General features: G+C 41.4%; 1 protein-coding gene and 1 long non-coding RNA gene across 3 annotated transcripts; one reads left to right on the top strand and one right to left on the bottom strand.

Annotated features, from left to right (window-relative positions):
- The first annotated feature begins 26,170 nt into the window (after positions 1-26,170).
- Positions 26,171-47,516, top strand: LOC120064999. The gene is made up of 3 exons (XR_005478633.1): positions 26,171-26,387; positions 35,260-35,302; positions 45,105-47,516. It is a non-coding gene; the product is annotated as an uncharacterized LOC120064999 (long non-coding RNA).
- On the bottom strand, positions 42,920-52,120 carry LOC120064998 (inhibin beta B chain). Of its 2 annotated transcripts, XM_039015627.1 has the most exons (3): positions 51,793-52,120; positions 51,242-51,542; positions 42,920-45,897 (listed from the first exon to the last, which is right to left on the bottom strand). In XM_039015627.1, the coding sequence occupies exons 2-3, from the start codon at positions 51,477-51,479 to the stop codon at positions 45,095-45,097; spliced, it is 1,041 nt and encodes a 346-aa protein (XP_038871555.1). In that variant the 5' UTR covers positions 51,480-51,542; positions 51,793-52,120; the 3' UTR covers positions 42,920-45,094. The 2 variants fall into 2 exon arrangements, with proteins under 2 accessions (XP_038871555.1, XP_038871554.1); XM_039015626.1 differs by having other exon boundaries at positions 51,242-52,118.
- Between the last annotated feature and the right edge of the window lie 1,403 nt (positions 52,121-53,523).

Consider the following 53,523-nt stretch of genomic DNA (forward strand, 5'->3'; position numbering starts at 1 on the left):
TTTTAGAGACAATCCTAACATTAAGACTGAAGGGATGAGTGAAAAACAAGCCCCATGGAGGAGTAGAATGAAAGAGAGAGAGAGAGAGAGAGAGAGAGAGAGCGAGAGGGGGAGAAAGGAGAGGTGTGCTGCCAGTCAGACCAGGACGGTTGAGTTGTAAAATGTGTTCCAGCAGGAAAGCTGGAGCTGAGCAGTGTGGAATCAGTCGGCAACTTTCCCTTCCCCTGCTTTCCTACTCCAGCCTCTCCCTCTCTCTCTCTCTCCCCGCTGCTGCCTGCAGCCCACCCAAGAAGCAGCCTATGGGCATAAATTTGAAAGCTTGACTCACGGCGGATTTAAAACAATCTGCGTCTCTAGCTCCCCCCCCTCTCCCTTTCTCTCTGCTTTTCCTCTCTCCTTCTCTTTCTCTTACTCTCTTCCTCTAAAATGCACTCTCACTCTCCCTCTCCCTCTATCTCTCCTCTCTCTCTCCTTTCCCCCCTCTAAAATCCTCTCACTTTCACCCTCTCTCACTCTATTTGGTTCCGTCGTTTTCCAGAGAGAGAATCCCAGCGGTAATGAAACCGAACTCTTTCTCAGTTCCTGCCAACAATATTATTTTTCTAAGCTTAATTGGGTTTGTCTTGTGAGTTGCATTGAATGAACAGAAACAGTATTGGTATTGGTGTATAGCTGGCTACGTGTGCGTATTATCAGTGTGTCTGTAGCTAGCTGTGTGTGTGTGAGAGACTTGTATTGTTCGGCTTCCGCCTCATAAAGTGTTAGATAAAGAAGATTCAAACGTACGCTGGTAGAAGCGTTAAGATCAAAAGGGGTAAATGTAACTTCCATATTGTTTTTTTCCCTCCCCTTGAAAACTACTAACAGTTGTCTCAATGTTTCATATTTTTTTCAAAGCGGAAGTTGACTATCCCTTTAAGCATTAATTGACTAGTTTCATTTACCGGTTTGTATACAACATGAGTAAACAGAAACGTAATACAAAGCACAGATGTAGCTTGAACGAGCAAACAACTCACTCAACTTTTAGTCTATTTAATCCCCCCCAAAAAAAGACAACGAGGGCTTTATTGTGTTTGCTGTTGTGTTGTGTATCCTGTTTTGGTTCATCTTAAAATTTTGTCTGATTACAAATATCGCTAAAATATTACATCTAGAACTGAACACAATCACCTGGACCTTGCTTGTTGTCAAACGTTTCATTCTGAAAATCATAAAATCCTACAGATTTTGTCATTTTTTGTAAATGTTTGTAATCTTCAGAAGTCCCTTTGTTTAGAAGGTGTGTCAGACAGATAGAGCGGTGTAAAATCTCCTCCTGTCACGTCAAAGCACTGTGTAGAATTAACAGTTTAGAACTCTACAGTAAGTTCTAATTCTAATCACTCTGGAATCAGTTCTCTAAAAGACAGTTTTAGTAAAAAGTAGGAATCTTCTGGACATGGCTTCATACTGAGTGCTCTTCTCAGCAGTAGCAGTGTGTGGGTAAAATCACCCGGGGAAGCCAATCCCCCCCAAAAAAGCCATATTACAACCTATGTGTTAATAATAATAATTGCGGTGTTTGCTCTATAACCTGTTAGTTCACATGCCTTGACACTGTGACAAATAGGCCGAGACAATAAGAAGACACAGTTTACATAACCGGAGAGCAACATCTGTCCGGTGAAGTCCACAGAACATATTGCATGTAACAAACAGTTACATGATCTACAGCATGGTCAAGCACGGTGATGCAAAAATATTTGCTCATTAGCCAACTTCCTTTCATGGGCAACAAAGCGCCAGGCCAGCTAGTTAACATTAGCATACTACATCTAGCTACACGTTTAAGTTCCATCCTCTCAAGCCAGCGGTACAATGTATGAATTTATGGTTGGATCAGAATCACCTTTATAACCATTGGCCGGTACGGAGAATTAAGTAAAACCACATGTCTAAATCCCTATCTCCGTGGCTAATTTAGGAAAGAGACAGTTTTAGCTAGCTAGCCACCGGAGGACAACAACACAACGCAACAATTCAAGTTTTTTTTCTGTCAATAACGGCATTTGGTCTGAAGCCAAATCCAAACTGGCTTCCCTTGACACTTTTTTTGGGGTGTGCCAGGACCATTCACATCTGAGCTCACTCAATTTAGCTCAATGCTGATTGGCTATTATTTTTTAAATAAATGGAGGCCAGATGTTCACTGGCTTCCCTTGCATTCAATTATTATTACTTATTTGTATTATTTAACCTTTATTTAACTAATCCCCCAAAAGTCAAGTCAGTTGAGAACAAATTCTTATTTACAACCCGGGCGACGCTGGGCCAATTGTGTGCCGCCCTATGGGACTCCCAATCACGGCCGGTTGTGATACAGCCTGGAATCGAACCAGGGTCTGTAGTGACACATCTAGCACTGAGATGCACGGCCTTAGACCGCTGCGCCACTCGGGCAGCAACAATATCATAGTCTTTCTGTCCCGACAGCGTCAGATAGACTGGGTACACATACTGAGACAGAAGGGCACTGTTTCGTTCTCTCGGATGCTTTCTCCGGTGAGATACATTTAGCCTCTTGCAAATTGAAGTAAATGCATAAAACACAGAGAGACGAAAGATAAATTATTTTGTATGTTTTTGTCTTTAAAAAAAAAGAAGAATCCCTTGGGGATGGTGCATGATAGTTCTTGTGGCATTTAGTTGCATGTTTGTGCCTCACCTTACTTCCGACATTGCTAACGATGGCCACTGGTTGTCTGAAAAGACCATAACTCTATCTACAACTTGTTTGGGGTGACTGTGCTTGTGGCATTTAGTTGTCATGTGTGTGTGTCCTATCACTCTATCTATGTCTAGTAAAGTATATAGTCATGTGTGTGTCCTATCACTCTATCTATGTCTAGTAAAGTATATAGTCGCGTGTGTGTGTCCTATCACTCTATCTATGTCTAGTAAAGTATATAGTCGCGTGTGTGTGTCCTATCACTCTATCTATGTCTAGTAAAGTATATAGTCGTGTGTGTCCTATCACTCTATCTATGTCTAGTAAAGTATATAGTCGTGTGTGTGTGTCCTATCACTCTATCTATGTCTAGTAAAGTATATAGTCGTGTGTGTCCTATCACTCTATCTATGTCTAGTAAAGTATATAGTCGTGTGTGTGTCCTATCACTCTATCTATGTCTAGTAAAGTATATAGTCGCGTGTGTGTGTCCTATCACTCTATCTATGTCTAGTAAAGTATATAGTCGTGTGTGTCCTATCACTCTATCTATGTCTAGTAAAGTATATAGTCGTGTGTGTGTCCTATCACTCTATCTATGTCTAGTAAAGTATATAGTCGTGTGTGTGTCCTATCACTCTATCTATGTCTAGTAAAGTATATAGTCGCGTGTGTGTGTCCTATCACTCTATCTATGTCTAGTAAAGTATATAGTCGCGTGTGTGTGTCCTATCACTCTATCTATGTCTAGTAAAGTATATAGTCGTGTGTGTGTGTCCTATCACTCTATCTATGTCTAGTAAAGTATATAGTCGCGTGTGTGTGTCCTATCACTCTATCTATGTCTAGTAAAGTATATAGTCGCGTGTGTCCTATCACTCTATCTATGTCTAGTAAAGTATATAGTCGTGTGTGTCCTATCACTCTATCTATGTCTAGTAAAGTATATAGTCGCGTGTGTGTGTCCTATCACTCTATCTATGTCTAGTAAAGTATATAGTCGCGTGTGTCCTATCACTCTATCTATGTCTAGTAAAGTATATAGTCGTGTGTGTGTGTCCTATCACTCTATCTATGTCTAGTAAAGTATATAGTCGTGTGTGTGTGTCCTATCACTCTATCTATGTCTAGTAAAGTATATAGTCGTGTGTGTGTGTGTCCTATCACTCTATCTATGTCTAGTAAAGTATATAGTCGCGTGTGTGTGTCCTATCACTCTATCTATGTCTAGTAAAGTATATAGTCGTGTTTGTGTCCTATCACTCTATCTATGTCTAGTAAAGTATATAGTCGTGTGTGTGTGTCCTATCACTCTATCTATGTCTAGTAAAGTATATAGTCGCGTGTGTGTCCTATCACTCTATCTATGTCTAGTAAAGTATATAGTCGCGTGTGTGTGTCCTATCACTCTATCTATGTCTAGTAAAGTATATAGTCGTGTGTGTCCTATCACTCTATCTATGTCTAGTAAAGTATATAGTCGCGTGTGTGTGTCCTATCACTCTATCTATGTCTAGTAAAGTATATAGTCGTGTGTGTGTGTCCTATCACTCTATCTATGTCTAGTAAAGTATATAGTCGCGTGTGTGTCCTATCACTCTATCTATGTCTAGTAAAGTATATAGTCGCGTGTGTGTCCTATCACTCTATCTATGTCTAGTAAAGTATATAGTCGCGTGTGTGTGTCCTATCACTCTATCTATGTCTAGTAAAGTATATAGTCGTGTTTGTGTCCTATCACTCTATCTATGTCTAGTAAAGTATATAGTCGTGTGTGTGTGTCCTATCACTCTATCTATGTCTAGTAAAGTATATTGTCGTGTGTGTGTGTGTCCTATCACTCTATCTATGTCTAGTAAAGTATATAGTCGCGTGTGTGTCCTATCACTCTATCTATGTCTAGTAAAGTATATAGTCGCGTGTTTGTGTCCTATCACTCTATCTATGTCTAGTAAAGTATATAGTCGCGTGTGTGTGTCCTATCACTCTATCTATGTCTAGTAAAGTATATAGTCGTGTGTGTGTGTCCTATCACTCTATCTATGTCTAGTAAAGTATATAGTCGCGTGTGTGTGTCCTATCACTCTATCTATGTCTAGTAAAGTATATAGTCGCGTGTGTGTGTCCTATCACTCTATCTATGTCTAGTAAAGTATATTGTCGTGTGTGTGTGTGTCCTATCACTCTATCTATGTCTAGTAAAGTATATAGTCGTGTGTGTGTGTGTCCTATCACTCTATCTATGTCTAGTAAAGTATATAGTCGCGTGTGTGTGTCCTATCACTCTATCTATGTCTAGTAAAGTATATAGTCGTGTGTGTGTGTCCTATCACTCTATCTATGTCTAGTAAAGTATATAGTCGCGTGTGTGTGTCCTATCACTCTATCTATGTCTAGTAAAGTATATAGTCGTGTTTGTGTCCTATCACTCTATCTATGTCTAGTAAAGTATATAGTCGCGTGTGTGTGTCCTATCACTCTATCTATGTCTAGTAAAGTATATAGTCGCGTGTGTGTGTCCTATCACTCTATCTATGTCTAGTAAAGTATATAGTCGCGTGTGTGTGTCCTATCACTCTATCTATGTCTAGTAAAGTATATAGTCGCGTGTGTGTGTCCTATCACTCTATCTATGTCTAGTAAAGTATATAGTCGTGTGTGTGTGTGTCCTATCACTCTATCTATGTCTAGTAAAGTATATAGTCGCGTGTGTGTGTCCTATCACTCTATCTATGTCTAGTAAAGTATATAGTCGTGTGTGTGTCCTATCACTCTATCTATGTCTAGTAAAGTATATAGTCGTGTGTGTGTCCTATCACTCTATCTATGTCTAGTAAAGTATATAGTCGCGTGTGTGTGTCCTATCACTCTATCTATGTCTAGTAAAGTATATAGTCGCGTGTGTGTGTCCTATCACTCTATCTATGTCTAGTAAAGTATATAGTCGTGTGTGTGTCCTATCACTCTATCTATGTCTAGTAAAGTATATAGTCGCGTGTGTCCTATCACTCTATCTATGTCTAGTAAAGTATATAGTCGCGTGTGTGTGTCCTATCACTCTATCTATGTCTAGTAAAGTATATAGTCGTGTGTGTCCTATCACTCTATCTATGTCTAGTAAAGTATATAGTCGCGTGTGTGTGTCCTATCACTCTATCTATGTCTAGTAAAGTATATAGTCGTGTGTGTGTGTGTCCTATCACTCTATCTATGTCTAGTAAAGTATATTGTCGTGTGTGTGTGTGTCCTATCACTCTATCTATGTCTAGTAAAGTATATAGTCGTGTGTGTGTGTGTCCTATCACTCTATCTATGTCTAGTAAAGTATATAGTCGCGTGTGTGTGTCCTATCACTCTATCTATGTCTAGTAAAGTATATAGTCGTGTGTGTGTGTCCTATCACTCTATCTATGTCTAGTAAAGTATATAGTCGTGTGTGTGTGTCCTATCACTCTATCTATGTCTAGTAAAGTATATAGTCGCGTGTGTGTGTCCTATCACTCTATCTATGTCTAGTAAAGTATATAGTCGCGTGTGTGTGTCCTATCACTCTATCTATGTCTAGTAAAGTATATAGTCGTGTGTGTCCTATCACTCTATCTATGTCTAGTAAAGTATATAGTCGCGTGTGTGTGTCCTATCACTCTATCTATGTCTAGTAAAGTATATAGTCGTGTGTGTGTCCTATCACTCTATCTATGTCTAGTAAAGTATATAGTCGCGTGTGTGTGTCCTATCACTCTATCTATGTCTAGTAAAGTATATAGTCGCGTGTGTGTGTCCTATCACTCTATCTATGTCTAGTAAAGTATATAGTCGTGTGTGTGTCCTATCACTCTATCTATGTCTAGTAAAGTATATAGTCGCGTGTGTGTGTCCTATCACTCTATCTATGTCTAGTAAAGTATATAGTCGTGTGTGTGTCCTATCACTCTATCTATGTCTAGTAAAGTATATAGTCGCGTGTGTGTGTCCTATCACTCTATCTATGTCTAGTAAAGTATATAGTCGCGTGTGTGTCCTTTTACTTACAACTAGTGAAGTACAGTATCTAGTCTTGAGTGTCACTTTATTTATTAGATTTTTCATTTCACCTTTATTTAAACAGGTAGGTCAGTTGAGAACAAGTTCTCATTTGCAACTGCGACCTGGCCAAGATAAAGCAAAGCAGTGCGACACAAACAACAACACAAAGTTACACATGGGATAAACAAACGTACAGTCAATAACGCAATATAACAATATATGTACAGTGTGTGCAAATGTAGTAATGTTAGGAAGGTAAGGCAATAAATAGGCCATAGTGGCAAAATAATTACAATTTAGCATTAACACTGGAGTGATAGATGTGCAGATGGTGATGTGCAAGTAGAGATACTGGGGTGCAAAATAGCAACAACAAAATAAAAACAATATGGGGATGAGGTAGTTGGGTGGGCTATTTACAGATGGGCTGTGTACAGGTACAGTGATCGGTAAGCTGCTCTGACAGCTGATGCTTAAAGTTAGTGAGGGAGATATAAGTCTCCAGCTTCAGTCATTTACTTTACTTTTGACATGACTCTATCTATAACTACCTGGTAACTTATCTAGGTGTGTGTGTGTCATTTACAACATTACTCTATCAACGTCTAGTAAATTATCTACGATAACGTTATGACCACGTGTGCTGATTTGATCTGATTTAAGTGGTGTGCGATCATGAGATTTTGTACCCAACAACATATTAAAACAACATATTTTGAACCCAACAAACATATTAAAGCTACTATTTTTACTACTAGTCACTGAAAGAGTGAAACAGAATATGAACTACAAGTAAATGGAGATGCACATGAATGTGATACAAAGCCAGAGAAGGATAGAGAGAGAGGTAAAAAGGATAGAGAGATAAAGAGAGAGAGGGCGACAGACAGAGACAGAGGTAGAGGACACACACACACACACACACACAGAGAGAAGAGAAAGGACAAACTGTAGTCAGTTTGTTGGTGTGGGACTGGTGAGGACAGAACAGGGCTGTCGGTTCAGGAATCAGGACCTCTGCCAGCCAACTCCCTCCTTGATCTGGATCATTATCTCAGAGCTGTGATAGTAGATTTGTTGTGGAGGGTTGGAGGCCCATCAACACACGCAATGTGCTAACCGCCGAGGCAATGAAGAGAGAGTGTGTGTGTGTGTGTGTGGGCGGGCGTGCATGCGTGTACGGAAGTCTGCGTTCCTTCCAGTTCCACTGGAAGTCGGAAATAATTGTTCCAGCAGTAAAATGTAATAGCTTATCACATAAACGCTGTGGAAATGAAGTGACTGTGTATGAACTTCTCAGCTTCGCTATTGACTTGACTGGAAGTTTAACAGTCTTATAGGCCCGTGTTAAATGTTGCTGAGGGCGTTTGGATTAGTGATCTGTTTCTGGAGGATTTTCTGATTTGTTAAGTTTACAGAAAGCTGGAAGAGAAGAAAAGAGGAAAGAGAAGAGGAGAGAGAACATCAACATTCAAAATTCAGAGTGTTCTAATCACTCGGGTGACGGAACCCTAACGCCCGGTTGCCATTGCAACAGAAGGAAATAAAAAAACACTGTCTCGTCGTCTCTTTTTGTCTGCAGAGAGAACGACACCGGGTGAGTCATCAACAGCGTTTCACTAGAGAACACACAGACTCACACACAGATGCATGCGCACGCACTCACACGTATGCACGCACACAGGCACACACGCACACACACAGTTTAAAGATAAAGCGATCACTCAGCAACTCGGCAACCCCAAATAGAATGTCTTCATTGTATTTTGCGTCGATGTTTTCAATCAAGTGCGGTATAACCTGTACAAGATATGAAGCGATAAGGACTTATTGTTAACTTACAAATATTCCAATTCAATCATTTAGATGTGCTTGTTTAGCTACAAAAGTGAACACAATCGGTACAGATACGAAGCGCTGTCTTGCATGTGCTGTTCATATTAACATGAACTGGATGATGGATGATGTTGACAATTTAGGACATCAACCTGTTCAGCCATTTTCAAAAGTCAAGACAATGCAAGTTGTGATGTGAAGAAAATAAATCCAAAGGGCTGTAGTTATCTCCTCCTCTCTACCTTTCCTCTTTCATCACACACAGATAGAATATGTTTCATTCAGCTTGTGCCCTGACTGGCTATCAAACCCCCATTCACTCGACTACCATTTACTCCACTATCCACTTCCATTTCCGCCACTGACTGCCATTTCATAATGTTTCACTCTGCTTTCGTCCTATTCTATCTGACCCCTATACATCCACTGACTGATCCTGATCAGTACCCGTCCGTAAACCCTGATCAGTTCCTAGGACCTCATTGTGACGGGCTATGCTAACACAACATGGAAATTAGCAAGGATCACCGTGGTGGCGTACGACTCCCATGGGTGTGTGTGTGTGTGTGTGTGTCCCTCACCTGGTTCCCATTACCACCCGCTTTATTTTTAATATCTACCACATGGGACATCAGCAGCCTCTCTCTTTCTCTCCATCGCTCTTTCTCTCTTTCCCTTTGTCTCCCCCAGTCCGCCACCCTCATTCAAAGGCCTGTTGGATCAGAGAGAGAAGAGGTGGATCCAGTCCACTGTTCCCCCGGGCGCCCGAAGACGTGGATGTCGATGAAGGCAGACCCCCGCACCTCTCTGATTCAGAGGATTAAATGCGGAAGACATTTCAGTTGAATACATTCAGTTGTACAACTGACTAGGTATCCCCCTTTCCCCTTTCCGCCTGTTACTGTCAGCAGCAGTACTCTCTCTCTCTTTCAATTCACTTGTCCTCTCTCTCTCTCTCTCCCTCGCTCTCTCCCTCCTTCTTTCTCCCCCTATCTCTATCTCTCTGCCTCTCTCTCAACCCGAACTACTACACCACACATTCCTTTGACACATGCTACTACACACACACACACATGTGCATGCCAAACATACGCACACACACACAGGCGACACACACAGGCGACACCCCGCGGGCTCTGAACACACACACTTTGAGCTTCCTCTGCTCTTAACTACTTGGAAATCATTACGGTTGATTGTGTTACAACTGATGTAAGAATAGATGCTCAGAGAGACACAATCATTAGGCATTGATGAAAGGTTTTGTGTTCTCAACTGACTTGCCTGGTAAAAATGAACATTAAATAAATAATATTTTTGGGGGATGAGAATATGTAAATGAAATTTCTTTAATTGAAAGTTCATTTAATTTAATTTCTCAAGCCATTTCCAAGCCATTCAACTGAACCTGCCAACAGTGAAAAACCATGTTCCAGATATTTCCCATGACTACGACGTTTCCCCATTCCATTCTGTGTGATCCACCGCTAATGCCATTCAACCTTTCAAAATGTCTAATGCCTTTGCCCTCTTGTGTCAACCATCTACTTAGTAAAGCAAGTGCTCCTCCGCCACCCCTGTTCTCTTTCTCTCCCCCACTCCTCCCCTCCTTCTAAGGCAGACTAACCACACTAGCTGTTTCATCAAGGTTTTATGGGGAAGACGTTTATAACTAAGTTAGTATGCAGTAGGGATTCAAGGAATGTGACCAATAACTTGGTTATTATGTTGGAGAAGAAGAAATAAAACTACCAACAACTTTCAAGGAGATGGAGAAAGGAGAGGGAGCGAGAGAAAGAGAGGAACAGACTGAGAAACAGCACTGCCACCGGGCACGCTTTCATGCCAAAACACCACGGCAAGAGAGAAATGAACAGAAAAAAAACACCCTTTCTTTCTTTTTGTCTAATCCTCACAGAAAATGAGACACAATTATGAAGGGAGAAAGGGAGAGTTGCAGGGGGATAAAGAAAGAAAGAGAGGGGTCTAGGAGCACCGAGAATCATGTGCTAACACGTGTGTGTGACTCCCCTGGTGCATCCACAGCCCAGTCCCACGTCCCTGGCTCTCTGCACCACACAGCGCTAGGCTAGCTGCAGCCGCTCTGCCCTGGAGAGGGCCTATGGCAGTGCTGCAGCCGCTCTAAAGGTCCATGGGCCTGGGAAAGACAGCTGCTATTAAAGCCGGATTGTTTCAGGTTCACAGGGTGTGAAAGGGCCTGATTGAGGGCCTCTGATCCCAGTGAGGGTGGTCTCTCTCTCTCTCTTTTGGAGAGGTGGGAGGGGGGGATGTGACCAATACTGTGAGTCACGTGACGTGTACCACGGTTAGCGGACTAAAATGGAATCTGCTGGACAAACACACACCACTTGTTGCTGCTTGCTTGGTCTGCCCGGCAGTGGTCCGCCATGGTCTTGTCTGGCCTGCGTCCAGTGTGTTCTCGGCAATGCTTAGTGCCAGCTTCCAAAATCTGGTTTCTTCTACGTCTTTACCGGGACTTTCGATTTGTATTCACTTTGATTTGTTTGCGGTCTTCTTTGTAGGAAAGGGACTTCCAGACTAACACAATCCCCAGAGTGTGTCTAACTCCGCTGAACGCTCGCCTCGTTGAAAACTCCAACCATAATTCAAGACCACTTCCCTATGTTTCCATAAACATTCACCCGTTAGTCACAATATGTATGTTTATGATAAATAGGTTTCTAAAAACATTATAGGCTATGTTTATGATCAAAATGTTTTCTTCAATGATGAATGAAAATACAGTAATAAAAACATTGTCTCTCAATTACATCATTCTAAATAAGAATGTGCTTCTTAACTGAGCCGTCTGGTTAAATAAATAGATAGATCAACTCTGAGGTACATGAGAAAACAGACTTATCAGCTAGCTGGTGATAAAACAGAGTATAAGTCATCTTACTGCTCCGATAGGTAGCTACCATATAGAGGAAGAGAAATACTTCCTGTATACCTTATTTGTTTAAGCCCTGTCCTAGCGGGGAGCCTTTTGGCCATAACACAGGCCCATCACACTCTGATAAAGACTAGGGGGAGGAGGAAGATCCTTTGCAGAGGTTTTCACACCAACCAGACCACAGACCAGTCATGGGACAAGTGCAACTCTCTCTTCTCCTATTTTCTCCTCTCCTCTCTCTCTCATCCTCTCTGCTCTTCTCCTCGGTCCTCTCCTCTCTCTCTCATCCTCTCTGCTCTTCTCCTCGGTCCTCTCCTCTCTCTCTCATCCTCTCTGCTCTTTTCCTCGGTCCTCTCCTCTCTTTTCATCTCCTTGCTGCTCTAAATCTCAATCCCTTTCTATTTCATCAGTAATTATGTCCCATGTTGTCCCATAAGGTCAGGAGATTTTTCTTATCAGGTCGCAAGGTTAGGTTTTCCCTGACTGTGTGACCAGACCAGATAAACATTCAGGCATTATTTGTTGATGTTGAGCGATATTGTGGCTGTGGAGTGTGTTGATTGCCATACAACAGTCTTTTGGCTCTCCTCCTTGTCAATAAAGGATACAAAGGGGTTTGCCTGTTGAGGTCAGTCTAGTATTGACAAACCCTCTATATTAGTTTAAAGTTGTCTAAGGGTCATAATCTGACCACATTAGCAGATCAACGCCTAAAAACTCTTTAAGAGTAATTACTGAGATTAACAAGCGTCATGTGTGATTTCATATTGTGGTTTGGGCCATTTCTCAAGAAAGAAAGAAAGTTTGAAAAACATGATCACCAAAGAACTTGGATCTTATGTCATAGGCCTCCATATCTGGTCAATAATGATGTTGTTTTGCTGTGGCTGTGGGTGTCCTGACAGATGACATTTGAAAAATATATTGGCACCTCAAGTATTTCAGGTTACGAGAAACAGCTGTTATCATGCACCCCTACAACCCCTCTGTGGAATTCTGGGACACACATGGCGAGGAGCCGTGCAGGCCCATGGCTTTTGAGTCTGTGTGGCTGTGTCACAGGCCGAATAGACTGTCGAAACCTCTACTAGGTCTTGGTGGGACGCGCCAGGCGTGTAATTCCAAAACTCTCAGGTTATTTTTTTTAGGCACGATAAGGCAAAATCTCTTGGTGCAAAGACAAACGCCAAAACATGCATTGACTCTTGAAAGGCTGTTTTCAACCGTCAACACTTTGAAAGAATTACAAGACAAGAAAATAAGTGAGAGATGAGTTGGGAAAGTCCAACGCTCAGTTGAAAATGAGAGGCATTCTTCACTAGTTAAAATAAGGTATTCTATTGAAATGTACTATTCACTGAAGATATTTCAGATGTGCTCCACTGACAGCAATAGCCTACAATCAAATACATTTAAATAACTCAAGACAATTAATTTGCTGAAATTTTGGCTAACATTGATTAATTCTGTTTATTCAATGTAAACACAGCACGCATCACCATCACCTATTAGATTGAATGTGTACCAATTAGACCATCCTCACCCGAGGTGACAGCAATCTGACAATAGCCATAATATATAGTCAACATGACATTACATGACTGGTCAATCAAAATAAGACTTGCATAGAAACAAACAACAAAGACACCTTCAGTACCACTTGTCCTTGCAAAAACACTCATATCAACGATTTTTTAACGTAGAATGGAGACTGAATAGATTAAGCACGGCAATACCTTCTATGAAAAGTTGAAGACGTCTGCATCAGTTTGTTGACTTGATCCCAATACTTTGGACGTTTTGGGAGCTTGGGGATGAGATCTCTTGCGTCCCGCTGGGGGTTCAAGAATTTCCAATAAAGCTCCCTCTCTCTCTGCGTTCTGGCAGACATACAGATGGAGCTGCAGGAATTATCCTTTAGTTCTTTCTTCTATTCCTCCCGAGTTCAATTAACGTCTTTGTCCAATTTTTTACGAGCTTCTTTCCATAGTTTTCTTTATAGGTAATTCACGAAATCAGTGTGCAGGACAGCACTGAACAAACCCCATATTCGGTAACCAAACGCCCGCAAACCCGAAGTTGGTTCCACAGTCAATGGTGGAATGCGAGACCTCTCTTCTCCTCCCCACTCCCCCCCTCCCTCCTTTCCCAAAGTATGTGGACCACCCCGAAACAGGAAGTTCACGTTTTGTTTTTCTTATAAAAAAGAAAGACCATGCTGGCTGCTTGGAGTGCAATAATAGTTTCTTCCACTTGCTAAAGACCATGCAATGCAAGCGAACAGAATAAACCATATGTTAAAACAGATTATATTACAATTACATTTTTTTTTTTTTACATATTCATTTTTTTTACTGTCAATTACAATCATAATTCACTATCATATTTACCATATGATACTTATCAGTAACCGTTTATTAAATTGTTTGGTCATATGGTGGTTTTAAAATGATACGGGTCTCATATAAAACTTTTTCTTTCTTGAGCAGCAGCGTGTGTGGCACTAGGGATGCTGATTCCTGAACGTTACGCTTTACTGGAATCCAAGGTACACCGCAAAACCTGGAATGGAGTCAGACCACCACGTTTTAGGAGGGAATGCATACAGTGGGTTAGGAACGCAATACATTTGAAGATTGAAGGCGCGTTGCACAATATTGATCTAGAACCAGGTTTCCGCCCGACCTTTTTGTGCGAGTTAAATATGTCGGATAAAAATTGTCACCCCAGGCCTGTTGGAAACAGCAAATTTGTCAGTAAACTTTCAAAATGTTGTCAAAATAAAATGCTCTAGAAAAGGTGGTATCTTTTTGTGTCGGTAAAATGAATATTGCGAGAAATAGCGAAGGAAATGCCTTTATCCGCAAATAGTCACGCGATTATATGTTTCCCCACTTGGGAACGAATGCAGTTTATTAGGCTACAGATTAAACAAATTATGATCAATTTCACAATGCGGTGTGAAAGAGCACGCGGTGATTGGTGCTCCTTTCCAATACATATTGAGGGTCTTCATCTGGAAAAATGATGATCGATGCTTGGCTGCCTTTTGACAGATAAAAAAAATCTCGCTCTTTTGTCCACAATAATCTCATTATGTAGGCTATTCTCCCACACTGTATCTTCCAGCTGTTCGGTAGAGCACGTGTGTCAAGACCAGAGTGGGCACATTTGCAATATAACACACGTTGTGTTGTTATTGACAAAACCATCAGTACAGTTGAAAATACGAGGAAACCCATTTAATTTGTATTCTTTATTCGGTACATGGGAATATTTTTATGTGAACTATGTCATCACACCCAGCCTTTTATCTGCAACAGGTCCATTTGATGTAAACATCTCTGTTGGGATTTTTTTTAAATATTCGCATGAAAATCTGTTGCCAAATAGATGGGAAAATAGTCATAGTAAACTTGTAAAAAATACATACAGAAAAATTACAGATTCAATGTTCATAATTGCTATACAGCATGTTAATATAATTTTGTTACTAGAGTAGGCTAATGTATTTTGGTAACACTTAACATCAAGATATTTTACCTGAGTAAAATTGTAATTACTCTAGTAACAACATTGTAACATATCACATATTAAGCTCAATTTATAATATAAAGTGTTACAAAAAGTGTTTACATGAAAATCTAACATATATAGCTTGCATCTATTGTAACCTAACATATTAGCAGTATATTTATTGTTCATTAATGATATACATATTCATGAATGTATATCATGAATTCATGAATGTATTTCATGAATTAATGAATGTATATATATATATATATGCTCATTATATATATTCATTCATGAATATGTATATATAATTATATCTTAGTATAATTATTGTTTGTTCATGCTTACTCACCCTCAGGTGAAACATGAGAGGTGAGCCACGCCAGTTGGTGAGCTGACTAAGGAATGAAGAGTCCATTGACAACATATGGCCAGTGTTTAAATCAGATTGTGAATGAATGTCATGGCTTTGGTCCCAACATAGGATAGGAGCTTACAGACTCAACAGATGCAGCGACCATATGCTTCACCTGACTCTGCAATTTGGCAGGAGATCCCACACAGTCAGTGCGGAGACGTTTCATTCAAGTCAGGTGGACTTGTGCTTTTCAATAGGAGCACATTAGTGGGCCTTAGTAACAAGTCCTATAGGTCTACTAATGGTCTAGTTTTCCTGAGCTAGCTGGGATAGTTACTGGTTATATGTCTATGTGTGTTATAAGTTGTGTTTTTTACATCTGTATGCAGTAGTTTAATATAGTTAGTTGTGGTAGATGTACATGTATATACTTAATATATGGTAAACATAATATTGACCTGGCCTCCACAATCACCCGACCTCAACCCAACTGAGATGGTTTGGGATGAGTTGGACCGCAGAGTGAAGGACAAGCAGCCAACAAGTGCACAGCATATGTGGGAACTCCTTCAAGACTGTTGGAAAAGCATTCCTCATGAAGCTGGTTGAGAGAATGCCAAGAGTGTGCAAAGCTGTCATCAAGGCAAAAGGTGGCTACTTTGAAGAATCTAAAGTAATGTATATTTTCCTTTGTTTAACACTTTTTTGGTTACTACGTGATGTCTTCACTACTATTCTACAATGTAGAAAATAGTAAATATAAAGAAAAAAAACCTTGAATGAGTAGGTCTGTCAACTTTTGACTGGTATTGTATGTAAAGTATTGTATATAAACATATGTATATGGAGTATTAATGCAGTATTTGACGTCTCTGGCATTTCCAAAATGCACTTAATAAAACACACTGTCTTTAACTGCCATTTTCTGAAAGTCAGACTCTTCCCACACAAATTTTCCTCAGCCTCAGAAGCATTCATTAAATTGTGTGTGGTTATCCATAGATGTATTCTCCAGACTTATACATAGGGAATTGTTGATATGTTGTAATTTTTTTAATTCATTTTCTTCTGAAAAATATGCCCAAAAACATTTTAGTACCTTTCTTTAGTGTTGTACAAAAAAATACATTTATCGAGAATCTGCTATGTATAAGTCTGGTCCTGGAGTATCTTAACAAAATGAAACCAAAATATTTAGACTGACTTCATCCAGTGTCCAGAAAAATGTATTTGCTTCATATGCAAATATGTACATATTTAACACGGTATCACCTAATTTGCATATTTTAATACAATATTTCAGAAGAAAAAAATATACAAAAAATTTGTGTCGACATTCAACTGGTAGAAGTTGATTGTGATATGATAAAGGGGGGGAAATTACCCTATTAGAGTATGGTCCTTCTGGCCTTAAACATAACAATTATAAAATACATATACTCTTATGATACATAAACGTAACATTTCCCGAATAAAAGGTCATTTAAACATAATACAATTTGTTTTCAAGTCATTCATGTAAAACATCTCACTTTTGATGATCATACAAATGACAAATAGTACTGCAAATGTATTATATAACCATGGGTATAGGACCAATACTTCTATTCAATACAATCTCTATGCTTTATTCACCCGTCACCAGAGGGCAGTGTCACACAGAGAAAGCAGATATACACAAGTGACACACATTTCACATCCTCTGTAACTGTGATTGTGTACTATGAGAGTTATCAAGGTTTTATGCAACTTCAGAAAAGATGGTATTAAAAATGAAAATCAATACAATACTATAATCTAATAGGTGTTGGTGATTCAGTAGTCTAGTTAATCATTATTTGACTTTTAACACACACAATCTAAGTTTTGCTCAGTCTGGCTGTAGGATTTTTTTCTGAAATTACAGGTAAAATTTAATTAACAAATTATTGAAATAACTTTTTTTATAGGGGGGTGGGGTTCCAACCACGCAGGCAAAGGGCATGGGTCCCTTTCTGACACCACACCAACCCCTTCACCTCCAGGATCTGAATGTCTAGGAATGTGTAATATCATAGGTAAGTAATAGCAAAACACAAAATACATAACACACCTCATTCAGAGTCTACCACTATATACAGTTGAAGTCGGATGTTTACATACACCTTAGCCAAATACATTTCAACTCAGTTTTTCACAATTCCTGACATTTAATCCTCGTAAAAATGTCCTGTCTTAGGTCAGTTAGGATCACCACTTTATTTTAAGAATGTGAAATGTCAGAATAATAGTAGAGAGAATGATTTATTTCAGCTTTTATTTCTTTCATCACATTCCCAGTGGGTCAGAAGTTTACATACACTGAATTAGTATTTGGTAGCATTGCCTTTAAATTGTTTAACTTGGGTCAAACGTTTCAGGTAGCCTTCCACAAGCTTCCCACAATAAGTTGGGTGAATTTTGGCCCATTCCTCCTGACAGAGCTGGTGTAACTGAGTCAGGTTTGTAGGCCTCCTTGCTCTCACACGCTTTTTCAGTTCTGCCCTCAAATTTTCTAGAGGATTAAGGTCAGGGCTTTGTGATGGCCACTCCAATAAGGACTTTGTTGTCCTTAAGCCATTTTGCCACAACTTCGGAAGTATGCTTGGGGTCATTGTCCATTTGGAAGACCCATTTCTGACCAAGCTTTAACTTCCTGACTGATGTCTTGAGATGTTGCTTAAATATATCCACATAATTTTCCTCCCTCATGATGCCATCTATTTTGTGAAGTGCACCAGTCCCTCCTGCAGCAAAGGACACCCACAACATGATGCTGCCACCCCCGTGCTTCACGGTTGGGATGGTGTTCTTTGGCTTGCAAGCCTCCCCTTTTTCCTCCAAACGTAACGATGGTCATTATGGCCAAACAGTTCTATTTTTTTTTTCATGAGACCAGAGGACATTTCTCCAAAAAGTACGATCTTTGTCCCCATGTGCAGTTGCAAACTGTAGTCTGGCTTCTTTATGGCGGGTTTGGAGCAGTGGCTTCTTCCTTGCTGAGCGGCCTTTCAGGATATGTCGATATAGAACTCGTTTTACTGTGGATATAGATACTTTTGTACCTGTTTCCTCCAGCATCTTCACAAGGTCCTTTGCTGTTGTTCTGGGATTGATTTGCACTTCTCGCACCAAAGTACGTTTATCTCTAGGAGACAGAACGCGTCTCCTTCCTGAGAGGTATAATGGCTGCGTGGTCCCATGGTGTTTATACTTGCGGACTATTGTTTGTACAGATGAACGTGGTACCTTCAGGCGTTTGGAAATTGCTCCGAAGAATGAACCAGACTCCAATTGACTCAAATCATGTCAATTAGCCTATAAGAAGCTTCTAAAGCCATGGCATAATTTTCGGGAATTTTTGTGTAAAGGCACAGTCAATTTAGTGTATGTAAACTTCTGACCCACTGGAATTGTCATACAAGTGAGTGAAATAGTCTGTCTGTAAACAATTGTTGGAAAATTACTTGTTTCATGCACAAAGTAGATGTCCTAACCAACTTGCCAAAACTATAGTTTGTTAACAATAAACTTGTGGAGTGGTTGAAAAACGAGTTTCCAACCTAAGTGTATGTAAACTTCCGACTTCAACTGTAGATACCCCATATTGATATAAAGGCAAAGTTACACCACCGTTTGGCCTCTAGCCATGCATATAAGTCATTTGGATTGTAAAACCATTCAAGGTTACGTTTATTTGCCTCTTGTTATGAATACATTATAAATCTTACTCACAAGAGTGCTGCTATTAAAAAACATTAATAATGTGCAGGACAAATAGACGGGTTGGTTGTTTAGCAACAAAACTGATGGATGCGCAACTATGGGGCAAAACAGACGGAGTTGGCTTAGGTTGTTGACAACATGTAAGCTATGTTTCGTCTCCAATGTGTATTGAAAAAATAAATGCATATGCACAATGAGCACTTGTTGTCTCTCAAATGCGTCATTACAGTTGTTGGTTAGCTAGCTAGCCATATTAGCATTGTTATGAAATCAGTCGAACCACCTCAAAAGAAGACATGGTATCAAGAATAAGATGAAACTAGCTGAAACGAGCCACTTACGATTCCCCACATGGCAGTTTCTTGTCATTCTCGCTAGCAACCTGGCCATCCAGAATCACAACAACACGCTGACTTCTGCCCCATGGAAGCGCGCACGTAATCCTTGCGACGTTGTCAGCTAATCCATCTATACCAAATATACAGTAGATACAGATACGGTATACTACCACAAGCAATAATGTCATGATGAAGCTGATATAATACAAGTAAAACAATTAAACACAGGCCTTTGTGCAAATAAGTGCAAATAAATTGACTGCATCTACTAATCATATTGTTGATCCTTAATATCACAGAGAATATGCTACAGTCAATATACAACATGCTGTGTAGAAAATAATCTAAAAGCTGTTTGTACAGTATATGCTCGTTATATATTATGTTAACATAGGCTATATCTTATACGGTATCTTCCATGTCCTTATAGTCCACTAACAGGGCTTAAACAGATCACGATGGGGCTGTGAGCTGAGTAGGCATACATGTGGTAAAAAGTTGATTCCGTAAAAAGCATGTTGCATGCATTTGGTTAACTCAAGAGTTCAGGAGAAGCCTTCGCGTTTAGACATGAAGTCACTGGCCACTTTAATAATGGAACACTAGTCACTTTAATGTTTACATACTGTATTGCTTTAATCATCTCATATGTATCTACTGTATTCTATTCTACTGTATTTTAGTCAACACCACACCGACATTGCTCGTCCTAATATTCATATATTTCTTAATTCCATTCTTTTACTTTTTAGATTTGTGTGTATTGTTGTGAATTGTTAGATACTACTGCACTGTTGGAGCTAGGAACACAAGCATTTTGCTACAACTGCAATAACATCTGCTAAAATTGTGTATGTGACCAATACATTTTGATTTGATTTGGAAACACTCCCTACCTGCCACTTACCATTAGCTGTCAAATTAACGCAGCAGTCTGGGATTAAAAAAACAACGAACGGGCTGACCTGCCAAGTTCTCTGGTAAACAGATTAAGGATGAGACTAAGGGAAATGTAGCCCCTCTCAAGTTAATACAGTGCTCTAGATGCAAGGACTAACAGTTTTAACTAGCTAGTTTGCTAGTTTACAATGACATTGTTTACAAACAACAAAGTAAATAAATCTTATATTTTGGCGTTCTGGTGGGGTAAGACAGTTTAATTAAGATCATTAGTTATATGGCATAAACTCATAAGTTATATTCTTCAAGAATCAATGGCTACATTTAAAAGTCCATAATGGATATACCAATCACGGATTGCCCCTTTAAGAGGTTGCCAGGTATTTTCCATTCACTTCAAACTGAAATAATTAGGTCTCAAGAAATTCGGTGCTGTAAGAGCTGTTACGGGCTCAGACAGACCAATAACGTTTGCTGACCGAGAGTAGGCGTACTTAGCACTTCTGAATGTAATTTGCGAACCGACTTAACACCATTTTTACATGTAGCATCAGACATCTACAGAGGGTGGTCCCTAAAACACAGCGCGCTGAACGATCGGCAGACGAATGGTAGATCCACATTCGGTGCGATGTGCGGTGTGCAAGCCTTAAGAGTGTAAGTGAGGGTTAAGGTGGGAAGAACAACAAGACCATAACATTAATTCCTTGAAGTGTGCCGATGAAGGCTCTCGCTGGATCATTGGACTATTTAAATCTAGTAGCCCCTGTACGTTGTCCTCGTTGGAACATAAACTGTAAAAAAAAATATATATATTCCCAGAGTGTGCAAAGCTGTCATCAAGGCAAAGCGAGGCTACTTTGAAGAATCTCAAATATGAAATATATATATTTTGATTTGCTCAACACCTTTTTGGTTACCTCATGATTCCATATGTGTTATTTAATAGTTTATGTCTTCACTATTATTATACAATGTAGAAAATAGTAAAAAAATTAAGAAAAACCCTTGAATGAATAGGTGTGTCCAAACTTTTGACTGGTAATGTACATTTTCTTGTCAACTTCAATTCCACCCCAGAATAATTTTTACAGTGTACCCCACACCTTACCACACCACTCCTGTCACTTCACCCCATCTGTCACGAATCGGCTCAAAGCCCGTAACAAAAGGGAGACAACGTGGAGATAAGGAATAACAAAATATATTTATTTTATAGTACAATATACAATGGTGTGTGTAATCAGTAGTGTAAGTGAGTGTTTTGCATGCATGAATGTGATAATGCAGGGTGTTGAAAGGTGCTAAAGCAAACAACCAAAAACCACCAAAATACACAACAAAATCTGTAAAGGTGTCTGCATGGAGAGAGTCTCCTACATGAATGGGGAAGTGGTGTATTTATCCTATGACACAGCGGGCCCAGGTGTTTCCCATGTAACTGACGACCCTCCCAACTCCGCCCACCGGCATCCTAAGAAGGAAACAAGAACAAAGAGAGAATACGGCAGACAGAGTGGGAGGGTCGTCACACCATCTAAATGCTGTGGCTTCCTACTCCAGTGCTACCTCTATTTTGCGCACCAGATGGGAGCTCCCACAACTGAGAGGTCCAAGGTTGCCACCGTTATTTCTCTGCTGACTGGGCGGGCGTTGTAGTGGGTTACAGCCATCTGGGAGAGAGGAGAAGAGGAGCTGGCTTCATATGAGGGGTTCATGGCTCTGCTCAGAGGTATCTTCGATAATCCACCGAAGGGCAGGGGGGTGAGCATCGACTCCAACTATGATAGGATGAGTACGGCTCACCTTCCGGACAGTAGGACAGTAGCAGCATCCAGCGGATGGAATGGGCCGGCGCTCTGTAAGCTATTCAGAAGAGGATTGCGAGAGGAGGCATGTCGAGATGACAACCTCTCCTTGGACGCACGCATCGCGATGGTCATCCATCTGTATAACCTACTTCGGGAGCATCGGTACCCTCATCACTTCTCTCCCTCCCTCAGTGACCACTCTCTATCAGAGCCTGAAACTATGGAGGTAGGAGTCACATGCCTCCCTCGCGGCTGAGCGACGCAGACGGAAAAAGATGGGGCTCTGTCCCTATTTTGGTCAAGGGGGGCACCAGCTTCAGCAGTATCTGGTACGTCCCAACTCGGGATCCATGAGAGCAGAGGGACGGTCACGTGATCTTCCTCCTCCTCAGCAGTTGTGAATATCCTGTCTTCATCACTTGCTTCCAAACCCTTTTTAGTGTCGATCACACTAGCTGACTGTCCCTCACGTACTGTGTCTACAGCGCTAGTGGATTCCGGTGCCGCGGGGAACTTTATTGACCAGACCCTTGCCTCCTCTCTGAACATCACCTCATACCCGCTCTCCACTCTGTTTCGCCTCTCCTCTCACCTCTCTCCTCAAGGGTGGTTCATGTAGGTTGGTGTGGAGTCCTGCGGCTGACATGGGCGCACACAGCTCTCATTGCTGGACATCCAGGTATTACTCGTACTACTCAATCTATCTCCGAGAAGTATTTATGGCCCACATTGGCACAGGACGTTATTCGCTACGTCAACTCCTGTTCCGTATGTGCCCAAACTAAATCCCCCGGCAAGCTCCAGCAGGGAAACTCCTACCACTTCCCGTGCCTCAGCATCCCTGGTCTCATCTATCCATTGATTTGGTCACTGATCTCCCCTCCTCTGACGGTTTCACCACCATTTTGGTGGTTGTGGATAGATTCTCCAAATCCTGTCATTTCATCCCTCCCTCTGGTCTCTCTACTGCTCTCCAGGTCGCTGAGGCACTGTTCCAGCAGGTCTTCCGGCATTATGGCCTTCCGGAGGACATCGTCTCTGACCATAGCCCCCAATTCACATCACTTGGTATGGACAGCCTTCATGGAGAGGCTCGGGGTCGCGGTCAGCCTCACGTCCGGGTATCGGCCTCAGTCTAACGGTCAAGTGGAGAGGATGAACCAGGAGCTGGGGAGGTTCCTGAGGAGCCACTGCCAGGACCGGCAAGTCTGATTCCTTCCCTGGGCAGAGTACGCCCAGAAATCATTACGTTACTCCTCCACCGGGCTGACTCCCTTCCAGTGTGTCCTGGGTTATCAGCCGGCCCTGGATCCGTGGACCCTGCGCCAGACCGAAGCTCCTGCGGTGGATGAGTGGTTCAGGCATGCAGAAGAAGTGTGGAGCTGTCACGTCTACTTCCTCCCCCTCTCCGGCACTCGACGTTGCTGGTTTACTAATCACTGGCTCTGACAACCATCATTACGCACACCTGGAACAATCGTTTATTTTTATTTATTATTATTATAATTTTTCTACCTTTATTTAACTAGGCAAGTCAGTTAAGAACAAATTCTTATTTACAATTACGGCCTACACCGGCCAAACCCGGCCAAACCCGGACGACGCTGGGCCAATTGTGCGCCGCCCTATGGGCCTCACAATCACGTCCGGTTGTGATACTGTCAGGTTCTGCTTTTCTTTTCTTAGTCAACCTTGTGTTCTTTTTATTTGTGTTCTGGAATGTAGCCCTGTTTCTTTGTGTTCTGGAACTTAGTCCTGTCTTTCATTTTTTCCCATTGATTTCACCTGTGTTCGTTTCTCACCTGGTCTCATCAGCTCCCTATTTAGTTCAGTTCTTTTGGTTTGTATGGTTGTGAGGTATTGTTTGTTTTTGACTCCATCCATGTGTTTGACCATCGCCTGCCTGTGACCACGATTCCTGCCGTCTGCGATGGCTTAATAAACATCTGCAGCGCTCTGCACGTGAACCTACACCTTTTTCTCCATGAGTACTCATTACAGACACAGCCTGTTCTCCATGAGTACTCATTACAGACAGCCTGTTCTCCATGAGTACTCATTACAGAAACAGCCTGTTCTCCATGAGTACTAATTACAGATACAGCCTGTTCTCCATGAGTACTCATTACAGATACAGCCTGTTCTCCATGAGTACTCATTACAGATACAGCCTGTTCTCCATGAGTACTAATTACAGATACAGCCTGGATAAAAGCTAATAAAAGCTAATACTAATAACACAAATTTGGCATAATATGTGTGTAAAGGCTATTCTTAAAACAAATAGGGGCAAAATAAATTTGCCATGTTATCAGGGTCACAGCACCAATGTCACGAGTCAAACCAGTCCAAGATCTGAGCAAACCAAAACGTAAGATTACTTGCGTAACCCCGGTTCTCTGATATTAGTGAGATATCTCACATGGGGATCTGTTAAGGACTGCCTACTCTTGGACAATACTAGTATCGCAATATTTTTTCCAGAGCAGAAATGAAAACACAATGCAGACACAACTCTTTGGGCCTTTAAAAACCTGCTGTATGTAAAATATTGTGTGCTCTAGTTTGGAAAATATATAAATGTGATTCTGGATGACAACATAATGATGTTTTCTTTCAACATTAAGGCTGTTTTCCTAAAGAAGTTAGGCTGTTTTGTTTCCTTGCCAGGACAATACGGAGTATCGTTAAGTACTGGTATCGTCCCGACCTTAGTGTCAAATGAAGTTAAAAGAACTGGGTTCACTTTGTATTCACAGTGTCCTTGCCTTTTAATGAAGACTCAGACCTCTTGCTGTTTTTTTTCACCTTCGTTGAGGTCTCAGTCCACTTTGCATTCACATTGCCATGATTAATGAACAATGAGACCATTTACAGATGTGCATTTAGGGTATTTGCACATGGACAAAGATGGCAGCCGCTGCTGGATTTACACAGCATTGCTTGTGTACTTTTTTCTCTGAATTAAAAGCAGGGACAGGGAGACGCAAAATGTGATTTCTCACGTTGACACAACATTTGCTACCACCGACTGAGGAGGAGACGAGCATGGAGGAGAATGATTTTGATGATCCAGAACCAAAAACTGGCCAGAGTGCAGGTGATGCTGCTCGCAACATTGGCACTCCAATGCTCTCCAGAAGAGCTAGTTTATTTAATTTAAAATATTTGTTTATATATATTATGTTATTAAATGTCAATATTTAATTATACATTACAATATTATTTAATACAATTATTACATATTATAATGTAATTGGATTGATTAAATTATACCTAATTTCCTACATGGAATAAAACAAATTAATAGTACTATTGTATACATGAGATAGTATGTTTAGCATTCATAACATTACTTTGCTTACATGAATACATTGAATATATTGAATAATGCTCTTTCAGATCATGCTGGACTAAAGAACGATCCAGCATTTGGTGGGAGAGCACGGTCACCTGGAACGAAATAGACTGGCTGCGACCTATTGCCCACCAACTCACAGTTGAACAACGTGTGGCAGTCAAATTATAGAGTCTGTCAATAAACATAGAATATCGCTCTATTGCCCACCTGTTTGAAATGTGGATTTCAACTGTCTCTGTGATAACACAAGATGTTGCCTTAGCCATTGTCCGAGTCCTCAAGTCACAATGTGTTAAGATCCCAAAGGGAAATGATCTAAGAGACATTATCAATGGACTTATGGACAAATGGCGATTCCTATAATGTGCAGGAGCCATTGACGGACCCATGTGCCCATCCTTGCCCCACCTATCAACAAAGCAGATTACTCTGTTTTTCTGCAGGGTGTGGTTGACCACAAACTTCAGTTCTGGGACATACATGTAGGATGGCCTGGAAAGGTGCATGACGTGAGGGTCTTTGCAACTCTGCAATCTTTCACAAAGGCCCGTCTGGGGAGCTTTTTCCACCACGGACTGAAGAATTCCAGAATGTTCATGCCCCTATATCAATTCTAGGAGATGGAGTATATCCACTCTTGTGAAATCATTTTCAGAACATGGGGTAATAGACGAGCAAACAAGTTCAAGTGAAATACTGTGTGGAGCTAGAATGTGTGTTGAGTGTGCTTTTGGCAGGCTTGAAGCTCAGCGGAAGAAAAATGATCACAATATCAACAATTGGAAGACCATCGTAGCAGCTTGCTGTATCGAGCATAATATATGCGAGAGCAGACGGGGAAGCATTTGAGGCACATATTCTGGAGAACAGGTATGAAGAGGAAGAGGAGGAGTAGCCTATTTAAGACAACGTCGATGCACATTGCCTATGCAGAGCTCTGACAGAGTATTTTGCACGATTATGAAGAGATTAGCTAAACGTATCCGCAATAGCCTACATAATGTGTATGCTTATCCACTGTACAATGCCGTTGTCATATTCTGCTTAAAAAAAGTTATTAAAGTTATATTGACTTGTTTTTGTGGTCAAGGCACAGTGTTAATATTTTATTAACCCAAATTACACTAACAAATAGATTATTTTCAGTTCATGTCCAATTAAATAAGTTCACATCTTCACATTAAACTTGTTTTGTCGCACTGTAGACATAACCTTGTGTATGCTGACAGATTTGACGTCATTTTATCTGTGGCCAATGACCTTGAGCCTTCTTGGATGGGCACTTCTAATGTAAGTCTATGGCAGCACCCAAGAGGCTTGAATTATTGAGCTCTACCCATAGATTTTGCGGTAACGTAGTGTCCCCATGAGTGACAGAACACTGAGCCACTCACAGCGCAACTAGAGAACATTACCAACCTCTACGCTCCGTATTTTCTGCTGGCTGCCCCACCACCACAAAAATCACTGAGCTCGGCTGAAAAACCTGCATTTTGTAGCTGCCTTACTCAAGAAAGCAAAAAAAATACCATGTTTGAATCCGGCTTTATTAATTTTTATTTATTTACATTGTTTGCAAACTGATATGTGACACGTATTAACGGCAAAATAACAAGCAAAACAGGGACACAAAAAAGGCCCCACCTGCCCTGAATGACGCGTTGCCACTGCCTGAAACGTAACCATATCTAGTTGTGTTAATTATACTTATTTAGCTCATGCAAGGCAGACAAGAGTGGTTGCTCGCTTGTACTGGCGGCAGAAGTTTCCTGACGATGATCTTTCGGCTGGTGCATGGGGTTAGGCTCGTGCATGGCGGTGAGGGGGAGCAGAAGCACTGCTTGAAGCAACAGTGCGCATCACTTGAGTGAGCATCTTGATCATGTTTGTCCTGGGCTTCACGCGCGCTTTCCTTCCTCTTCAATCTGCATTCAGTGCTTCTCTCTCTCCAGTTCCATTTCCCGCTGGTGCCTGGCATCTTTGTGCAACATCTCATCATGAACTTTCCTCTTTGTCAGTCGGTGCCGTTTAAGATGAGGGAGGCCGATTTTTTTTATGAGCATTTCTTTAATTTCTATTACAGCATATTGGATGACTGTCATTCATGTTCTACTCACCCAGTTCAATGTAACATCGAAAGGTTCAGGCTAGTACATGATACTCAAATATTCCCTATTCCCATCATGAAGAGCGATACAACCTAGCCTATGAATGAAAGTTTACAACATAAGTGCATAGGGCGAGAGACATTTGAGTAATCAAGGTGACAGACATTGGCACATTCAATACCGCCTTGCACACTCTTGCTTGCATCTAGCTGATATAGGGTGTAATCATTAGTCCAACAGTTGCAAACGAGAGTTTATATTGGATGAATTCAGGTGTGTTTATCCCCGTTCCGTTTGCTTTTCTTTAAGAAACGTTTTTCAACACAACCGGCGGGAGGAATACACCCCTGATCACACGCGATCACAGTTCACTTTCATAGCAGGCACATACCGTTGATGTCGGAAGTCATTAAAACTTGTTTTTCAACCACTCCACACATTTCTTGTTAACAAACTATAGCTTTGGCAAGTCGGTTAGGACGCCCACTTTGTGCATGACACAAGTAATTTTTCCAACAATTGTTTACAGACAGATTATTTCACTTACTTCACTTATTTCACTGTATCACAATTCCAGCGGGTCAGAAGTTTACATACACTAAGTTGACTGTGCCTTTAAACAGCTTGGAAAATTCCAAAAAATGATGTCATGGCTTTTAAAGCTTCTGATAGGCTAATTGACATCAATTAGAGTCAATTGGAGGTGTACCTGTGGATGTATTTCAAGGCCTTCCTTCAAACTCTGTGCCTCTTTGCTTGACATCATGGGAAAATCCAAAGAAATCAGCCAAGACCTCAGAAAATAAATTGTAGACTTCCACAAGTCTGGTTCATCCTTATTGCTAGCTTCAACAGATTCAAACCCATCCTCTGCCTTCCTCAGTCTTTTAAACCTCCTCTCTCTTTAACTCCAATCCACCTCCCTTAACCAATTACCAGACTCCTTTTGAAAATATTTAACTATTCCAAGCCATAATCTCTTTTTAGCCTCCTCAAGAGACATGTAAACCCTGTCCCTTCACTTCAAACCACCTCTCTCTTTCAACTGGTCTCACCTTAAGCCAGTATGGGCTCCCAAGTGTGCTCCCAAGTGGCACAGCGGTCTAAGGTGCTAGAGGGGTCACTACAGACCCTGGTTTGATTCCAGGCTGTATCACAACCGGCTGTAATTGGGAGTCCCACAGGGCGGCGCACAATTGGCCCAGTGTCGTCCGGGTTAGGGTTTGGTCGGGGTAGGCCGTCATTGTAAATAAGAATTTGTTCTTAACTGACTTGCCTAGTTAAATAAATTAAATATTTTTTTCATTTAATGTACAGGTGATATTTAAGAGCGGCTTACCCAGTTCTCCAGTTGGCTTGAGAGATGTGGAGGGTTAACACTTTTAGTTGGCTCTCCCTATCTGATCTTCCCTGTTTTTCATTTTACTCCACTTTGTGGTTCGCTCCCTATCTTTAAGTTTGGTGTGGGTTTTTATTTTGTTTGTCTCTTCTCGAGCAAATTTAGTGGTAGCTCATGGTCGGTATATTTTAGGTCTCAGTTGTTGTTGCTACTAAACTTTCAGTGGACACTCCCATTTTTTGTTCACAACCCCGCCTAGATCCCCCTTTCTGTTTGTGCGACATTTTTGGTTTCTTGCTAGGGAATGTAACAAAACGGGGCTAGTCTGGGATATTGTTTCTCGTGAGTATGGTATTCGTTCTAATCACTTACTCTGAGGCTCTACTGTGCCCAGATATTTGAGGGTTCAAAAGACACTTTTGTTGTAGTTTGTCACTGACAGCCACCAAGAGGCGTAGGCTATATATACAAAAAGCCATGGACTTTAAGTTGGAAGCATTTGTGGAGACCCTACATGGAAGAAACTAGATAAATATACAAAGGTGAATCTGCTTATCATTACAAAGCATTATGACATCAAAGTTGCACATGCAATTTCAAAAGCAGTAGTCAGAGTTACATGCTGACCACACCGCCCGTTATGTGTGCGAGCGTGGTAAAATAAATGTAATATATGTAATAATAAATGTTATTCAATCATTTCATCCAAACTGCTTGCCCCTGTCAACAAGCATCTGCATAGCCAGGAGCTAAAATAGAACTTGGTTCTATTTTTTATGCTTGATACGCTGCTAGTCCCTCCTCTGCCAACTCCTCATTGGTGTTTAGGAGCATAAACCCACGTGGGTGATTGAAAGATGATCTGAGGTTCACACTCCAGTCCAGTTGGTGGTAATGTACCTTAAAGTTGGTTGCCAACCGCCATATAAAGTCAAAATAAGAACAAGACAGAAGGAGGAGAGATTATTAGAAACAAACTCAGTTTACCCTTTTATCTGTGAATTAATTGTTAGAGTAGAGGACCTTGTCCATTTCAGGTAAAATAACAACCCAATGTTTATATCCCAGGACAAATTATCTAGCAACAGCAAGCTAGCTAGCTAAATTTCCATGAATGTTTAATGCGTTTCGATCTGTCCCCAAATTAATATAGTTGGATCAGAGTTTGTTTAGATATTTCAAACGGCGTGTCCTGATCGTGTCTGGTGTGGATGTACAAAATCAACATGTGCGTGATGGAGACCATGTCCGGTCTAGTCCGTATGCTGGTCTATACTGCTTTGGTGGAGGAGGAAATCCTTACGGAGAGGGAGGATGATGAAAAGGTTCCTATGGGTGATAGAGTACACCCTGTAGACGTGCAACTGCGAGAGGTAGAACTAAAGGCAAATGGGATCAACAGATATTAGACCTTGAGCACAAGGAAATGGAAAGAGGTGCAGGCAGACTAGAACAAGAACTAGGGGAACGTGCGCATACCATCTGGTTAAAAGAGATGGAGCTGGAAGCGCGACAAAGAGAGATAGATCTGGAAGTACTCCGAAACAAATCAGGCCATCCTACACACTCAACAGAGTTTGATCTTGGTCGGAACAGCCGGATTGTACCGCCTTTCAACAAAAAAAGGAAATGGATGTATATTTTACCCTGTTTGAGCCGATTGCCAAATCCCTCAAATGTCTACAAAATATTTGGTCACTGCTCCTTCAAAGTGTTCTTGTGGGAAAAAGCCCAGAAAGTGTCCATCGCTTTATCTTTTGACCAGCGCTCAGATTATGACACTGTTAAAGCTGCTATCATTCAAGCACATGAGTTGGTTGGTCTCAGAGGCATACAGACAACAGTTCCATAAATTACGAAAGACCGAATCACAAAGCCATGTTGAGTTCGCAAGGGAACAAGCATGACTTTTTGATTGGTGGTGGGGTTCTCAAGAGGTCAAGGACCTTGAGGATTGAATTAAAGACACTCATACTTCTCAAGCAGTTGAAGAATTGCCTTTATGAAAGGGATGGTACCTACATTTATGAGCACAAGGATCTCACTCCTGAGAAATCTGCAGTCTTTGCAGATGAGTTTGTGTTGACACATAAAACTACCTTCACAAACAAAGCACCCAGTAGTTATCCCTACTCAAAAAGCAATCCAGAGAAGCCACGTCCTACTGCGAGGTTTCAGTCTTTCTTTCAACAATCCCAAAAGATAAGGATCAGCCGAAAACTGTTTTGAAGTATCCACCAGTTTGTCATTACTGCTGTGACAAAGGACACAATGTCTTTCAGTGTTCAAAGTTGAAATAGAGAGAGAGAAAAGGAGTTTCTTCTTGTGGGAGCCCTCCAGCCCATCAAGTCTCTGGTTGGGACTGGTGTATCACCTAAACAAGATTTTGGATCCGATGTGTATGAACCCTTTGATTCAGACGGTTTCGTGTCTCTGCCAAGTGGCAATTATGTTGAGCAGCCGGTAAGATACTGTGAGACATTGGGGCAGCCAAATCCTTCATTTTGTAGGGTGTTATGCCTTTGTCTGACACTTCATCAACTGGTTACAGTGTGTTAGTGGAACTCAAGTCTAATCTTGCTTCTGGTTTTGTTGTCGTTGGAGTGAGGCCTAGCCTAGCAGTGAAGGGAGTCTCATTCATTTTGGGAAATTATTTGTCTGGAAGGAAGGTCATGCCAAATCCTCTTGTTTGTAAGGAACCCAGAGTAGAGGAACCTGATCCCACCATGGTCGATCTGTTCAAGACGTTTGAGTGATCCTGATTTCGGTAAACCTCCTGAGTTGACCTCTCCTTTGAAAACCCCAAAGGTGAGTGAGTTTGTAGGACCACTGAAGACAGAGAGGGTCCCTGCAGTTGGCACATCAAAGTCTAGGAAGCAGCTCATTGCTGAACAGAGTAAAGATGTTTCCCTCTACAGACTCTTTTCTGAGATACTGTTTGTCCGGAGTTTGATGAAGTTTGTGTGGGTTACTTTGACAGAAATGGTGTTCGAATGAGGAAATGGCATTCTCGCTCCACTTCTGGGAATGACAATTGGTCCAGTGTATCTCAAATTGTCGTTCCAGTTACACTTCGACAATATATGCTGAGGTTGGCTCACGATGGTAGTATGGCAGACCATCTTGGGGTCAACAAGACGTTTGACCGTATCATGCGTAACTTCTTTTGGCCTGGTCTGAAACAGGATGTTGTGGCTTACTGTAAATCCTGTTGCATTTGTCAGAGGACGGGTAAACCAAATCAAGCTGTACCGGTTGCACCTTTGCAGCCTATTCCTGCTTTTTGACAAACCTTTCAGCGAACTGTTCTGGTGGACTGTGTTGGTCCTTTGCCCAAACCAAAGAGTGGTAATCAGTCTCTCTTGACCATCATGTACGCTGCCACTAGATTCCCTGAGGCCATTGCACTGAGGAAAATCACAGCTCCCAGTATTGTTAAGGCCCTGGTGAAATTATTTTCAATGTTTGGACTTCCGCAAGTAGTGCAATCAGACCAAGATTCGAATTGTATGTCAAATAACATCCAGGAAGTGCTACAGCAGTTGGGGGTTTTGCCCATTGCCCTTCTAGTGCCTCAGAGTCTCAAGGTGTTCTTGAGAGATTTCATCAGACTTTGAAGTCTATGTTGAGAGCTTACTGCTTTGAGTTTGAGAAAGACTGGAATGAAGGGATTGCTCGTGCTGTTTGCAGCGTGGGAGTTGGTCAGGGAACTCTCGGTTTTAGTCCGAATGAGCTCGTGCTAGGACATCATGTCAGAGGTCCTTTGAGCTTGCTGAGAGACAGGTTGTTGCAGGGCAACACCTTAAACACAAAAACAAATCTGTTGGAGCACGTTAGCGCTTTTGGATACAGATTGAACCGTGCCTGTGAGTTTGCCAGTGAGAATCTGGAAAGGGCGCAAATGAAAAGGAAAGTTTGGTACGATCAAAAGGTCAGAAGCCACACTAGATGTGGGTGACCTAGTCCTGTTTTTGTTGCCAGTTCTAGGGTCACAGTTGGAAGCTTGCTTTTCAGGCCCTTACCAAATAGTGACATTTAAAAAAAAAATGGATTAAATCATCAGTACCGGAAAAATAATGTCTGTCATGTCTGTGTCATGTCAACATGTTGAAACCATACTTCACCCTCTGTGATCGGGTGGAGACGTTGGTGGGGACCAGTAGTGATGTTCTGCCTGTGGCCACTGCTGTCGCCGTTGACAATAAACTTCCTCAAGAGCACGAGGAAAGCTTAATACACCCTGTGCCTGTGGGACGGCAGAGTAAAAAACACCTTGATGTATGTTTTGACGCACTTGTCTCTGACATGCCTATTGAGTGAATCCTGAAAAGAGAGAAACTCTCTGTGATGTGGAATTCATGCTTGAGCACAGCATTGCACAACATGGCAACAGTATTTGGAGTTCGCCCTCTATTCAGACCCCTTGACTTTTTCCACATTTTGTTACGTTACAGCCTTATTCTAAAATTGATGAAATTGTTTTTTCCTCATAAATTTACACACACTACCCCATAATGACAAAGCAAAAACAGGTTTTTAGAAGAAAAAAAACTGAAATATCATATTTACGTAAGTATTCAGACCCCAGCGATTACAGCCTTGAGTCTTCTTGGGTATGACGCTACAAGCTTGGCACACCTGTATTCTTAGAGATTCTCCCATTCTTCTCTGTAGATCCTTTCAAGCTCTGTCAGGTTGGAACAGCTATTTTCAGGTCTCTCCAGAGATGTTCAATTGGGTTCAAGTCCCGGCTCTGGCTGGGCCACTCAAGGACATTCAGAGACTTGTCCCAAAGCCACTCCTGCGTTGTCTTGGCTGTGTGCTTAAGGTTGTTGCCTGGTTGAAAGGTGAACCTTCGCCCCAGTCTAAGGTCCTGAGCGCTCCGGAGTTGGCTTTCATTCATCTTTCCCTCGATCCTGACTGGTTTCCCAGTCCATGCCGCTGAAGAACATCCCCACAGCATGATGCTGCCACCACCATGCTTCACTGTAGGGATGGTGCCAGGTTTACTCCAGACAGGCACATAGAATGGCACATGAGTTACGTGCCTCCTTGAAGGCGAGAGGTGCAGGAATCAGGAGCAGGAGAGCAAGGAAGTCCCAGTGGCACAATAGTTTATTCCGAAGTCCCAACTCAACAACAACATGGGGGGGAATACGCCCAAACGAGGTCGACACACACAGGGAACTAAACGCTACACACGGGGGAGAAACCTCTACTCCTAAACACATACCAAACCGGTACAACTGCCGTGTGAAAGAAAACCCTGTGGTGCAGACACGCACCCCTAACAAAGTAACCACAGCAAACAATCCCGCACAAAGACTAGCAGGCAGCGGAGGTAAATAAACCCACTGAAATCAACTAATAGGACACAGGTGTAAACAATACAGACAGACACAAGCGAAAAGGAAAAATGGATCGGTGGCAGCTAGTAGGCCGGCGACGACGACCGCCGAGCACCGCCCGAACAGGGAGAGGAGCCACCTTCGGTGGAAGTCGTGACAACATGATTCTGTCTATTGTTTTCGATCCTTTAGAATGACACTTCTGGTTTTAGCGGGAAATACCTGGAAAATATTCAACCCTACTGAGTACTGAGCTAGTTCACCTCAATGTGGGGCAACTAGCCCTTTAGTGATGTAACACAGGGCTGATGTATATCAGATAACTGTCTGTCGTAATGGGATCAGCCTGGTGATTAAGAGTTATTTGAGGTGGCTCGCACATCACAAGGCAAAAGCAGACACTACAGCCTTAACCCTAGGTCTTGTATGTTTACATTGGCTGTTGTATGTGTACATTCACAGACTTTGTTGGTGAATAATGGTGCACTAAGGTTAAGAGATAGGATCATATGTGCATGATTAAAATATTCTGTAATGTGTAGGCCATATAAGATCTATATTTTTAACTTATATTTTATTTATCTTTTCATTTGCATGCATGGTTGAGAAAAAGAGCACAACATGGAATACTAGGTACATGCATGCAGGTACCTAGTATTATCTGTAAATAGCCCACCCAACTGCCTCATCCCCATATTGTTATTTATTTTTGCTCTTTTGCACCCCAGTATCTCTACTTGCACATCATCATTTGCACATCTATCACTCTAGTGTTAATGCTAAATTGTAATTATTTCGCCATTATGGCCTATTTATTGCCTTACCTCCCTGTTCTTACTACATTTGCACACACTGTATATAGATTTTTCTATTGTGTTATTGACTGTACGTTTGTTTATCCCATGTGTAACTCTGTGTTGTTGTTTTTGTCACACTGCTTGTGTAAGAGCTCTCGTCGTTGGAAGGAGAGGAGGACCAAAGCGCAGCGTGGTACGTTTCCATATTTATTGGAATACTTTTTCAGCACGAACAAAAACAATAAACAGACAAAAACCAAAGAAGCTACAGTCCTGAACATGGGAAACACAAAATACATGAAAACACGAACAGGAACAATCACCCACAAACCAACAGTGCAAACAGGCTACCTTAATATGGTTCCCAATCAGAGACAATGCAAAACACCTGCCTCTGATTGAGAACCATATCAGGCCAATTGACAAACCTACACATAGAAACACATAACATAGACTACACCCACCCAGCTCACGTCCTGACCAACTAAACAAAGACTAAACAAAGGAAATAAGGTCAGGACCATGACAGCTTGGCCAGGTCGCAGTTGTAAATGAGAACTTAAACTCAACTGGCCTACCTGGTTAAATAAAGGTGAAATAAAAAAAGGAGAAAAAAAGGTGAGGTGACAGAAACCCTGAGTGGTCTGACTGGGACCTCTGACAGAGAAAGACGCAGTAAGGGGCCTTTTAATTAGGTTTCACTTTTCCTGCAGGTCTCTCATGTCAGGGAAGGGGTGGATAGGTCAACGAGACAGTGGTGGACAGCTGACACTAATAGAGAGAAATGGAAAGGAGGGAATAAGCCTGCATCTTAGAAAGAAAGGGCATGTGGTAACATTAATTTACAGCCGTTTCAGTACTAGAAAGTAAAGACCATCTTACCAGGTAATCTTAATACCAGAAACATACTGTGGAAATACCAGAAAATCAAAGGGCTATCAAATAAAGATCAACTAACTATTATAAACTGTAAGACTCTATCCAAAGATTTGAGTGATTATAGACTCCTGATTATACTGCACTCTTTCTCTCTCCCCCTCTCTCTCTCTCTTTCTCTCTCTCTCTCGCTCGTTCCCCCTTTCCTCTCTCTCTCCCCCATCTCTCTCTCTCTCTCTCTGAATCCTTGAGAAGCACATCCGAGTAATTTAATAGTTGAGCTCTGTGGCCTGCAGGGTTTTACCTTTACATCATCAACAGTGGCCAGGGACCAGGGTAAAAGCTCTATTGTAGCTCTACAAAAAGACACTGTTGCCATTCCTATAGCACATAGGGAAAGTCCAAATGGAAATTGTTATACACCACAGGATTGTGTGTGTGAGACAATATATGATTGCAATGCTTTTTCTGTTGCAGTCCGGTGATGTCATATTGTTTGTATTTGCTATACATTTCTCTGTAGTGTTAAGTTGTATTCTCAGTAGCCTATTAGTTAGCATCCTGTGCTTCCTCTTCCTTTTGTTGGTATTACCTGACAGCTACAGGGAGAGTGTTCTACCACCAGGGTAGGGCTGGCCTTCTATCCCTCTCCAAAGATTTCCCACCTTGTCTCTGGCTACTCTTAATGAAGTGAGAAGTACAGCCCAATGAACTCCAGTTATCAACACCAGGAAGCATATCACTATGTTGAGGGTTAAGATCAGGGCATTCAAGCATATAGTTTATTAGGCTGCAGATGAAATAAGTTACGGGGTGGTGAAAGTGCACGGTGATGAGCTTGATGCTACTTTCCAATAAATATAGAGGGTGTTATGCTGGTGACATGAGGATCGATGCTTGGCTGCCGATTGACGATTAAAAATGATCTTGCTGAAAGTAATCTCATCATGTAGGTAAGCTACCCGCACTGTATCTGCGAGCTGCTGGCTAGAGCGCATGTGCCAAGACTAGAGTGGACACATTTGCTATATAACGCAACAGTTTTGGGGGAAAAACAACAGTAGAGATGAAAATGTGAAGGGAAACCATTTAACTTTTATTTTTTATTTGGTACATGGGAATTTAACCACAAGTTATTTTTATGTGCACTACAGTACCAGTCAAACGTTAGGAAACACCTACTCATTCAAGGGTTTCACTTTAATTTGACTATTTTCTGCATTGTAGATAGTGAAGACGTCATAACTATGAAATAACACATATGGAATCATGTAGTAACTAAAAAAGTGTTCATTTAAACAAATCAAAATATATTTTATATTTCAGATTCTTCAAAGTAGTTACAGCTTTGCACACTCTTGGCATTCTCTCAACCAGCTTCACCTGGAATGCTTTTCCAACTGTCTTGAAGGAGTTCCCACATATGCTGAGCGCTTGTTGGCTGCTTTTCCTTCACACTGATGCAGCACTCCATCACACTCCTTGGCCAAATAGTCTTTACACAGCCTGGAGTTGTGTTGGGTCATTGTCCTGTTGAAAAATAAATTATAGTCCCACTAAGCGCAAACCAGATGGGAAGGCGTATCGCTGCAGAATGCTGTGGTAGCCATGCTGGTTAAGTGTGCCTTGAATTCTAAATAAATCACTGAGATCACCCGTTCACCTACTCTGCATCTCACAAAGACACAGCGGTTGGAACCAAAAATCTCAAATTTGGACTCTTCAGACCAAAGTACAGATTTCAATCCGGTCAAATGTCCATTGCTCGTGTTTCTTGTCCCAAGCAAGTCTCTTCTTCTTACTGGTGTCCTTTAGTAGTGGTTATTTTGCAGCAATTCGACCATGAAGGCCTGATTCAGGCAGTCTCCCCTGAAAAGTTGATGTTGAGATGTATCTCTTATTTGAACGCCGTGAAGCATTTATTTGGGCTGCAATTTCTGAGGCTGTTAACTCTAATGAAATTATCCTCTGCAGCAGATGTAACTCTGGGCCTTCCTTACCTGTTGCGGTTCTCATGAGAGCCAGTTTCATCATAGTTCTTGATGGTTTGTGCGACTGCACTTGAAGAAACTCCAACAGTTCTTGAAATGTTCTGGATTGACTGACCTTTGTGTCTTAAAGTAATGATGGACTGTCATTTCTCTTCGCTTATTTGAGCTGTTCTTGCCATAATATGGACTTCATCTTTTACCAAATAGATCTATCTTCTGTATACCACACCTACCTTGTCACAACACACTTGATTGGCTCAAACGCATTAAGAAGGAAAGAAATTCCACAAATGAACTTTTAGCAGGACACACCTGTTAATTGAAATGCATTCCAGGTGACTACCTTATGAAGCTGGTTGAGAGAATGCCAAGAGTGTGCAAAGCTGTCATCAAGGCACAGGGTGGCTACTTTGAAGAATCTCAAAAATAAACTTTATTTTGATTTAACACTTTTTTGGTTACTACATGATTCCGTATGTGTTATTTCATCGTTTTGATGTCTTCACTATTATTCTACAATGTAGAAAATAGTAAAAAATAAAGAAAAACCCTTGAATGAGTAGGTGTGTCCAAACTTTTGACTGGTACTGTATGTCATCACGTAGGCCTACAGCCTTTTATCCACAATAAATCACTCAGGTGGGAAAACGCTCATATTGTTTCATCAAGAATTTAGAATATTCACATAAATCTTTTGCCAATTAGATGGAAACCTATTTTATCATTCCATCTCTCCTTGATTTACTATGTACAGTATCTGTCCCCTGGAGGGATACATCCTGTATACAGGTTGTGGCTGACATCTAAACCCTGTATTAGGGATTTGCGTTGGAGATTAAGTAGAGTGCTGCCGCCAGCCAGGATTAGGATTAGGGTTTTAGTGGCACAGTGTAGTGGGTCTCTGGGTTAGTGTGTCAGTATATCAGTGAGTCACTAGGTTTGTTTCAACTGGAGCTCAATCTACTTTTCATGAATTCACTTCCTGGGGCAGTGCGTAGGCCACTCCTGCAGTGAATGCCTCACATGTCAACATAAAGCTACTGTCCTCAAATTGAAGAACACATGCAGCACAGCCAACTGCAATGGGCACAGATGGTTTTCATGTTATTATTTAACATATGTTTCTCCCAAAGTGATTATTTATTATTGACATGTAAGATGTATGGAATTTGCATCACTCAACAAGACTTTTTAAATGGGGGGGATTCCCGACCCTAGTTAAGCGCTCGTGATGGAACGTTTTATCTCTATGTGTATTCTGACCTTCAGTTTAAGCATGAGAATAGTGTGCTGTTCACCTGCTATTCATTCGGCGTGGAGTGGAGTTCAAAGAAATGACGGTGCGTCTACAGATACGCCTTATTCTGACCATGACTTAATTCCCTCATAATTCCACCACCTTCAAGTGCGAGGAAACCATGAATAAGGTCGAGCAAACATGCCAGTCCCAAGTTGAAAAAGCCTCTACTTTGTTTTTTTTCTCAGATAGAAATAACAGCATTCTCTAATGCACTGTAATTTATACATTTATAAGAGCTACAGGTAAATGAGTATGTAATCCGTTTGTGGAAGGGGATTGTAAATACACGTAGTAATTGTTTTAGATGATTTTTCCTTATGATCACTGGAGACTAATGTGAAACCAGTCATATGGAAGTAAACTGAAAATCATATCAAAATGACATGTATTGTGGCCCTTTTTCAACAAGTAGGCTATAAATAGCTGTGCCGTTATTTCCGAATTGTAATTGTATGCCCTCATAATTTGCGTGGATGAAATTTGGAGACGTGTGCACTTTAAAATGTTTTTATTATATGCCCAGTTTTATTTTACAATTTGTATCATGTTAAATATTAGCCAGTATGGGAATCCACCGTCAGTAATACCCACATACATTCACAACTGCCACTTAGTGCTAGCTTCCTTGAATTGCAGCCTACATTTTGCATCATTCCATTCCGTTGACCTTTCTTTCATCTGCCACGTCTGTGTGGTTGTTCCTGAGGGTCGCTAGCATTAGTGGATCATGTTACACTAACGTTGTACAAATAATTTGGGACATCTAGCCTATTTAAATCATTATGGAACTCAGACCAAAAATTTGCCTAAATAATATACAACAGGATTTCCTAAAGTTGGACCTAGGGGCCCCCCCCGGGGTGCACGTTTTGGTTTTTGCCCTAGCACTACACGTCTGATTCAAAAGAACTAACTCATCATTCTCATGCTGAAACAGGAAAGGACCTTCACCAAACTGTTGCCACAAATTTGAAGCACAGAATCGTCTAGAATGTCATGTAGGACGTCATTACAAGTAGGCCGTCATTGTAAATAAGAATTTGTTCTTAACTGACTTGCCTAGTTAAATAAAAGGTTAAATAAAATAAAAAGATGTATCCAAATGGCTTACTGATTTACCTAGCTATTATCAACAGCTCAGGCTATTATCAATTTGTCATTTAAAGTACATGAAGAATGGTGTTATTTCTATGGGGGAAAATAAAGTAGATGTTGTTCCACTTGGAATGTAGATGTTGTTCCACTTGGAACGGACAGGTTGCTCGACCTTATTTCTCGCGCGCAGAGGTGGTGGAATTATGAGGGAATTCAGTCAAGGTCAGAAGAAGCGTAGAGAGAAAAGTGGAAATTATATTCAATTTAACTCGGGTCGGAATTCCCCCTTGATTTTCAATGCAAAAGAAAGACACTGAAAAACAATATAAACGCAACATGTAAAGTGTTGGTCCCATGTTTCATGAGCTGAAATAAAAAATCACAGAAATGTTTCATACGCACAAAAAGCCTATTTCTCCCCCCAAAAATGTGGATCAGCATGACTCAGTATGATTCAGCATTACACAGGTGAACCTTGTGCTGGGGGGAATAAAAGGCCACTCTAAAATGTGCAATTTTGTCAAACAACACAATGCCACAGATGTCTCAAGTTGTGACGAAGCTTGCAATTGGCATGCTGACTGCAGGAATGTCCATGTTGACAGATAAATTCATGTTAATTGCTCCACCATAAGCCGCCTCCAACGTTGTTTTAGAGAATTTGCTAGTTCGTACAACCCGCAGACGTCGTGTATGACGTCGTGTAAGCGAGTGGTTTGCTGATGCCAGCGTTATGAATAGAGGGCCCATTGTGGTGGTGGGATTATGGTATGGGCAGGCATAAGCTACGGACAATGAACACAATTGCATTTTATCGATGGCAATTTGAATGATATTGAGATACTGAGATATTGAGATACCGTGACAAAATCCCGAGGCCCATTGTAGTGCCATTCATCCGCCGCCATCACCTGCTGTTTCAGCATGATAATGCATGGCCCCATGTCGTAAGGATCTGTACGCAATTCCTGGAAGCTGAAAATGCCTCAGTTCTTCCAAGGCCTGAATACTCACCAGACATGTCACTCTTTGAGCATGTTTGGGATGCTCTGGATTGACGTGTACGACAGCGTGTTCCAGTTCCAGCCAATATCCAGCAACTTCGCTCAGCCATTGAAGAGGGGTGGGACAACATTCCAAAGAGCCACAATCAACAGCCTGATCAACTCTATGCAAAGGAGATGTTTCACGCTGCATGAGGCAAATGGTGGTCACACCAGATACTGACTGGTTTTCTGATCCATGCCCCTTCCTTTTTTTGTATCTGTGACCAACAAATGTACGGCTGTATTCCCAGTCGTGAAATCCATAGATTAGGGCCTAATTTATTTATTTCAGCCGACTGAGTTCCTTATATGAACTGTAACTCAGTAAAATCTTTGAAATTGTAGCATATTGCGTTCATATTTTTGTTCAGTATATATTACCAATGTATCCAACTATGTATTTTGAAGAGCATGTGATTATAGAGAACTTGGTGTGATATGAAACACTACACTACTACATACCAGATGAACTTTCGGAAACTCCAGCAAATTGAGCGCGTCAACTATTCAAGTTTTATCATTCTAACTTTTCAACCTTTCGGCCTTCGCCAGAGCATTTACGTGCTGACCGTAACCTATTTCTCTCTGACCTTTGGGGCCGGGTGCGGGCGGATGCATGATATGCTCACAGAGGCTGCTGGGTGCCAGAAATATGGCAACTATTTACCTGACAAACACAGACGTTCCATAAAACCACTTCCAGTATTTGTCCGGGCAAACACGCTCTTTGCCTTTCAGGCGCTATTGATTTTCGTTTTTGACATATATATATATATACAAATAAATCCAATCACTGTCATAGTACTTTGCAGTTTAAATGTGGGAAGTTGAATTGTGTAACTGTCTTTTCAAAGAGGGTAGCTTAGAATTTTGTATTTTGATGAATATGTTTGAAGTCCTAGCTGTGTAAACATTAAATGCGAAGTTGCCGAGTCATCACTTGCAGTTGACTATAATGCTATATGCAACTATGTCTAAAGCGTATTAGAAAACACTACAATTCTCCACACCAACTCATATTCCATCATCTCATTCTGAATGATGTCTTTGCACTCAATAAAAAAATATATATATTCCACTGTGCCATAAATCCATGTTTGAATGATACTGTTTACAACAATAACAAAAATATGCAAATATTGATTTATGGGACAGTATATATTCTTTTTTACAAAATTGAGTGCAGAGAAATCATTCAGAATGGGATTCTGATGAAATATGAGTTCAGAGTTTGTGTTTTCTAACATGCTTTAAACATTTTCATAACGCATTGTAGTCAAAGGCAAGTTATGACTCAGCAAAATGTGGAAAACTAATTTTCTATGTAACAAAACAAAATACAAAAAAAACCCTGCAAGGACAGAAAGAGTGAAAATAAGTCCACATGTGAAAAAAATTGAATTTCCCCCTTAAGTTGCAGAGTTGTGTTGTTCTTTGTAAGCATTTTCTTTCTGGTAAAACAGGAAGTGCAACTCCTTGAGAAATCAAAAACGTCATCAGTGTCAAGTCAAAAATATTTATTTGTTCTGTTTAAAATACATTTTCAATAGAATTATGGAATACAGTACAATAGACACATAAAAAAATAACATTTATTAATACAAATTATTCAACATATCATGTAATATAAAAAGACAATAGAATCTACTGGAATTGATATTCAATCAAAATGCTGGTGTCATTATCCAGTTACAGTATAGAGAAATTCTGTTTACAACAGATACAATATGAAGTTATATCAAGGGCCACACATACTGTCCATAAAGCAAGGGCTTACGAATATGACCTGATAACAATATTTTTGCCATTGCTTTTAACATGCAGTGACTGAGTACCAAAAATAGGATATGGCAGTAGAGAACAACCCGTTGCAGAATCTCATAAATATACAGTAAGCCGATAAAGTGCTCATGAAGAAATCATTGCCAATCATGAAAGTCATGTGAGGCTTTCTGTTTGGAAAAACTTTCACTTTTTGGTCTCACAATCAACGGTATTAGTTATCATCATGGTACATTCCAGACTGCAGTACATGTTCCCTATGGAAGGATGGCTCCTCAATGTGACATACATTAAGCTCTAGGACAGGAGGACAGGAAGTGCTTGCAGAAAAACAATATAATGTTCTATTATTCTAATGTTCTAAGAGCCAGGTAACCAGGAAGTGTTTGCTATAGGATCCTGAGGGCAATGTTAGCATATCATACTGCAATGCAATATGGGGACTTTTGCGCCATAGTCCAGGGTAGGGTAGGAAAGTCTACAGTACAGTATACACTGTTACTGCCAACCACACACAAGATGCACACCATTAAGAAAGCAGCAAAGAGGTTTCAGCTTTAAACTTATCATACACACACATTATACCCATTTAGTGTAAACATTATAGCACGAAAACAAAGATAGACAGATACTTTATTTGCTTGAATGGATTCATCTAATTTACATCAGCCCTAAACTTTAGATTTTGGAAAATGCAAACTCCGATGTGCCTTGGAGCATGCACATGCTTGTTGACCTGCGTGTTTCGTGGACCTTCACGTTGCCTGACACTGTGGCAATAGCTAAATGTTTGCTTGTACAGCTGACTAATAACCGTGAGTTCATGCCGTCAAAGCCAGACTGTTGCCTAACTGACTATCTGAGCAAATAATACAGTGCATATGCTGATGAAACCATTTTTAACCTATCCACCTCAGATATCTGCTCCTGTCTGGGTGGTTTCCCAGGAGTGAGATCTATTCCCGATTTATTTTAAAGCTTTCACTGCTGTCTTGTGTTGTATAAAGCATCAGAATTGCATGAGTGCGATTGCACGAGTCTCGAGAACGTAGCTCCTCTATGGGATCTCAAGAAAGTCTAGAATTCAGAATCAGAACACCCAATTTGCCTTCTAAACGACAAAACAGTGGGGAAGTCCAAATGCTCTGCAATGTATGTAACTATACTTGGAATGGACTCGAAGGAATTAGACAACTTTCAAATTAAGATTTTTTTTGGTTTATATTAGTGTATACAATTTCACTGTTTTACGATGGGCATTCTCAGTCGGATGTGCACGTGGGATATGTGTGAAACTTGTCAAAGCAACACACATCTTTTTAGAAACAAAGAAAAAGAGTAAGCTCTACTCCATTTCCCTTAGGTCCAGGCACTGACTGCATAAATCTTACTGTGTCTTTCTTAGCTCACCTCACGCTCACCAGTAAAACAAAAAAACTAGGTATAAAAGGAAATACGATAATAACAGCTCATTGTTTTACAGTAAATAAAAAAAGGAATGAAGGCGATATATGAATCTCTCTCCTCTTTCTGTCATGTGCTATCTGTGTATGACCAATTGACTAAACAAACCCTTTGAGCACTCAGTACTATTCCCAATTGGCGTTCAAAAACCCTCTATCGAATTGATGAAGACGGAACATCTTAAATTCTATACGGCATGATCGTGAAGTATGCATGTATGTCTTTGCATCTGTCTGTGCATGTGTTTGCATCTGTCTGTGCATGTGTTTGCATCTGTCTGTGCATGTGTTTGCATCTGTCTGTGTATGTGTTTGCATCTGTCTGTGTATGTGTTTGCATCTGTCTGTGCATGTGTGACACATTCAATCTAGTCTTCTCAGACTAAAAGCATAACTAGCTGAATGTCTTGTCTTTCTCTTTCTTCTCTTTCTTTACGTACAGCCGCAGGACTCTACAATCATGTCAGGGACGTCGGTCTTGACAATGCTGTGCTGTGAGTTGAAGTAGACCATAGACAGAGGCCTGCGCTGGATGGGCACACAGCAGGAAGACACTGCTGTGTTGATGCCATTGGCTTTGAGCTGGCTGAAGACTGTAGCGTGGAAGGAAGACGCGATGCCTGGAGACCCAGCCAGGGCCTGGGGACACTGGCCCATACAGTAATTCATGTGGTACCCTTCTGGAGCTATGATCCAGTCCTGCCACTGGATATCCTTGAACTTGACGTAGAAGTCCTTCTTGCAGCAGACTGTAACATCATCTCCGCACTGCAGGGACCTCTTCTGGAGGACGTGTTTGTGGTCCTCGCGGAGCCGCACCTGGGCCACCATGAAAGGCTGGTGGGCCATGTCCATGGTCTTACCCAGCTCACACAGGTTCTGGCTAACGCCATTCTCCCCGGCTACCCCAGTCTCTGTGCAGGTGACTTCCAGCTGTAGCAGCCGCTGGCCCCCGTCCATGAACGCTTGCAGGGTGTGTGTAATGGGGAAGGTGTACCAGTTGCTCTTCTGCACATCCAGGATCTTCTCTAGGAGGAGGGTGCGGTTAGAGCAGCTTTCCCCAGGCCCGGAGAGGTAGATGTGGGCTGTGACGGTGGGGCGGGGCCCCGAGTTAGGGGCGTCAGAGGAGCGGACGTACAGCCACAGGGCTGACTGGAGCACCTGAATGCTGTGGCCTTGCTCCTGCAGGAACTGGAAGGTGAGGCGTGGCTGAGCACCAGTAGTGTCCATCTCATCTAGATCACAGAGAGAAGATACAGAGTGTGAGGATTGGTTTGTCATTTTATCACAATAAACAGTATACCTGTAGGTGTATATATAATTTATAAACTGTAAACCACGTGTCAAACTCATTCCATGGAGGGCTGAGTGTCTGGGGTTTTCGCTCCTCCCTTGTACTTGATTGATGAATTAAGGTCACTAATTAGTAAGGAACTCCTCACACCTGGTTGTCTAGGGCTTAATTGAAAGGAAAAAACAAAAGCCTGCAGACACTCAGCCATCCGTAGAATGAGTTTGACAGCCCTGCTGTAACCCTATACCAGTCTTTCAGGGTAGTTCTAAGTGATGGCAATATTTTTCATATAAGTTCACATCACAAAGTTACAGCATGTTATTTATTTAAGCAAAGATACAATCTCAAAATCTGTAACATATCACACTAATTGAAGTGTCCTGGATTTACCTTACTATGTTACGTCATCCAGGTTCAAAATTGAAATCAAATCATGAATAGTTTCAATTGGAATGTGGTCAAATAGAATGACATGAGCTATAGCCCGAGGTACAGATGTCGGATCTTAATATTTCATCGCAAGAGGAAAATAATCCTGGAGGATTTTAATGAAGATTTAATATTTAGAATTGCCACCAGGGGGCAGCTGGAAGCAGTGTTTGGAGCCAATACAAGAACTTAGACCGCAGGTTCACTGGGTGTCAGTTTAAGTAGCCTATGTAGGCTACGTGCAGGCTACAGCAGGTCTCATGTGAATTCTTATGTGGAATATAATAAATTGCCAATGTTTGTAGGGGGAAGATGTATTTTTCATTAGGGAAAATCTGTTTTTTTAGATAAATTGTTTTATTACATATTGAAGGCAAGCAATAAGCGAAATAAATTCATGGTTATCTCAGGTCCAGCGGGTACAGCCACTGACAATGGCACACATATGCCAGAATAGGCATGGCTTCAAATCTGGCCCACTACTGCCCTTTAAATTTAAGGAACTAGTACTTTTCAAGTTACTCTCTGTAGGCTGTACTTTGACTCAAGTAATTTCTGAATGAAGCAACTTACTTTTCACTCTGTTACATTATTTATACCAAATAACTTCAGTTACATAGATTTATATTACTATATCGTCACTGTCATATGTATTATAGATTTCTGGAGTATGATAAGTATTTATAAGATATATTTCTGCTGTTGAAATTGTGTTTCGAGGACTAGATAACTATCTTTGGCTAATCCACAATCTGACAAAGTTCAATCACCTGTTTTTAGCTCCCCATATGATCTGTTTGTTGGCCAACTAGCCAACTTGTCATTGGCATAAAGAGTGAACAGATTAATCGGATGTGTGTGGCAATAGATAACTAGCTATCACATTAGGTTGCCAAGGTGGCTAAGATAGCTAGCTGCAGTGTCAACCATGTAGCTAGCTAATGTAAACTAGATCAACGGGTCAGCTTTTTGTGCCATATACTAGAAATCTACTTTTAACTTAAAATGAATTCCATGGTGAAATGTGTTTGATTTGCATATTAGTAACATGATTGAAAGTGACATTTCGGTATTGATTGTTTGACTGCTGTAACACGTGTAACAATTAAACATCACACTTGGTGTAAATCATTTTAGTATGCATTCACCATCACATATACATTAAATTATATAGTGAAATTCATTTTCATTAACGCTATTGAAATCGTTAAATTATTCCAATGTCTCGACTACCATATACAGTGCAAAGTATTCAGACCCCTTGTCTTTTTTCATTTTGTTACATTTATTCTAAAATTGATTAAATAAATACAAATCTTCAATCTACACACAATACCCCATAATGACAAAGCGAAAACAGGTTTTTAGAAATGTAGAAATTGAGCTCAGGTGCATCCTGTTTCCATTGATCATCCTTGAGATGTTTCTACTTGATTGGAGTCCACCTGGGGTAAATTCAATTGATTGGACATGATTTGAAAAGGCAGACACCTGTCTATATAAGGTCCCACAGTTGACAGTGCATGTAAGAGCAAAAATCAAGCTATGAGGTTGAAATAATTGTCCGTAGAGCTCTGAGACGACAGGATTGTGTCGAGGAACAGATCTGGAGAAGGGTACCAAAAAATGTCTGCAGCATTGAAGTTCCCCAAGAACACAGTGGCCTCCATTCTTAAATAGATTAAGTTTGGAACCACCTAGAGCTGGCCGCACGGTCAAATTAAGCAATCGGTGGAGAAGGGCTTTGGTCAAGGAGGTAAACAAGAAACCGATGGTCATTTTCCGATAAGAAAGAACTGTTACAGACCCCCGTCAGCCCCCAGCTGTGCCCTGTACACCATATGTGAATTGATCGCCCCCCATCTATCTTCAGAGTTCATACTGTTAGGTGACCTAAACTGGGACTTGCTTAACACCCCGGCCATCCTACAATCTAAGATAGATGCCCTCAATCTCACACAGATGCCCTCAATCTCACACAAATTATCAAGGAACCTACCAGGTACAACCCTAAATTCGTAACCATGGACACCCTCTTAGATATCATCCTGACCAACTTGCCCTCTAAATACACATCTGTTGTCTTCAACCAGGATCTCAACGATCACTGCCTCATTGCCTGCGTGCGTAATGGATCCGCGGACAAACGACCACCCCTCATCACTGTCAAACACTCCCTAAAACACTTCAGCGGGCAGGCCTTTCTAACCAACCTGGCCCGGGTATCCTGGAAAGATATTGACCTCATCCCGTCTGTAGAGGATGCCTGGTTGCTCTTCAAAAGTGCTTTCCTCTCCATCTTAAATAAGAGTGCCCCATTCAAAAAATGTAGAACTAAGAGCAGATATAGCCCTTGGTTCACCCCAGACTTGACTGCCCTTGACCAGCACAAAAACATCCTGTGGCGTTCTGCATTAGCATCGAATAGCCACCTCGATATGCAACTCTTCAGGGAAGTCAAGAACCAATATACTCAGTCAGTTAGGAAAGCTAAGGCTATCTTTTTCAAACAGAAATTTGCTTCCAGTAGCACTAATTCCAAAATGTTTTGGGACACTGTAAAGTCCAAGGAGAATAAGAGCACCTCCTCCCAGCTGCCCACTGCACTGAGGATAGGAAACAATGTCACCCCCGATAAATCTATGATAATCGATAATTTCAATAAGCATTTTTTCCACGGCTAACCATGCTTTCCACCTGGCTACCCCGACCCTGGCCAACATCTCAGCAGCCCCTGCAGCAACTCCCCCCCCCCCCCCCCCCCCCCCCCCCCCGCTTCTCCTTCACCCAAATCCGAACAGCTGATGTTCTGAGAGAGCGGCAAAATCTGGATCCCTACAAATCAGCTGGGCTAGACAATCTGGACTCTCTCTTTCTAAAGTTTTCCGCCGAAATTGTTGCAAACCCTATTACTAACCTATTCAACCTCTTTCATATCTTCTGAGATCCCCAAAGATTGGAAAGCTGCGGCGGTCATCCCCCTCTTCAAAGGGGGAGACACCTTAGACCCAAACTGTTGTAGACCTATATCCATCCTGCTTGCCTTTCTAAAATCTTCGAAAGCCAAGTTAATAAACAGATCACCGACCATTTCGAATCCCACCGTACCTTCTCCGCTATGCAATCTGGTTTCCGAGCTGGTCATGGGTGCACCTCAGCCACGCTCAAGGTCCTAAACGATATCATAACCGCCATCGATAAAAGACAGTACTGTGCAGCCGTCTTCATCGACCTGGCAAAGGCTTTCGACTCTGTCAATCACCACATTCCTATCGGCAGACTCAATAGCCTTGGCTTCTCAAATGACTGCCTGGCCTGGTTCACCAACTACTTCTCTGATAGAGTTCAGTGTGTCAAATCGGAGGGTCTGTTGTGCGGACATCTGGCAGTCTCTATGGGGGTGCCACAGGGCTCAATTCTCAGGCCGACTCTTTTCTCTGTATACATCAATGATGTCGCTCTTGCTGCTGGTGATTCTCTGATCCACCTCTACGCAGACGACACCATTCTGTACACATCTGGCCCTTCTTTGGACACTGTGATAACAAACCTCCAGACGAGCTTCAACGCCATACAACACACCTTCCGTGGCCTCCAACTGCTTTTAAATGCTTGTAAAACTAAATGCATGCTTTTCAACCGATCACTGCCGGCACCCGCCCGCCCGACTAGCATCACTACTCTGGACGGTTCTGACCTAGAATATGTGGACAACTACAAATACCTAGGTGTCTGGTTAGACTGTAAACTCTCCTTCCAGACTCACATTAAGCATTGCCTTATCTCAGCTCACTGGTCACCATAGCAGCACCCACTCGTAGCACGCGCTCCAGCAGGTATATTGCACTGGTCATCCCCAAAGCCAACACTTCCTTTGGCTGCCTTTCCTTCCAGTTCTCTGCTGCCAATGACTGGAACGAATTGCAAAAATCACTGAAGCTGGAGACTTATATCTCCCTCTCTGACTTTCAGCGTCAGCTGTCAGAGCAGCATACCATCACTGTACCTGTACACAGCCAATCTGTAAATAGCACACCCGACTACCTCGTCCCCATATTATTACTTACCCTCTTGCTCTTTTGCACCCCAGTATCTCTACTTGCACATAGATCTTTCTATTTTTCGTTTGTGTTATTGACTGTACATTTGTTCGTGTAACTCTGTGTTGTTGTTGTTTTTGTCGCACTGCTATGCTTTATCTCGCAGTTGTAAATTAGAACTTGTTCTCAACTGGCCTACATGGTTAAATAAAGGTAAAAATAACATAAAAAACTAAAATACAGAGTTTACAGAGGTGTATAGAGTGCAGTGATGTGTCCTTTAATGAGCATTGGTGGCAAATCTGATGGCGGAATATTAAAGAACATCTAGCAGCTCGAGAGCACCCTTACCTGCCGATGTATAAATTACATCTCTGTAATCTAGCATGGATAGGATGGCCATCTGATTAACAAATACAATAAGAAAGGTAGCATATTAAACTAAATTGAGGGTCTTCAATTTAAGTACAGAATAATACAAAATGTTCTGAGACCAGGTTGAATCACGAAGTTCATTTGAATTTCCTGACGCATCTGGAAAATGATTGCCAACAAAATAGTGATCAAGTTAAGATTAGACATCTGTAGGCCTACCTTGATATTCCCCAGTTATCTCAAGTCAGGGTTTCAATGTAAATGTCTGAGCTCAGTATTTTAATTGACATGGCTTATTTTCATTTTTCCAAAAGCGCATTCGATTCAGTCAGTAGTCTACATCGGAGGTAATAACCAAACGCCCAATAAAGTCCATAAGAAAGTAAACAATAGTGACACTAGTGTAGGCTACACTATAATGTTCAAAATAACTTAACTTACCAATTTCTGCGAAGCTCACCATTTCATATCCCTGATCTTTTGTATCATTGATCTTCATTTCAAGTTCAATGGTGCCGTCCGGTCTGACTCGCCCCGCGTGCAGTTTGCGGAGAGCCGTGATAAGCGCAGCGCGGGGCACAGTCGAGGTGATGTTCGGTCTCTCTTTCAGGTGCAGCTTGTTCAAGATCTGTTGCTTGGCGATCTCAACCAGGAGCCTCTGCTCCGAATCCTTCTCCATCGGCGGAATGCCACAAGACGCGCAACCAGGCGTTGTAGCTGCGGTGGTCGCAGCCTCCAGTCCCTTCACCAGCAGAGACGTCATCAATGAAAACATTAGAAATGTGGAAGAAGAGAATAGCATGTTGGTGGGCTCTCTAGACACATGGATACTATGCATTTTAGAGGCAGGCGCAAGTGTAAGAACCGATAATATTAAACAGAGCATGTTTGAAAATGTTGTTCCACGAGTTCCTTTGGATGCTGATCTATTTGCATTCATCAAGTTCCTGAACTGTTCTAGTCAGAGGGACCTTGTTCCTGCAGGTGGTTACCTCGAAGACAAGGATGAGAGAGCGTGAGTGGTACTTCAACAACTAATGATGCTTCACATAACTGGGGTAATCCACCAAAAGTTGTGACACGTTATAGGGACACACCAATGAGCGCATCAAGGAAATGACAGCACTGTCTCTGACTCTCTCTGACAGGACACACACACACACACACAAACACAAAAAAAGAGAAAGACGGCGGATAGCATGGCACATGCGCTTTAGCGCACAGTGATCAAATTGGCCACATTATTACGCACAGTGCCTTGAAGGATAAGAGAGGGTATATTATCGATCACAGTCATCACTACACTATATCACCGAATAATAAACTCCAATTGCCAAACACTTGTGGCATGCCACGTAGACCAGTAAGCGTAGGCAACTTTGACGCGTCATTATTTGAATAATGGCATGGAGCCAAGGTATTACTCAGCGCGACGCGTCACGAACTGTGAACTTTACCCCAGGTAGTTACCCCTCTTTTTACTCCAGCTCCATCTGGTCAGATAGCTTGATAATGCAAATCAGCACATATAGGCCTACAATAAATAGGAAGGGGCCAGTATTGATAACTGAAGTACTCTCTCAATTAGAATTTGAAATTGTACTTATGTTAATCGAAGTCTTGTATATTCTATTCTATACTTTTTCTGTATCATGTATTTAACCATGTGAATCATTTGCTTTATCTTGGTCAGGTCGCAGTTGTAAATGAGAACTTGTTCTCAACTAGCCTACCTGGTTAAATAAAGGTGAAATAAAACAGAAATTAAACGTTTTTTGGCCTAATGCCCATTGCTAGGGTCTGAATTGGATGGTCATTATTATGGGCTATGTGTACTGTAAAACATGGCTTGCCTTTTTAGCCAAATGCAACATGGTGTCCAATAAACTCACAATACACAGTTCGAAGTTATTAATGGATCCATGGTGAACAAGCATTGCTGCAATTGGCTTGAAATGGGATTGACAGAGATAAGCAGCTATTCATACAATGTTAGCGCAATATTAGCCTGCATCTACAAGAAGAGATTATGAATAAAAGACAGATTTTGTACCAAGCATATTTCGGTGAATGTAGGCCTTGGCCAATAGGCCTGCCTCTGCCTGCCCACTCACTGCACACTAACACCACAAATAACCTATCTGAACCAGGTCAATGACATTCACAATAACAGCTCAATAGAAGACACTCACATAGTGTAACGAATGATCCTAAATCGTAGGCCTATGTGTCATCGAAATTCAAAAGTATTATCTTGGTGGATGAACATTGGCCAAGATACTAATTTCTGATTTGAACCCGAGTGGAACCAGGTGTGTAGTTCTATAATAATTCACATGGTTATTTTATCACATCTCAATACTTGCCTTGCATGATTGCCATCCCTGTTCAGCTTTTATTACATTCCACTCCTTGCTACTCCAATCATTGGTCAAATGATTCTTTGGCAAATGACAGGAATGGATTACAGTGGAATGTTCGCTGAAGAGACTGGTACCCATATTAGTACTTTCTCGCCACCTTGTGGGGAGTTGTGGATACTAGAATGAAACTACAACAGGCATCGCAACAGGCTACAACAGTACGGTACACATTTTATTAGTGTGGCTTGTGAAAGGACATATTTTTTGCTCGCGCTACAGACAGCTAAATCGGTCCGCTAATACGTGACTAGTAAATGCCTAGTGCACAACTTTTGTAAAGAAAATATGTATCACAAACAT

The sequence above is a fragment of the Salvelinus namaycush genome, chromosome 20 (assembly GCF_016432855.1).
Source record: "Salvelinus namaycush isolate Seneca chromosome 20, SaNama_1.0, whole genome shotgun sequence".
Taxonomy (NCBI): Eukaryota; Metazoa; Chordata; class Actinopteri; order Salmoniformes; family Salmonidae; genus Salvelinus; species Salvelinus namaycush.

Bases quoted from the DNA above. Each gene is read 5' to 3' on its own strand.
- LOC120064998 (XM_039015626.1), bottom strand. From the start codon at position 51,740: ATGAATGCAAATAGATCAGCATCCAAAGGAACTCGTGGAACAACATTT. The intron at 45,898-51,241 runs GTAAGTTAAGTT...TCTGTGATCTAG, and splicing joins GGTGAGCTTCGCAGAAATTG to ATGAGATGGACACTACTGGT.